The sequence below is a fragment of the Tasmannia lanceolata genome, unplaced genomic scaffold (assembly GCF_043159265.1).
Source record: "Tasmannia lanceolata isolate RefF3 unplaced genomic scaffold, GAP_Taslan_0.1 ptg000004l, whole genome shotgun sequence".
Lineage (NCBI taxonomy): Eukaryota > Viridiplantae > Streptophyta > Magnoliopsida > Canellales > Winteraceae > Tasmannia > Tasmannia lanceolata.
In genome coordinates, this window is record NW_027518681.1 from 1,194,760 (window position 1) to 1,260,069 (window position 65,310).

General features: G+C 39.1%; 2 protein-coding genes across 2 annotated transcripts; one reads left to right on the forward strand and one right to left on the reverse strand.

The window, feature by feature from the left end:
• Window positions 1-878: 878 nt before the first annotated feature.
• On the reverse strand, window positions 879-37,807 carry GAMMA CA1 (gamma carbonic anhydrase 1). Its single transcript, XM_077377602.1, has 5 exons — window positions 37,526-37,807; window positions 33,677-33,820; window positions 2,568-2,693; window positions 2,003-2,154; window positions 879-1,465 (listed from the first exon to the last, which is right to left on the reverse strand). The coding sequence occupies exons 1-5, from the start codon at window positions 37,638-37,640 to the stop codon at window positions 1,184-1,186; spliced, it is 819 nt and encodes a 272-aa protein (XP_077233717.1). The 5' UTR covers window positions 37,641-37,807; the 3' UTR covers window positions 879-1,183.
• Window positions 37,808-42,124: 4,317 nt separating this feature from the next.
• Window positions 42,125-55,004, forward strand: LOC143876004 (aspartic proteinase 36-like). Its single transcript, XM_077377603.1, has 8 exons — window positions 42,125-42,531; window positions 42,641-42,761; window positions 52,262-52,684; window positions 52,767-52,940; window positions 53,571-53,653; window positions 53,759-53,855; window positions 54,039-54,111; window positions 54,573-55,004. Exons 1-8 carry the CDS (start codon window positions 42,281-42,283, stop codon window positions 54,884-54,886), a joined length of 1,536 nt encoding a protein of 511 aa, XP_077233718.1. The 5' UTR covers window positions 42,125-42,280; the 3' UTR covers window positions 54,887-55,004.
• The last annotated feature ends 10,306 nt before the right edge of the window (window positions 55,005-65,310 follow it).

A 65,310-nucleotide genomic window follows, 5' to 3' on the forward strand; every position in this document is an offset into this window, starting at 1 on the left:
TTACACTGTTGGGACGCCTGGTCCCGTCTATTATAATAAGCTTTCAGTTATCAATGAAATTCCATGTTTTTATAATTGCACGGACCCAACTTGTCGTTTCTTTTTTTATTGGCTTGTGAAAGCTTTTTGGGAACTGTAATAACCTTTTGACAGCTCTTTAATTACTAAAAGAAAAGATGCATTAGTGAAAATATCAAAACATGGTTGTGATGAGATCATTTCCCTCTCTTAATTGAACCATAAATGAGACTTTTTCAACCAAGGGCCTAGAATCATCTGATCAAGGCGCGAACAGGGACCCAAAAAGGGCCTAAAATCATCCAATCATGGAGCAAGCAGAGGCCTAAAAAGGGCCTGCAGTCATCTGATCAAGGCACAAGTAGGGGCCTAAAAAGGCCTGCAATCATCTAATCAAAGCGCAAGCATGGGCCTAAAAAGGGCCTAAAATCATCTGAACAATGACATTTGGCCGTACTTATGATCAACATTCTCGGATCAAAATAGATCTGATAACGTTCACAAAGGCACAAGCACAGGCCAGAAAAGTCAGTTGGGGAGGATTTTAATAGCTCATGTTTTAGCATTTTCTTTAGATTAGACTGGAAGGGAAATGCACTATCCCAAAGACTTTTACCCGTTGAACGTGGATACTTTTCCCAATTACTTCTCTTTTGTAGTCGTCAATATATTTTGTATGGGCATGATGTTTGGTCAAAGAAAATGAGATATCCAAATCTTTACCTTTGGATTATTATAATTCCTTGTTCACACATCATATGGAAATGACGATTTGATAGATAACCTAGGGCAATGCACCTCAAATACCCGGCCCATCTGCCTATGTTACAAGGGTTTGGAGCCTGTGAGAAGAAAAAACAGAAAACAAGCTATTTGGCTGGTTTAATAAATCATTGTGTGCTTGAACAAAGATTTTTCAGGCAGATAGATGTTACAAAGGTACATCAAAATACCTGTTGCAATGTTGCATCATTTTTTTTCTAATATGAAAAAGACTCAAGTTTCCCCGAAATCCGAGACATTGATTCAAAAAAGCTACACACAACCGATCCTAAACATGGGTTGACCCTGGTAATTATTGGAAGGAACAATCACAATATCTGCTCAAAACAATGATATCCCAAGTTGTCAACCTTATAAAAAGAGGACTTTACCTTGAGGAAGTTCATTGCCCAGACTTGACTGATTTTTCTGGTAAGATGTTATCAGGAAGAATCAACTCCGGAGGGACTTCGCGAACAACGCCAATCATGGAATCGTATTCCTCATCTCGACGAGCAAACTTCTTGCGAAGTACCTTTTCGAACTCAATCTCGTCAAAGGTCTTTGCATTCTCAGCAGCATGTACCTGGGCTAAGTTGGAATAGTTCGTAGCTGATTGAGAGATAAAAGTTATCTCTTCATCTGTGAGCTTCCTCAGAAACTTTGCTGGATTTCCTCCCCATACCTGTATATATGGATGGATTTGGGATTCATCAATTTGCAAATCATGAGACCAGATTCAAGAACATCCAAAATCGAAGAGCAGTACTGTAACTTAACAGACATCTACAGAGTTGGGGATTTGCTAGGCAATTTCACGGAAGGTCATTTCACATGCTGATCAACCAGAACTCTGAGTCCGAACGGTGCTCTGAGTACTGAGTCCAAACTCGACTTTTTATAAATTTTAGAGAATTTTCATTTACCAGATTAACTTCAGGAAAAGAAATGATTTCCTAATGACTGGAATTTTCTAGCATAGGCATATACAATGGCAATCCCAAAGGAACAAAATTTTGGCCTCATTCATTTAAGATTATGTTAATCGATTGTGAGTGCCAAACCAATTATTGGAGTCAAAATTATATTTAAATTTGAGTCCGATAATCAGTTTAGCACTCACAATCGGTTTTCATAATCTTAAATGAACAGGGCATTAGAAAATTTTAAGTCCAGCTCAATACAATTGGAGATGATTTGTGAAAAGAGATGACAGACAAACCTCCCCACATGGAATCCTTGTATTCTGCCTAACAAGGGCCCCTGCAGCAACCATGGAATGCTTTTCCACAACCACTCCATCAAGCAGGGTCGCACCCATACCAACAAAAGCCTCATCCTCAACAGTGCATCCATGTATGACAGCACTATGACCTGCATAGTTCAAGCACTCTTATCCTATTACAAGATTTTCTAGAATAGCTCAATACATACAACAACTAGAGCTATTGCAATTTGCAGCCTGGATTCTTTCTGAAGAAATAAGTATAATAATAATAGAGAACCCAGTTCATTTAAAAAAATATAGAGAACTCAGTTCCCTATATTGAAGTTTCCAGTTTCAAGCATATGAATTTCTTCCAATTCATCACAAAAACTGAAAACATAAAAAAATATGCTTGAAAATGCCACTGGAGTATGATACTTAAGCTCTTGGAGGACACCCTGTCTGTCATCAGCAGAAAGAGCAATGGAATCCACGCCATTGAAGGATTCATTGATCACTGCAGTGCATGATGGATCAGTTTGGTAGGCATGCACAGTGAGAATGGAAATTAATAACTTACCAACAGTAACATTGTCTCCAATGATGGTAGGTAAGACCTTCCCACTTATATTAGACTTCGCGACATGCACAAGAGAGTTGTCTTGTATGTTAGTTCCAGATCCAACGCTGATGCTATTCACATCACCTGGACAGGAAAACACAATTGTCTGACGACAAATTAGTGCTGCATGATACAAATAGCAATATTTCACAAAATGATAGTTCAATAGAAGCAACCATCAATCTTATCACAAGTCCCTGTTTTCAGAACATGAACCATCTGGAGAACAATATACCAAAATGAAAAATATGGAAGAATGACAACTAAATTTCCTAGATGTTTGATGAGTGCATGTGTAAATTTTGGATCTCCTAAAAGGGATAGAAATTATATAAAGTGATGTTCAAACTTTCTAAATCAACTAAAATGGATCTCGATTTTGATTTTGAAAAAGACAAGGCAATGAACATTTTAGCTTATGAAAAAACAGCCGAGTTTATCATTGACTGCGTCAATTTTTTTGTGAAATCAGAACTTGAGATTAGACTAGTACTCGGAGCCTGGCCAACCGGCCAAATTCCAAGTAAATCTGCAAGTTCTTGAATGCTTACACAGATATGAAAACCAGAAAAGGAAAAGACAATTAATTTTTCCATGCAAGGGGAAGGAACAATAATTATGAGAAATTTGTTTTTGTCCGTGAGCCAGAAACCAGGAAGATGTGCTTGGGTCAAATTGCAAACAGAATCCTGCAAGTAGGTGGCAGTTATCAGTTACAACTACGCCTTAGAAAAGAAATCAAGAGTGATAACTATGTTTTCAATGACATGCACACTTGAGTTAATTTTTTGATAAGGCAGTCACTACAGTGAGACAAGTCATCTCCTGCAAGTTATTCAAAAAGACAAGACATCCTCCAAGAACATAACTGTGGTTGTTGCCGATCAAGTAATTGAAGAACTTACTGAATTGATTTAATTATGATTTTGGTCAAAAAAGTAACCCGGTTTTTATAGGAGAGAAGAAAAATCAATTTTCAAGTCATTGCAGTACTCAAAATTCTTGAAAAATAAAAATAAAAGACAAGGACATCATAAGTTTTTTCATTCAAATACCCAGTTCAGTTTCAAGACAAAGCAAACTCGGGTCTTCATTCAGTCTTAAGTTTCAAGTTGTTAAACCTTGCTCCTATAAGTGCACATTGCAATGTGTGGTTAACTTGCGCAGCTCCCCGGTTCCCACGACTCACCTTCCTGGAGCACTCTCCAAGCCAACGAGCTTTCCTTTCCTATCCTATCTTCAATTGGTAAAGTAGCCAACTTCAAAGGTCAACTTATTTGAGAGGGCATGAGAAGGACTAATAGGGGCTAGTACCATGGACGCCCTTATTAGTATAATAGCGTTGACCATCTTCATATACTGACAATTGGAGCCAGATCTGTTCAAGATTATCAGATCTCATGAATCATTTAAGCTATGGCCAAATCGTTGGATATTTCACCAACAAACGTATACACATAAGTGGATGCTTTGATAGGTGCCTAAGTAACCCAAGTGGAATTAAAAGCGTGTTGAGGAGTATTTTATTCAAGTGGTGGTTCTGGCATAGTTACCAGAAGCTTCCTAATTGGATGGAAAACCACCCGCTTTTTTAGAAGCTTGCGTCGGAAGCTAAGTTCTTCTTGCTCCCCAAATTAAGGTTTGATAATGCGAAGGAATTTTGTTTTCAAAAGAATGCATTTGAAACTTAAAAATGAAGCATCTTAAGTTTCAAATGAAACATATGATGATCAGATTTCTTCTCGAAGGTGCTTGATCGTGAAATCGTATTATGAATCGAACAATGGGCTATCAAAAGATAGGAATTATGAATCGAACAAGCTTCCTAATTGGATGGAAAACCACCCGCTTTTTTAGAAGCTTGCTTCGGAAGCTAAGTTCTTCTTGCTCCCCAAATTAAGGTTTGATAATGCGAAGGAATTTTGTTTTCAAAAGAATGCATTTGAAACTTAAAAATGAAGCATCTTAAGTTTCAAATGAAACATATGATGATCAGATTTCTTCTCGAAGGTGCTTGATCGTGAAATCGTATTATGAATCGAACAATGGGCTATCAAAAGATAGGAATTCTGGAGGATGCCACCCCTAGAAGGTCAATGCTTGGAGTGATTCAAGTAAAGACAAGGTGATGTTTTTTATGGGAGCACCAAAGCTATCCAGGCCTGGCGGGATTGGATGTGTGCTTTTTTTTATTTTAAAGATGACTGTATAAATGATGAAAATTACAAGCCAGGGACAAGCTGTCACCATCAAGTATTACATAAGAAGCATATGGCTATGGCATGGTTTTTAAAGCATTCTTCGGCTAAATCAGCATCAAAGACTCCAATGAAGAGGAATGGTATACTCTCATCTCCGGTCTCCATATAATCAAAGAGGAGCTCTCCAATTTCCTTATGGTTTGGGAGGCGACTCTTCCCAATGTCGGGGCCTTTGGGCATCGAATATGAATCGGGGCCATTGGGATCGGAGAATATTACGCTAGCTACAAATACTTAATTGGAGAGCTCATTCCATCCTTTAAGCACATTCCTAGGTGTGAACATCCGAAATTTTGATGCTCAAAATACCCCTACTTAAAATTTCGTGCCCCTTTGAAAGGGGAGGGTGTTTTTGTCTTTTGGAAATCCATTAGGGTTAGGACTTTTAATAGAAAACTATAAATAAATCCTTTAGGGTTCTGCAGAACATAACTCCAACCCTAATCGTTTCTGCAGCCATAGAAGAGAGAGAGAAGCAAATCGAAGGAGATGAAGATCGAGGCCAAGAAATCGGAGACGTGAATTGAGGTAAGAATTTAAAGCCACCTTTATAATTCGTAGGTGTAATTAAAGAAAACTAAAACAAGAAATCGAAGGATTGAAAAATAAGATTAAGATGTCGGGATGATATACGATAATCTAAGGGATGAATCAATAGGTCCCTAAGAGATTAAGAAGGTGTATAGAACCTAAGAATTGAGTTTTGGACTTGTACCCTAAAAGCTTTGATTAATTTTTAGCAATTAGATCTGAGGATTTTTTATCGTGAAATTAGATTAGATGGATTCCTCTCGTCGATACGAATCCAACAGATCCGACCACCTTCAAATCGGAGCTAAAACGAAAAAGTTATGGTCCGTTGAAGTTTTAGAAAAATCGGGGACGAATCTAGAATTATCGAGAAAAACCCAGTATGTGTAAGCGGGCATCCTAACACAGGAATCCGAGAGGGGTTTTTTTGAAAAATCTCAGAGGCGTCCAAAGGTCTGTTCGGGCATCCGAACGTAAGAATTTGTGAAAACTTTGGAAATTCATAACTTATCCGTTTCTTGTCCATTTTCGACGCTCTTGTACTATACGAGGACATGCCGGAAACGAGTTCTTTCTGTTAAAAATAATTTCAAGAAGTTTTGGAAACTTTAAAATAATAATAATTCTAAAAATAGTAAAAAGTACCATATGACTTGTATTAATAATGGAACTCATGGGAAATGCTCATAATATTGATTGTAGGTAACCAAGGTGTTCTGTGAAAAGGATTTCGAACTTCAATCAAGGTGAGTAATAAGGGATTATACTGATGGGTTACCCCAAACCCTTTTCGACAATATTCTCTTTGTTCACATACTTTATTGTTTGAAAACCAATTCAGATTATTGATTATTGCACCCTATTCAATATTGGAAACCATGAAATCTTATAGATTGAGATTGTACACCCATTATGACCCTTTTTGAACCACATGCTATTGAATACCTAACATTCTGAATATCGAATCGGTTTTTCTTGAGATGCTAGTTTATTTCTGGACCCTTAGCCAATGGGGGAATGCATAATACCTTTGGCACTTAGATACCACTGGCCAGTGTAATTACTATCATATAGTAGACAGATATCGAATCAATAAACATAGCACTATCGATGTCTCAAGAAACTCTGACCTATTGAATTTTGACACCCATATCGAATATTGAAATTGAATGATGCCTTATTTCTGAAATTGATGCCTATTGAACTACCAATCACTGTTATCATTTAATGCCTTACTGTCTTTTGATTGCTTTTGCTTTTGATGCCATATTTGTTAGTGTAGTTTCTTATTACATCACATCAGCGAGTTTAGCTCACCCTTATTTAACAATTTCATATCCCGATGCGTGATTCCAGCTTGACGTTGGAGCAGCAAGGAAGGACTATCTCAAGATTTCATTAATTGGTTTCTTAGGTTACTAGTGAGTATTAGAGAGCTTTAGACTCATTTACTTTATTTTCTTTAGCATGAGGATGAGAGAAATTGAATATAGATTGTAATAAATTTATTTATTTTGAGGTTGAATGGTTATTTGGATTTAATTTGTTGAGCATGGTTCTGTTTATTGCTAGCCTTGCATGCTTGTGAAGGCAACTTTATAGGTATGTGGCGTTGTCGCACCCCGAAGCCTTGTGATTGTAAATTAATATGTTTGTGAGTGGCTTGGGGCGTGACAAAAAAGTGGTATCAGAGCCTAGGCTTTAGGTCCTAGGTTAAATTGAATAAGATCATAAGAGTGAGATTGGGTAGTCAAGGAGCAACTTAGGAAGCGCTCGACGAATTTATGTGTATCGAGGACGCTTAAATTACGCATGAGTTTGTCGCGCGAGGAGGACCCTGTCACAGGCTTTGGTGCACTTGGGGACGCCTAAGAGGTAACGGATTTTGTGGCAGGATGAAGAAATAAGAAAACAGAGTAAAGCTCCATGGGAGGATTAGATTTGATTGAAATATAGTAAATATTTAATGTGTATACTATTACTGATCAGAGTTATTTATTGGATGATAGGATGGCAATTCAAAGTGCTAGAGGATTTCGAATTGGACTTGGGAACCGCAGATGGCGTGGAACCCGCGCTAGAGCCCTCTAGTGGATGGCGACACAGAATGGCAATGTGAATGAACCAATCCAGGAAGGACCTCAGATTAATCAGGCATCACTACCTCAACAGAATGAACAACAGAATGATCAACAACCACCAATAGTAAATCAGGATCAAGGAGTTCAGAATCCTCAACAAGGACAAAGAAATGAGCAGCTGGATCAGGGAGCTCAAAATTAGGCACCAGTAGTGAATAAAGCTGCAAACCATCAGGGAGCAAATTTGAATATTCAACAAGGAGAGATTCAGAATCTTATGCGCGTTGTGGTAGGATTGATATATCGTCAGGGGTAACAACAGCCCCCTCTTGTTCAACATCAGCACCTTGCAAACGATCGCCCTCATCAGACACAGGGGATCACTGAGTTCATGAGATTGGCACCCAGGATCTTTATGGGTACCACCAATGTGCAAGATGCTGAACTATGGCTTTCTGGAGTGGAGAAAGTTTTCAGAGCCATCAACTGTGTTAGGGATGTGGAGAAAATTCGATAGGCAGAGTATATGTTGGAGGGAAATGCCCTTCACTGGTGAGAAGGGATAGTACAGTTGAATGAAGATATAGAAGAGCCCTTTACTTGGGCAGACTTTCTGGATAGATATTTCCCTCACAGTACACTTTATCAGATGCAGAGGGTCTTCATTCAACTATCTCAGGGTGAGAGGATTGTGGAAGAATATGACATTGAGTATGACAGACTGTCAAGGTATGTTCCCGAGCTTGTCCCTACTGAAACCATTAAAATAAACAAGTTCGAACAAGGACTTGCCTTGTATATCTGGAAGGGCATCAGAGGACCCTGTTTTGAAGATTATAATGACTTGGTGGATCGGGCAAGACGGTTTGAGATGATAAGTAAGGAATCTAGAGAGAATTTCCTACAGAATAAGAAAAAGAGGGGAAGAGAAAATGGAAACCAAAACACCCAGAGCAGCGGGTTTGCACCCCAGAACCGAAATATGGGCGACTAAGTTGCACAGTCAGAGGCATGTGCAAGGATTAAGAATCAGGGAAATTTTGGTTTGGAGCACGTCGTGCTAATACAGAGATAAATCATAATGACAAACCGAAGTGTACCCCTGTGGTGAACCTTGGGGCTTGTTTTAGATGTGGTGAGAAAGGCCACAAAATTGCACAGTGTCCAATTCCGGCTGATGAGGCTCAGACAGTTCAGCGGCCTCGGACTACGAGAGCGCCGACGCAGCCAGTTCAGACCATCTAGAGCCGATATGTACCCGCACCTTCTACTGGGCAGCAAAAGACAGGTGGACAGCGAGCCCCAGCTCGTATGTTTACCCTTACAGAGCAGGATGCGCACGAGGCTGGCACTGTGATTGCAAGTATTTTACCTGTTTCTTCCTCTTTTGCTCATGTTTTATTTGATTCCGGTGCCACCCATTCCTTCATTTCAGCTAGATATGTTGACATTCATGATATTATTACTATGACTATGTAGTCCGAGTTGAGTGTTAGTACTCATGTGGGAGGAAGTATGATGTCAAATAAGATGTGTAGAATGTGCCCAATCATAATAGGATAAAGAGAGCTACTGGCTGAGTTGATAGTCTTGCCAATGCATGACTTTGATGTGATCTTAGGGATGGATTGGTTGTCCTCCCATTATGCTACTATAAAATGTCGTGAAAAGACTGTGGTCTTTCATATTCCTGTTGAGGAAATGTTTAGTTTTGAAGGGAGAGGTGCCAAACCTACTCCCAAATTTGTGTCTGCTATCCATTGGGTCACTTGTTAAGGCAAGGGTGCAAAGTTTATTTGGCGGCTGCGATTGAGACCTCAAGCGAGGATCCAAACATCGAAGATATACCCATAGTAAGAGAATTTTATGATGTCTTCCCTGAAGACCTTTCTGATCTACCTCCTGATAGAGAGCTAGAGTTTTCTATTGATTTGACACCTGGAACAGCCCCAATATCTAAAGCCCCTTACCGTATGGCCCCAACCAAAATGAAAGAATTAAAAGAACAATTAGAAGAGTTGCATGAAAAGAGTTTTATTCGACCTAGTGTATCTCCGTGGGGAGCTCCTGTCTTATTCGTGAAGAAGAAGGATGGGAGTATGAGACTCTGTATCGATTACAGCGAACTGAACCGAGTAACTGTTAAAAATAAGTACCCCTTACCCCGAATAGATGACCTGTTTGACCAGCTTCAGGGAGCTTGTGTGTTTTCCAAGATAGATTTGAGATCAGGGTATCACCAATTGAAAATAAAGTCAGATGAGGTACCTAAGACAACATTTCGTACTCGGTATGGGCACTACGAATTCCTCGTAATGCCATTTGGTTTGACAAACGCTCCAGCAGCATTCATGGATTTTATGAACCGAGTATTTAGACCCTTCTTGGATAAGTTCGTTGTAGTATTTATAGACAACATTTTGGTGTATTACAAAAGTCGGGAAGAACACGAGCAGCATTTAAGGCTAGTGTTGCAAGTGTTAAGGCAAGAGAAGTTGTTTGGCAGATTGAAGAAATGTGAATTTTGGTTAGACACTATATCATTTCTGGGCCACAATGTCGAAGGATGGCATTACAGTTGATCCAAAGAAGATAGAGGCAGTTGTAAAGTGGGAAAGGCCGAAAATGTAGCTGACATTAGAAATTTTCTGGGACTAGCATGATATTATAGAAGATTTGTAGAAGACTTTTCCTGCCTTGCTGCCCCTCAACCCGATTGACTCGAAAAGAAGTTCGCTTTTCGTGGACAAATGAATGTGAGAAGAGTTTCCAAGAGTTGAAACACCGACTAGTGACCGCACCTATTCTTACCCTACCAATCAGTGGCAAGGGATTTACTGTGTATAGTGATGCCTCTAAGAAGGGGTTGGGATGTGAATTAATGCAAGATGGTAAAGTTATTGCTTATGCCTCACGACAGCTTAGACCTTATGAAGAAAATTATCCCAACCATGATTTAGAATTGGCAGCGGTTGTTTTTGCGTTGAAAATTTGGAGGCATTACCTCTATGGTGAAACTTGTGAGATCTTTACAGACCATAAGAGTTCGAAGTATTTGTTCACTCAGAGGGAGTTGAATATGAAGCAGCGTAGATGGTTGGAACTTCTTAAAGACTGATTTGACCATTAGCTATCATCCTGGGAAAGCCAATGTTGTCGCAGATGCCTTAAGTAGAAAATCCTCTAGGAATGTGGCAACCCTTATGACTTCACAACCACACATACTGGAAGAATTGAGGCGATCGGAGATTGAAGTCTTTTGCTATGATAGGTTCGCACTCATTTCCACCTTCAAGTGCAACCTACATTACTGGAAAGAATTATAACTGCTCAAAGGGATGATCCTCAATTGCAGAAAATTAGAAATGGCTTGGGAATTGAAGCGGACTCAAAATTCCATATTCATGATGATGGCTCCCTTCGATTTGGTAGTCGAATTTGTGTACCCGACAATTCTGAATTGAAGATGGAAATCTTGAAAGAAGCTCAAAGTTCAGGTTATTCGATCCATCCAGGTGGTACCAAAATGTATCGAGACCTAAAAAGGAACTTTTGGTGGAACAACATGAAACGAGAAATAGCCACATGTGTCCCAGTGTGTGACTTGTCATCAAGTAAAAGGAGAACATCAGAAACTAGGAGGAACTTTGAAACCTTTGCTCATTCCGGAGTGGAAATGGGAATGGATTACCATGGACTTTGTGTCCGGACTTCCAAAGACACAAAGGGGCAATGATATTGTATGGGTAATTGTTGATAGACTGACCAAGTCAGCCCATTTTCTACCTATTAAGACCGGCACGACTCTTGATGAGTTAGCCAAATTGTATGTTGAAGAGATTGTGAAATTGCACAGGACACCAGTATCTATTGTGTCAGATCTAAACCTGGCAAAATGGGACCCGTACCTGCGGGTACACCCGGCCCGCAGGTACGGGTACCAATTTCATTACCCGCGAAAAAAATTACCCGTACCCAACCCGTATCCGTGACACGCGGGTGGGTCTGGGTTGGGCGTTGGTGCCCGCGGGTTACCCGCCATTCGGTTTTCAACTTTTTATTCTTAAGGCCTAAACACTAAACAGTAAAAAATAGACTATGTGGGTGGGCCAACAAAACAAGTCAAAGCAATCAGACTATGTGACTGGAATCTTTGGTTGTACCAAAGCAAACACTTGTTAAAGAAAAAGAAAAATTGAATGATGAATGGGCATATAAACATGTACTCATCATCCCATCCTTGATATTTGATCCAACAGCAGCTGACTTGTTAAGAAGCTGCTGTTGGATTAAATATCAAGGCTTGTACATCCATCGTACAACCTTTACGTGTTCATACACCCATTCATCATAAAATTTCTTTTGGTAAATATATATATATATATATATATATATATATATATATATATAATTTCTTCTTTAAATTTGTCGGGTTACCCACGGGTATACCCGTACCCACCCGGGTGGGTTCCGGGTTCATGAAAGGCTACCCGTACCCGCGCAGGTTACCTGTTTGCCAGGTCTAGTCAGATCGAGATAGCAGTTTCATATCTCAAGTTTGGGGAAGCCTACATAAGGTGATGGGGACATCATTAGACTTTAGCACGACATTCCACCCTCAGACAGATGGACAATCAGAAGGGACAATCCAAATATTAGAAGACATGCTACGAGCATGTGCTATTGACATGAAAGGTTCTTGGGATCTCCATTTACCCTTGGTGGAATTTTCGTATAACAACAGTCACCAATTCAGCATCCAAATGGCACCGTTTGAAACCTTGTATGGTAGAAAATGCAAAACACCTTGGGACGATGTGGGTGAAAGGAAAATTTTAGGTCATGAATTAGTTTCTGCAATCAGAAGAGAAGATTCGAACAATCCGAGAACACCTTGAAACCGCTCAGAGACGACAGAAGAGCTATGTCGATAACAGAAGAAGAGAGTTGGAATTTCAAGTTGGGGATAAAGTGTTTTTGAAAGTGTCACCTACAAAAGGGGTGATGCGATTCGGAATTCGAGGAAAGTTGAGTCCAAGATTTATTGGTTCTTATGAAACTTTTGATAAAGTGGGAACGGTGGCTTACAGACTGGCCTTGCCACCAACATTGTCGAATGTCACAATGTGTTTCATGTATCCATGCTGCGGAAATACGTGCCAGATCCAAATCACATTGTTGAGCTACCGACAATACATCTGCGAGAAGATGTGTCTTTTGAAGAACAACTTGTCTGAATAGTAGATCGCAAGGATCAGGTTCTCAGGCGACGTACAATTCCTTACGTCAAAGTACAATGGCAAAATCACTCGTAACGTGAGGCCACTTGGGAATTGGAGGAGAAAATGAAAGACAAATATCCATTTTTGTTTGACAACTCAAGTATGTTACAAATTAAATTTCGAGGATGAAATTTTGTAAGGGGGGTAGAATGTGAACATCCGAAATTTTGATGCCCAAAATACCCCTACTTAAAATTCCGTGCCCCTTTGAAAGGGGAGAGTGTTTTTGTCTTTTGGAAACCCTAATCGTTTAGGGTTAGAACTTTTAACAAAAACTATAAATACATCCTTTAGGGTTCTGCAGAACATAACTCCAACCCTAATCGTTTCTGCAGCGATAGAAGGGAGAGAAGCGAATCGAAGGAGACGAAGATCGAGGCCAAGAAATTGGAGACGCGAATCAAGGTAAGAATTTAAACCCACCTTTATAATTCGTAGGTGTAATTAAACAAAACTAAAACAAGAAATCGAAGGATTGAGGAATAAGATTAAGATGTTAGGATGATATACGATAATCTAAGGGATGAATCAATAGGTCCCTTGCTCCGTTTGGTTGCCGGGTTTTTTTTTTCCTGGGATTTATGTGGGTAAAGGTAGGAGACAAAAGAGGGGACAAGCATTAATTAGAGAAAGATATTATGATGAGTGGAGAGAGAAGGTAGAGAGAGAAAGAGAGACCACCATTTTCAAGACAAGATTTTGCTGATGTCACCAAGAAAAAGCTGATGTGACCACTAAATATTCTCCCACATAAATCCTAGGAAAAAAAAAACCTAGCAACCAAACGGAGATTAAGGTGTATAGAACCCTAAGAATTGAGTTTTGGACTTATACCCTAAAAGCTTTGATTAATTTTTTGTAATTAGATCTAAGGATTTTTAGCGTGAAATTGGATTAGATGGATTCCTCTCGTTGATACGAATCCAACGGATCCGACCACGCGCGAATCAGAGCTAAAACGAAAAAGTTATGGTCCGTTGAAGTTTTAGAAAAATCAGGGACGAATCTGGAATTATCGAGAAAAACCCCGTCTATGTAAGCAGGCGTCCGAAGATTTTGAAAGAGCGTCCGAACACAGGAACCCGAGAGGGGTTTTTTCTGAAAAATCTAAGAGGCGTCCGAAGGTCTGTTCGGGCGTCCAAACGCAGGAATTTGTGAAAACTTTGGAAATTCATAACGTATTCGTTTCTTGTCCGTTTTCGACGCTCTTGTACTCTACGGACATGCCGGAAACGAGTTCTTTCTGTTAAAAATAGTTTCAAGAAGTTTTGGAAACTTTAAAATAATAATAATTCTAAAAATAGTAAAAAGTACCATATGACTGGTATTAATAATGGAACTCATGGGAAATGCTCATAATATTGATTGTAGGTAACCAAGGTGTTCTGTGAAAAGGATTTCGAACTTCAATCAAGGTGAGTAATAAGGGATTATACTGATGGGTTACCCCAAACCCTTTTCAACAATATTCTCTTTGTTCACATACTTTATTGTTTGAAAACCAATTCAGATTATTGATTATTGCACCCTATTCAATATTGGAAACCATGAAATCTTATAGATTGAGATTGTACACCCATTATGACCCTTTTTGAACCACTTGCTATTGAATACCTAACATTCTGAATATCGAATCGGTTTTTCTTGAGATGCTAGTTTATTTCTGGACCCTTAGCCAATGGGGGAATGCATAATACCTTTGGCACTTAGATACCACTGGCCAGTGTAATTACTATCATATAGTAGACAGATATCGAATCAATAAACATAGCACTATCGATGTGTCAAGAAACTCTGACCTATTGAATTTTGACACCCATATCGAATATTGAAATTGAATGATGCCTTATTTCTGAAATTGATGCCTATTGAACTACCAATCATTGTTATCATTGAATGCCTTACTGTCTTTTGATTGCTTTTGTTTTTTATGCCACATCTGTTAGTGTAGTTTCTTATTACATCACATGAGTGTACTCGGGCCCGGAAGATCAGCTAAGGTCTATGTTCAGAGTTGCGGAGATAAGAGAAATGGATCATCGGAGCTTTTCAGATCCTTCAAGTGTTGAAGGCGTCAGGAAGTTGTTACGGGAACTAGCAAAACTAAAATCGGATGTGAATTATGGAGACTCTACCGCCAGAAAGCAGGATGTTCGTAACGTGAGGGGTCTTAGAAGAAATTGCTCAGGGGGAAGTGTTACGCGGTCGTCTGGTTTTTCATGCAGATAATATCATGGAATGTAAATGGTTTGGGGTCTTTAGAAAAAAAGGCCCAGGTTAAAGAAATAGTAAAAATTAATAAGCCGGTTTTAGTTTGCATCCAAGAAACAAAGATGGGGGCGGTTAACAGATCTATAGTCAAGAGTTTAGGCGGCAATGCGAATTGGGATTGCTTATCTCTGGATGTTGTTGGAGCTGCAGGAGGCATTTTAGTTATGCGGGATCAATCAAAATGAGAGATTCAAGAGTCTTGGGTAGGCCAGTTTTCCGTTTCAGTAGTTCTCAGAAAGGTGGGAGAAGCGGTTATGGTTACTTTCTCAAGAATTTATGGTCCTACAGATAGGATGGAGAAGCGTCAGCTGTGGGAGGAACTTACTATGATTAGAAGTAAATGGGTTAATCCTTGGTGTTTGGGGGGAGATTTTAATGAAATCAGAAGTGTAGAAGAAAGGCTGGGGTGTAGAAGAACTACTCAGAATATGATTGATTTCTCAGATTTCATTGCTGAGAATGAATTGATTGATATTCCGTTGAAGGGGGCTAAATTCTCTTAGTCCAGAAATTACAGTAAAAATCGATTAGATCGTTTTTTGTTTTGCCATGGTTGGATTTCCCTTTTCCCGGAAGTGTGTCAGAAGGCGCTCGTTCATTCAGTTTCTGATCTTTGCCCGCTTTTGTTGGATCCAAGATTGGATTCGTGGGGGCCCTCCCCTTTCAGATTCAATTTAGCGTGCTTAGAAATCTTGAAAGTGGACGAGATGATGGGGGGATGGTGGGCATCATACAAGGTTGAAGGGGCGGCGGATTTTATTATAGCGGAGAAACTCAGATTTGTAAAAAAGAGGCTCAAAGAGTGGAATTCCCACAGGTTAGGGGCAATCTATGAGAGAAAATTATGGTTACAAAATCGAATTAGGGACATTTCTATGGCTGACGAGGAAAGGTTAGCTTCAGAAGATGATTTGCATGATCTGGGAAAAGTCAAGGAGGAACACAAAGTTCTTCTCCTACAGGAAGAAATATCTTGGAGGCAGAAGTCCAGAGTAAATTGGCTAAAAGAAGGTGATAAAAACACTGTTTACTTTCATAGCATGGCAAGTGCCAGAAGGCGGAACAATAGAATCGAGGCATTGAAGGTTAAGGGATCTTTATCTTGTAGCAAAGATGTGATTACCAAGGAAATTGTGGACTACTACAGATCGTTATATTCTTCGGAAAATATAGTCAGGCTTAGGCTAGACGAGGTGGTTTTTAAATCTCTTGATGAGAATTATAATTCGGTGTTGGAAAGGCCATTCTCGGAGGAGGAGGTGGAGAAAGGGGTTTTCTCGATGAATCGTGACAAAGCTCCAGGGCCGGATGGTTTCTGCCTTGCATTCTTCCAGATTTGTTGGGAGAGTGTGAAGGATGACATACTGTCATTTTTTACAGAATTTTATGATGGCATGGAGTTGGACAGAGGAACTGGCGCCATCTTTATTGCTCTTGTGCCAAAAGTTAAAGGTGAGGTGAAAGTCTCTGATTTCAGGCCTATTAGTCTGGTGGGTTGTATTTATAAGGTTTTGTCAAAAGTATTGGCGGATCAAATAAAGATGGTCCTTCCTTTTATCATCTCCGAGAATCAGTGTGCATTTGTGAGCCAGAGACAAATCTTGGATTGCTCGATGGTGGCAAATGAAATGGTGGATTGGATGGGAAAATCAGGTGAGGAAGGTGTTATTTGTAAGCTGGACATGGAAAAAGCGTATGACAGAGTGGATTGGCACTGTTTAGATTATTTTCTTGAAAGGATGGGTTTCGGTGTGAAGTGGCGGGGTTGGATCAGAAGTTGTTTATCTTCGGCCTGGTTCTCCATTCTTATTAATGGCTCTCCAAAAGGTTTTTTCAAATCCTCGCGAGGCTTGCGCCAAGGGGATCCTTTATCTCCCTTTCTATTTGTGATAGTAGCTGAAGCTTTGAGCGTGCTGATGTTGAAAGGAAGATCGGAGGGTCTGATCTCAGGGGTTAAATGCAGCCAGAATGGGATCAAGGTGTCGCATTTACAATTTGCGGACGATACTTTACTTTTTAGTTCCCCCCAGGCCTCAAAGATTCTCAACCTCAAGGCGATTCTCCGATGTTATGAAATAGTTACAGGACTCAGATCAAACTTCTCAAAATCCAGATTGTATGCTATGAATATCGATGAGGCAGAAGCCTCTAGACTAGCCAATATTATGGGTTGTCCATTGGAAAGTCTGCCTTCTTCCTATTTGGGATTGCCTTTGGGGATGGGTCGTCCTCTCAAAAGTGCATGGGATCCCATTGTGGAAAGAATCGAAAGAAGACTTGATACATGGAAGAGGAATTTGGTCTCCAAAGGAGGAAGATTAACCTTGATTAAGGCAGTTTTGTCCAATATTCCCATTTACCAGTTATCTTTATTTAAATGTCCTGTGTATGTAGCTAAACGCATTGAACAGATTCAGAGAAGATTTTTGTGGGGGGGATCGGAGAAGAAGAGGTATTTGGCTTTAGTTAGTTGGGAAAATATTTGCAAGCCAGTCCAAGGAGGAGGCCTCGGCATTAGAAGGATAAAACAGGTTAATCAAGCCTTAATGGGAAAATGGCTGTGGAGGTTCGGGGAGGAGAAATCGAGACTCTGGGCTTAAGTGATATCAGGGAAATATGGTGTTGCTCCAGGTAACTGAATTTCTTTAAATAGCTTGTGCAAACCTGGAGTGACAATTTGGAGGGATATTCTCTGTCTAAATTCCAGTTTTGATCGAGGTGTTAGATACAGAATGTATTCTGGAGACATGATTTCCTTTTGGTCCATGCGATGGTGCTCTAGCTCCCCCTTGAAAGATTTATTCCCTGATCTATTTTTAGTTGCTGAGGATAAGTCAGCGTTAGTGAATGATTGTTATGAGAGAATAACTGGTAAAGTTATATGGAAACCTCTTTTTAGGAGGAATTTCTTTGATAGAGAAATGCCTTCGGTGCTCAATTTCTTTCAGGTCCTTGAACAGAATTACATCAGCTTATCAGGGGTGGATAAACGGCTTTGGGTTTTAGATTCTTCCGGCTGCTTTTCAGTCAAGTCTTTTTATAAAAGCCTAATTCCTTATGACGAAAATCCATTGGCAGCAAGGGTGTGGAAAATAAAGGCACCTCTAAGAGTTTGTTTCTTTGGCTCGTCAGCGATAGGCAATAGGATCCAAACGGTGGACTTTCTGAGAAAGAGGAATATGCTGATTATCGATCATTGTGCTTTGTGTATTGAATCAGGGGAGTCGGTAGATCACATCTTCATCCACTGCAAAGTAGCTCGTGAGGTATGGGGAAGGATGCTAGAAACGTTTAGAATGAACTAGGTTTTTCCTTCCTCTCTTAAAGAATTATTCGAAGGTTGGCCATGTAATCCATGGAGGAAAAAAGGAAAAACTCTATTGTGGCTCTCATTGATGGCCATAATGTGGGTTCTGTGGATTGAAAGGAATAATAGAGTATTCGAAGGTAAAGCTAAATCTTCTTATTTTTTATTCATCAAGGCCATCTCGTTAACTATCTCTTGGGCTCGGGTTCTTCCGCTTTTCCAATTTATTTCGGCCTTCGATCTGTGGGAGGGATGGAGAGTAGTATGCAATAGTAAGGAGAATATTATTGTTACGACTCAGGTCTGGCGCCCTCCCCCTAAGGGGCTAGTCAAGTTAAACTTCGATGGCTCCAGTTTAGGTAATCCTGGCCCTGCTGGGATCGGTGGTGTCCAGAGAGACTGCGCCGGAGAGGTCGTTAAGGCTTTCTCTGGTCCAATCGGCACAGCAGATTCGAGTGAAACAGAGGTAAGAGCAGTTCACCAAGGCATTCTGAGCATGGAAAGGGATCGGTTAGGCAGTTGTATTGTAGAGGGAGATTCGCTTAACGTTATAAGATGGCTCAGGGGCTCTTTGATTCCTCCGTGGAGATTTCTTCATTTCTTTGATGAGACAAAAGATCTTTCAGAAGGGCCTTCGATTTTATAATAGCATGTGAGAAGATCTGCTAACACAATGGCAGATAAGTTGGCAAAAGATGGAGTTTCTAAGCAAGTTTTAGAGCTTTTTGACTTTCTTCCGCCCTAATTGCATATGGCGGGGTTGTAATTCTCTTTCTTGGATTGTATGTGTGTCTTAGTACTGAAAGGGGGACCTTCTCAGTCTTCTTTTAATGAATTCTGTTACCATTCAAAAAAAAAAAAAAAAATGAGCGCGTTTAGCCCACCCTTATTTAACAATTTCAGATCCCGAGGCGTGATCCAACTTGACGTTGGAGCAGCAAGGGAGGATTATCTGAAGATTTCATTAATTGCTTTCTTAGGTTACTAGTGAGTATTAGAGAGCTTTAGACTCATTTACTTTATTTTCTTTAGCATGGGGATGAGAGAAATTGAATATGGATTGTAATGGATTTATTTATTTTGAAGTTGAATGGTTATTTGGATTTAATTTGTTGAGCAAGGTTCTGTTTATTGCTAGTCTTGCATGCTTGTGAAGGCAACTTTACAAGTATGTGGCGTTGTCGCACCCCGAAGCCTTGTGATTGTAAATTAATATGTTTGTGAGTGGCTTGGGGCGTGACACTAGGTGTGATAATGAGATAGCGAAAAGGCTTGTTGTAGAGGTAATTGAGAGAGAATCCTTATGGATTCGAGGTACACTGCCTCTTGATCATCTAGTACTTTCGTTTCTTTCTGTGGATGGTTTTGTTGTAAAGGCTGCCTCATCTCTCTCTTTTTGTATCTTTCCTTTTTTTAATATGTTCTCTTAACTCTAAAAGAAAAAGGTAACCATAGGGGTTACATTGACTGGTTGTAGACTGCCTGATGTTTAATGTTTGAAATTTCTTCAAGAATTGAGCAATATGCTTCAGCACATATCTCTCACTCAGTTCAGCAATCAAACATCTCTCAAACTAACAAACATCATCTAAGCAAGGTTTTAAATGTTGGTTTCAGTATATGCATGTCAATCACCATGAAAATGGAAACATGTCAGTTTCGGCCATAGATTTCGGTGGAAATCCTATAAAATCAAGAAAGTCCATGGAAATGTACGTAAATGGTGAAAATTTAATATGAAACTCCATAAATTCTAGAATAAGCACAAATACACACTTAGAAACCATCACGTAAGCAAGACAACAATCCATAATAGTTTAACAAAATCAAACACCTAATGATGCGGATGTATGAAGCAGTAAGATCCATTTTAAACTTAAAATGCACATAACCACATACATATGATTCAAATAAATGCAAAATGTAGGGAAAAATAACTCTATTCATTAATTAATTTCAAAATTAAAGTAAAATATAATGAATGAGTACAGTACAATGAGGGATTTGCTACGGAATTTTGCGGAATGGCATTTCACGGATGACTTTTGCATGAGAGAACAGCCTAAAGGGAAGTCATTCGAAGCAAGTATGAAGAACTAAGGGACGAGTGGGAGATAAGCAAATTTGATAAAGGTCGAGGCTCGGGAGCATGGAAATCCATTGTTCCACTCTACGGTGAATTGCCTATGAAAACCTCCAATACTCTCCGGAATCTTGCCAGAGTGGTGATTTCTCAACATATCGAGGTTCTTGAGAGCAACGAGCTTTCTGATAGATGCAAGAATCTCTCCGACAAGGTTCGTGGCTGAAAGCCAAAGATGCTCGAGCTTCGCTAGGTTACTGATATCAGACGGCAGACGACCAGCGGCAAACAGATTATAAGCAAGATTAAAGCGTCTCAGCTTCTTCAGGTTCGTCAAGAACGCTGGAATCGTGCCATTCAGGAGGTTCGCAAGTTTTTTTTTTTTTTTGAAAATTAACAAAGAATTTATTAAATAAGAATGGGGACAAGAGGTCCCAGTACAACCTCTCCATTTTATCCCAAGGTTCGCAAGTATATGTATATTTAAAAATATACTATAATTTAAATATATGTTCATTCAGTATTATAAAAAGGAGAAAACACTCTCTTTTAAGAAAAAAATAATCACTCAAATAGGAAGAGTACTCTTAAATAAAATAAATAAGTGTAGGAAGTGTATGAGAAACATGTGGGAAGCGAAAAGAACTTAGCATCCAAAGCAAGCTTCCCATCTAACAATGAAGTTTCTAGTAACTATGGATCAGTTTCAGTTGCAGTTTCGATCGGCACATAAACAGAAACATTTCGGCTTCGGTGGGAATCTTGTAAAATCATGGAAATGTATGGAAGCATATGCAAATGATGAAATTTTAGGATGAAACTTTGGGAAATGCTAGAATAAGCACAAATAGATACATAGAAACCATCATATACACAAGAAAGTCATTCATAATGGCTTAATCACATCAAACACCTAGTGACATGCAGTGTCACACATGTCCGGAACAGTAAAGTCAATAAAGGCGTGCAATGTCATAAAGTCTAAAAAAGTACAATGACAAGTCTCCCCTCCAAGGGCCCCAAATCTATGTCAATACCATAATAGAGTTACGAGGAAAAATGTGTTTCTTTGATTTGCAGTGTTTTTTCAATTTACAGCAGATTATGGCAGGATTTATTTTGGTTTTGAGAAGAAAAAACTTTATAAGATGCAAATCATAACATCTTTCCATTTTTTGTCGTTCTGACCATTTCTTTCAAATTTCGGAAATTTCGGTCGAAATTTCAAAATTTCCAAGGAAATAATGACATGGAAGAAATTCATTAAGATTTTGTTTCAGTGGGGATGGAAACGGAAACATTTCGGTCGTTTCAGAAAAATTTCACCTACACTTGTAAACCTACCTCTACCAATTATCCTTAAGCCACCACTTACCTATTCAGCCATAGTAAAGAGTCCTATTTCACAGTCTGAACAGTCCCATGAATAGTCTCACTCGACTATTCCATCATACAACCCTCACAGTCTACCAAAACAGTCCCAACTATCCACCATATTACATGTTCCTTATCTCCCACAACCCTATTCCCTATTCTCTTGCCATATATTTATCCATATTGATCAAACCCACAACGTAGAACCTTTATTTCCCTCAACTATGATAAAATCAGCATACTTAAGTTGCCTTCCCTAACATGTCCTACATCACAGCCTTCTCTGTCAGCTGAAATGCTTGTGTTGACCCGTGCCCAACTAGATGAAAAAAAAAAAAAGATAATGTTTGGGTATGATAGAATATATGAATTTTTCAAATTGGCAAAATATCTCATTGTTTGGAAGTTATGATTTTGACCCAACCAAAAAAGACCGAAAATGACGTATTTTTTACTAAAACTAGGAAGTTGATATTTTTATTCTTTTATAATTGGGTCTTGAGACTATTTTCATTGAGTCCAAATGGAGGTATTCCCTTATTTACATGTAAATACCTAATCCCCTGTATTTCTGTAAATAACATAGTTTCCCAAGGTATTTCAGTAAAATAAATGACCGACTTGTAGTTTCCCAAGGTATTTCGGTAAAATAAATGACCAAATTGTGCCCGACTTAAAAACCCCCGTCTCACGAAAGAAAACACATCTTCATCAGAGAGCGTAAACAGGGAATAAGAGAAGGAAAATCTTAAATTTTGATGGTAACTGTCTTTATGATTGATTTGTTCTCTTCATGGTTTTAAATTTTCCCAAAATTTCCCCAAACGACCGAAATGTTTCCATTTCCATCCCCATCAAAACGAAATCTACATGAACTCCTTCCACGTCATTCTGTCCCTGAAATTTTGACTGAAATTCTCGAAATTCCCAAAACTTGACAGAAATGGCCGGAATGACAAAAAATGGAAAGATGTTGTGATTTGCATTTCCTTTCATTTCATTAATGTAGAGAATGATATTTGGTAGGCAACATCATTGAACTGCACAGTAAAATAACTGTATCTTATGCATGGAATGTCATATAGGCATGGGATGGGACAAATAATAGCTTTTAACGCTATGTGGTATTGACATAGAGTTGGGTCCTTAGAGGAGAGACTGGTCATTATACTTTCTTATACTTCATGATAATGAACTTCTTTATTGACTTTATTGTTCCAGACATGAGTGACAACACATGTTACTAGGTGTTCGATGTGATTAAGCCATTGTGGATGGCTTTCTTGCTTATGTGATGATTTCTAAGTATGTATTTGTGCTTATTCTAGCATTTTCCAAAGTTTCATCCTAAACTATCATCATTTGCATGTTTCCATGCATTTCCATAATTTTACAAGATTTCACTGAAATTTCCACAAAAGCCAAAATGTTTCCGTTTCCGTGCCGACCGATCCACAACGACCGAAACTAAAACCGAAATTTAAAACTTTGATTCTCTTTCCATCAATTTGAAAAGAAAATTTTAGGATGTTGACTGCAAGCAACTATTTCTGTGATCTTCCTGTCCTAATTCCTTGCAATTTCAGTTCTTTTGTTCATTTTTTATCTATCATTGTTTCGGGAAATTAGAAAGAGAAATCTTACGAATTTGACTGCATGCAACTGTTTCTATGGTTTATGTGTTCTAATTCATCCACCTATTATTGTTTCTTGGGGAAATTTGAAAGAGAAATCTAAGGATTTTGATTGTATGTAACTGTTTTTATAGTTGTTATGTTCTAATTCCTTACAATCCTAGGGTTATCTATATGTAGTTATGTCAAGTTATGTGCATTGATCAAGGCTTTTGATTTTTATAGGAGTATGTACATAATTGAACCTCTAGCTAGGCAATTTGGCCTCATAATCAATAAGGAAATGTCAACCTATGATATATCTAGTCCCATCTGATCAATGAGGATATCTGAATCTATAGTCCTATTTGGCCTCATCTGCAGTGAAGATTATGTAAAGCCATCTATATATTGATGTGGTGTTATTTGAACCTTAGCCAGTTGGTATATTGGGCCCCATCTGATCAATAAGGATGTGAATTTCTGAAAGATAAGTGCATTTTCAAAAAGCTTTGTGAGTACTTTTTGAATTATACGTGTTTCATTTTAGAAATAACCTAACTTCGGTAATTCATTGTAAGAACGGTCACATCGAATAATCGTTTGAACTACGATAGATTGATTTCTGTATTATGGATTTGTATACCTGTTAAAGTGATGTTTTCAAGGGAAATTTTGAACCTTCGGTCATGGTTCAGTTACTTATTGAGTGATTTATGTCACTCATATCATTATGAAACTTTGCTGGAGCTTAGTTCCTGTTGGTATATTTTTGTGAAGCGGCTTAAGAGTTGTTTCAAATTTAGAGATGCAGCGTGATTAAGTGTACATTTGAACTTTTATCTCATTTTGAAAGTGTAGTGTCTTTTGAAGTTTTGAGGCGTGACAGTAGCATAGTATCTTCGTTCACATATTCTAACATGGCGACATGTTGCAACAATGGTCATGAAAACACGTTAATAATGCGAGAAGCATTTTGAAAAGTCTCTATCTATAGGTGCTTCGAATCACTTTGGGTGGAAGCTTCTATCTTTATTTTTAAAGAGTGGGCGGAAGCCTCTATCTTACAGAAAGGAAAACAATTGATTCCAAGCAATGTAAGGATTTGGTTACGATGAAAGACGAGTGGATTAGTAACAATAGATGAATCAAAGGGAAAGGTAATGTTGCCTTTTGGACTGGTAAATGGTTTGATAATTACCCATTGATTAATCAAGTTACCAACTGGGAGTGGTTACATCTGAAGTAATGGGTCAAGGATGTTATAAATGAAGATGGGAGTGTAGAATCTTTCTCAGTTAGAGCATAATATTTTGCAAGGAATTGTTGATGCCATTAAATCATATGTGATCAGGATAATTGCTACTGAAGATGTGCTGGTTTGGACTACTAATAAATCGGGTGACTTCGCTACTAAATCAGCATGGAATATGGTGCGAAACTAAATTTCCTAAGAGAAGGTGGAGTGGTGGACTACATTCATTTGGATGGATATTCTAGTGAAAAATTGGATGCTTCATTTGGAAAGTTTTTATAAATGCAGTCCCTACGGATAGCCGATTGAAGGATATATTCATTCCTCTACCTTCAAATGTATGTGTTGTGTTATACCTAAAGAAGAGGAGATGAATTATGTATTCATTGATACTAATGTAGCGACGGCTATACAGTATCACTTCTCTATCCATCTTGGGGTGCCTCTTCTTGAGAACTAATCCATTATCGCTAGGCTGCTTCAGTGGTCTGAGCTTCCAAGAGACAAAGTAAGTCAACTTTCGGTTTTGCTCTGAAGGTCATTTCTTCACTTATAACCTGGGAGATATGGCGAGAAAGATGCAATAAGTGCATGAAGGGTTCCTAAAAGCCAATCAGTTTGTTAAATAAAGCTATGACTACCCAGAAAAAATGCTTGCCAATCCATTCTCTCAAGCTTCGATTGCTCTTCTTGGGAAGAGACGGCTCTTGACGTCATTGAGATATTTCTTAAACCCTCAAAAAGCCTAATGAGTTACTTGAGTGTGCTGGGAAGGACCCAAACTAGGTGAGCTAAAATTGAATACTGATGAGGCATCAAAGGACAATCCCAACGTATCTGGAGGCCGTGGGATCGTTAGAAATCATGCCTGCAGGCCATGTTAAAATCATACGATTTACAATTTAAACCTACGATTCAGATCGAATTGATGGTTGAACGATTCAAATAAGAAGGAAGAATCATTTTCATAAAAATCGCATAATTCAAATGATTTTTATGATTCTTAGTGAGATTTTTACAAAAAATTTCACTTATTTTTATGTGGTGGGCCCTTTACGAGTAGAAATAAATCATATAAACCCCCCGCTCCGACTTATAACCTATAAACAAGTAAAGAAAACCCTAAATCCCATAAACCGTGTTTTACACTACACTTGCTTGCAATTTTCTGCTACACCTGCTTGCGGTTTGTACACCCTTTTCTGCTGGTGGTTTGTTCTTCCAGGCGGACGAGGAGGAGAAGAAGGAAAGGAAGAAGGGAAACCATTGTTCATATGAAATTAGTTCATTAAGACATGACACTTTTAAAGAAGGAAAATCGTTGTTTTTTTCAATGATTCAGGTTACATTGAAAACAACAACGGTTTTCCTTTTTCTTTTGGATTTTGAGAGCTTTTTTTTATTCAATATGGAAATCAGTTCAATATACTTTGTTTACTACTGGCACTTCTTTTTATGATGATTAATTGTATGGTGATGATTATAGATTTGAGTAAGTGCTTTACCGTTGTGATAAATTATATGATGATTTATTATATAATGAATATAGTTTGTGCTTTGTTTAGTGATTTATTGTATGATGAATATAGTTTGCGCTTTGGATTATTAATAATAAATTTTTATATTTAATTTATTGGTTTTGAATGAAGAATAGGTAATTACTCATTTTATTCTTATTTTTTATCCTTTTATATTTTTAATATTTTTTCTCATTTATATATAAATATAAAAAATCTTACGATTTACGATTCGAGATGCGATTCGAACCCTCTTACGATTTACGATTCGATTCAGATTTTCAGAACCTTGAAAGATTATCTTTGTGTTCTCATTAATATAGTATGGGAAGCAATATCCAGGCGAAGGCGAAGGCGGAAGCTAGAACCATTCTGGATGGCCTTAGATATTGTAAAGCCTTTGGATTCTTGAATGTTTGGGTGGAATCAGATAGCAAGGTCTTAATTGACAGGATTGTTTCTAAGGATCCTCCAAGCCTAAAATGACAATTGTTCAGAGAGGATAACCAGGTTGCAGGATCACCTTGCTGACTATGCTGGTAAGTGTAAGAAAAATAATGTTTTTGGCCATGGAGAGATCTTTCTACATTGGCTAAAGGCGTTGTGAAATGTGATTCCTTGGAATCCCTAGCATTCATATCAGGTAGGATTTTTGTGTATTTGTTGGTTCTTTGTTTCCCGAAGTAAGGTAGTATGTCCCCTCGTGTACTTTTGTGACTCTTGCATTCCAATCGTTTGTAGTAGGTAGATTTTTTGTACTGGTTTTGTGGACCTTGAGTTAAGGTGGTATGTCCCTCTCTTTGTACTCTTCTTTCGTATCAAAAAAATTTAAGTTGTCAGCCCGGGTCCCTGGATAAATTTTGGGTTAAAAAAAAGGAGGTGCTTCGAAGTGGCAGTGGAACATCAAAGGCCAATCTTAGTGATGTGGCAGTGGTTTTCTATTTTTACTTTTTTTCAACAAAAACCTAAGAGAGTATGATGGAAGGAGAATTGTTGTTGAATCCCAATAGGATGATAGAACTCTTGAAACATTGTGGAGGTGTATTATCCGCATCAATCGCTTCGTAGTATGTTTGATATGTGTTATAGACATATAGAGCTCACTAATAAAGGTAAAGAACCAATTGAAAATATAAAATACATGAAACTTATGTTTGAGAAAGAAAATCCATGTGAACCGAGTGAATTCATACACAAAGACAAAATAAAAGCGTGATATCAGATAGAGAAGCGATAAGGGGTAGAACCCAAAAATCAGAATGAATCAACTCAAAACGAAAAGTATTCTTCATTTAATTAAATGATAAAAAGGACAATCCATAATGCTTCCCAAGTGGACAATCGTGATGAAATGTGTTCTTGGGAGCTTTATTACATAGAGAAATAAAGGGTTGGGGCACTAAAGAATGAAGGACCCCAGACATTAGTATGTGCAAAACTATGATGGTTATGGATGGATATAGAGATGATGACACTGAGAAAACTTCTACGATGGACTGTGAAGGACACGCCACGAGAAGGGACCCCTTGAGGATGGCAACCTTGGGTGTGTCCAAATAGTAGCCCAATGTTGTAGGAGACTTTGTCAGGTTCCTGATTTTGGTAGTACAACTACTATGACTGATTGGGGAGCATCATCCTTGATGATTGGAGTAGTTGCCTCGAACATGACCCTGTCCACAGCCATGACCGGAAGAACATACAGTATTGAGAATCTCAAGAGTTATGGGGAGGTAACGTGTGAGGTAGGAGCCTTTGCAAATCCCTTTGTAGCACATATAAGACCCTCATGTCGAAGCTAAGTACACGCAAATCAGCAAAAATAGGTGGAGTTTGGCTCGTGAGGATCGAAGTGTTTAACATCACATAATCATCTCCCAAAGTGGAGTGTAGCATGTCTTCTCATGCTCGTCGAGGGGCCTCTGAATGGCAGCAAATTGGTCAAGGAGACCCTTGATTTTGCTGCGAAACACAACAATAAAGAGGTTGCCTATGCAATAGTCAATAAGATCCATGCGAATTTGTACGAAAAGAGATTCAGATTTGATGTAAATGGGACTCGTAGTGCTATCGAGCAAGTACTTCCGAGTTCCGACACGACAGTGGATCTCTACATAACATTCTTCATATGTTAGATTCTTCTCCCAGAAGTTGGTTTTTTCTTCTTCAATGGTGGAATCACCTCTTCTCTTCACATAGCACGAGCTACCTTGAGTAACAAGTTGGGCTAGATATGCGTAAGATAGGAGGTTATTGGAAAAGGAAGATGTGTGAATTGAGGGATAGGGTTTCAAATAGACTTTAAAGAGATATTAGGATTTCTAGTAAGAGTAGAGGATGGGCTAAGTGATGAAGGTGCATCTATGGCGTTCGAAGGCCGAGAACTATATGGCCATGATCGGACCATTTCGAACCATCGGATCGACCAACGGATCACCTGAATCGACAACCAACACGAGAAGATGCCAGATCATGTATTTTCCAAGGCCGATCAATTCAAGATCATCAAGTTATCAAACGGCGCAATAATCAACGGTCCTTGACTCATAAGGAGCCAGGTCGATGATATTTTCACACACCCCCCTGCAGTACGCATTCGCCCCCCTGTTAATGTGATTTGACGTCAAAAATTGTTCACCTTATAAGGGGGACGAATGCATACTGCAGAGGGGGTGAAAATATCATCTCCCAATTTATTTGCTTTAGGTTTTTATTTTATTTAGAATTTGCCATTAGATTAAAATTACTCATTGTTTTAGTTTTATTAAAATTTTAATTGCTTCATGTTGGACGAATTTTATTTACGGAGAGTTTGCTTTAGACTCGAATTAGAGATGTTTTAGGGGGTTTTAGTCACGAAGGATTTGTGCAGCCTTTGGAAGACTTGAAGAGTAACACGTTAGTGGCGTGTGACTTTTTAGAGGAATTCTGAAACTACCCCTTAGTCTCAAGTTCTCCGAATCCGCGTGTTTTCAGCACGACAAGACCTTAAAGTTCCCCGTATAAATATAAACAATCAAGAAATTGTCTCACTTAAACTGGTGATACTTTAAAAAGTCGTCGTGACTCGCTTTAGAATTTGTCATTAGATTAAAATTACTCATTGTTTTAGTTTTATTAAAATTTTAATTGCTTCATGTTGGACGAATTTTATTTACGGAGAGTTTGCTTTAGACTTGAATTAGAGATGTTTTATGGGGTTTTAGTCACGAAGGATTTGCGCGGCCTTTGGAAGACTTGAAGAGTAACGCGTTAGTGGCGTGTGCCTTTTTAGAGGAATTCTGAAACTACCCCTCAATCGCAAGTTCTCCGAATCCGCGTGTTTTCAGCCCGACAAGGCCTTAAAGTTCCCCGTATAAATATAAACAATCAAGAAATTGTCTCGCATAAACTGGTGATACTTTAAAAAGTCGTCGTGACTCACTTTTTCCCCTCCAGCTTTAGCCCTAATGTCACCTCCCTCCCTCTCGAAATGGGACTGATAGTGGAGTGTAGCATGCCTTCTCATGCTACACTCCACTATGAGTGTAGCATGAGAAGGAGAGTTTGTTCCCTCCCTTTAGAAAATTTCCCTCCGTCCTCTGTATTTTCCACTCTTTTAACCCTCTCTATCAAGATTTCATGGATTTTATTAGGATGAGGGCTATTGTTCTTTTTTTTTCGAAAACCATTTCCGGCCATCCAAATATCCCTAATGGAGGAAGCTGATAACGGGATGGAAGCTACGAAAATAGCAGCGAGGGAGGAAGAGCTGATGATCGCTCGCTCTCGCCTGAAGCGTCCTATGCAGTTTGAAAAAGCATTTCTCGATGTGCTTCCATCTACACACATGTGAGTTCTTCGCCCTCTTTTCAGGCGATGGAGATTTTAGGGTTTTGAATTTGTTGTTCTGGAAATGGATATAATTGGTTTCTGATTTTCTTCTTCCTCATATCTCGTTCCCTTCTTAGGATCAAGACTCGTGCTTCATATTTTTAAGATCTGTTCTATCTGGATTGCATAAATTTTATTTGGATGGGAGCTATTGTTTTTTTTTTCCCAAACTCATTTCAACTCTTTTATTTGTGGAAGAATAGTGGTAGAGGCAAAATGTTGCTTTCTTTTTTGCAGTTTGTTACCATGTGTAATGCATGTTTTTATGTACCATCATTTTATGTCATCCTGCAAGGCTTGGATTTGTAGATACATTGTATAGTAAAGTTGTAGAAACAATAATGCAAATGCATTACATGAACTGCAGCTTTCATTCTCTTTCCCCCTGATGTTACAGCAGAAAAGAGAAACTACAGAGCTAATTGCTTCTACAATTTGGTTCCAGAAGAAAAGAACACAAGGTTGTAACAACGGGCTCCTAATTAAACCTAGTAATCCAACGTTGTAACATCTGCATCTACAATTGAAGTATTGTCCTATTTCAGGTATGATGATAGATGGATTCTGGATCTACATTTGTTTCTTTGTTTACTTTGTTGGAGGTCTCAGAATCTTGTTGGAAATTGATTGGCTGGCTATATATAAGTTCCCTCAAAATCCTAATATTGTTCACATCTTGTAATTTCCTTCTAAAAGCAACTTAATTTTTGGTTTTCACTACAATCTCTTAGTGGAGATGTTTAGAACTGATTGTGACATGTGAATTGATTTGCTTTCTACCCTTCTTTGCTTTTTCTTAATTATTTATTTATTTTTAGATAATTGACTGAGTTGATCATAAACTTGGCTAATTTTTTGACAAAATAAGAACTGAACTCTTTACTCAGAGCAGCAACTGCGTGGGCTTTCTGGATGGTTTTGATTTGATGTGCATTAATTTTTTGACATTTTTAATATATATATATAGGGATTTGCTAAGGTCCATCGCAAAAGGCTTTTCGCGGCTGGTCTGTCGCACGTCAGACCAGCCACCTCGTGAATGGAGACAACAGCTGTTGTCTCCATTTACGAGGTGGCTTGCAGACCTTTTGACATGCATGAAAATGATTGACGATTTCATGCATGACGAGCCTTCTCTTTTATCCTGGATCTCATAAAAAAATGAGAAAATCTCCATGGCGGGACAAGAGAGCCTCTTAGCCACCTTACAGTATTAAGAGGGTCTCCTCCTACCAAAACCTTGTTCAGATCCTCCCTTGCTAAACTTTTTATTCCCAGATGGACAGCTCGGACATCCGCTTCACTTGAATCTGCGATTCCAATTGGCCCTGAAAAAACCCACAAGACTTCACCTCCTGAATTTCAAAGAACTTCTATACCCGCCGGTCCTGGGTTATCCAAGCTGGATCCGCCAAAATTTAATTTTAGCAGGCCCTAAGTTGGGGGTTGCCACTCCTAAATGATCGTATCCCTCCTCTCCACACTAAAACAAATCTCCTTCCATCCCTCCCATAGATCGAAAGATACAAAACAAAAGGAGAGGAAGGCACCTTGCCCACGCAATAGTCAGGGCTATTACTTTAAAGAAAAGGAAAGAGGGTGATTTTGAGACTCCGTCAAATACCCGGGCATCTCTCTCTCTCCAAAGAACCCACAGAGTAGCTACAAGACACGCGTCCCAAAGAACCTTTCCTTTTCACCTCCAAGGCACCTATGACCACCCTTGAAGCAATTCTTGAAGAGTGGAAGGGAAAACCCAAGAATACCGAACCTTTGAAGAATACGGCTACATAACTCCCTTACTACTCTACAGTGAATGAAAATGGGATCCACTGATTCTCCTGCTGCTATACACAATGCATAGTGGTCGACCAGTAGCATACCTCTGAGGAAATCTATCATTTGAATTCGTCCCTTGATGGCCCGCCTAGCTGAAGGTACAAACCGAGGGCGGAGAATGGATTTTCCACACTTTTGCTTCAATTGGAGACACAGGACTAGGCAACAAAGAGCTGTAGAAAGATTTGAAAGAGAATACCCTAGAAGAATCTTGATATCTTTAACCAATGGTTCTTGAACTCATAGTTTTCTTGAAACCCAAAACTACCAATCAAGATTCCTTCTTTAACCTTCACCTTTTCACCTCTAGCCAATTAGTCCTCATAGATTTCCCTACATAACCAGCAACCCTTCAAGAAAGATTTCTATTCGTTCCATACCCTTTTAGGCACTTTTAGACCCTTTTCCAAGCCCTTTTAACCCTTTCAACTACCCTTTGAATTCCCTTTGCCTTAGTTTTCATTCCCCTTTTCCCTAGCCCTTAACCTTGAGCTTCCGCCACCGTATCCGCGCATTTCGTATCAGACTTCCGCTATCTGCCCGATTTCGAAAATAGGATGTGGAATGTTTAGGGCTATGAATTAGAGATAGGGCCATATTAGGGTCCTGAGTGAGAAAAGAGAATGAATTAAGATTTTGAAAATTGAAAAGGGGATGGATTAGGGTTTAAAGTTCAGAAAGTGGCGGATTGGCCTCTCAAAATTGAGAGGGTGGATTAGGGTTTAGAAATAGGGAATGATAGCAAATAGAAAATTTAGTTTTGAATTGGTGATGGGGTTGAGCTGAATTAACGAAGAATTGCCTTAGAGATTTGAAAACAATTGGGGTTTCGAATTGGGTTTTGAATTGGTGATGAGGTTGAGCTGAATTATCGAAGAATTCCTTAGAGATTTGAAAAGAATCAGGGTTTTGAAAAGACAGAAGAAGGCTTACTCTTTTGATTGAGAAAAGATGGAAGAAGGGATACGGTTTCAAAAGGAGGAAGAATGAAATACCACTTTTGATCGAGATGCTTGATCTCCTCTTGAATCTCCTATCATCTTAGCTCTAATACAATGTTAAAACTACTATAAACTTGATGTGCGAAGAAATAGCAAAAGGTGAAGAGAAGAGGAGAGAACCCAGCTGTTCATAGAGTTTGCATTGCCTCCCATAATAATTTCCAATCCCTAATCAGTCACTCATATACATAACGGCAGTTAAGGCATTACAGAAATGCCACTACTAATAGAGACACAATCATAAGACATGTATGCACCATAATAAAACATAAGCTTATGAGTTATTTCCAACCACTACATAATGACCTTCCATAAGCAACTTTCTTTATGTGTAAGTCTTACATAAGCAACTTTCTTTAATTCTGAATCAGTCCAGGTTTCAATATCAAAGACCTTAATGCATGCAAACAGATGCTCACAAAACCAGCTGAGCCTTCTATTTATTACGATCATTAGTGTTATTGGTAAAACCTGGATAGACAAAGTACCAAATACCCATTCACTGCAAAACATTAAGGATCTCTAAACAGCACGGTGAGTTTTACACAATTAACCATGTAATACTGACAATGATTTACAAGTGGATCTATGATTCAGAAGATAATTTCTACTAGAATTTGGCTTCCAAAGTCAATGACTTGATATTGTAAAATTTTACAATAAAAGGTACAAATTTTGCTACTTTATTGAGCAACAGCAGAAAACCAAGTACTTCAGGAGAAAAACAAATATCCCTTCAAAGAAAGCAATGTCAATAGGTAAGATGCACAGCAACATACCTCTCAACACGCACCCATACCAAATTGAGGATCCGCGTCCCACATGAACATCCCCGATGACAGATGCACTTGGAGCAACAAACGCGTCCTTATCAACAACAGGGGCTTTGTCAAATATGTTCATGAGCGTCCGATGCCTCGACACTGAAACAATATGAAAAGGAGCATTAATTAGATAGTGACACACATCAATTCCAAAAATGTGAGCTATGAATACGATAAATCATTACAAAGAAGAACATGTTTAAATTTAGTAAACATAAGTAATAAGAAGAAATTATCTTCTAAAAAAAAAGTAATAAGAAGAAACTAGGTGAGTTACACGATGGATTTTAAGCACACGTTTAAAACCTAAAGCCTAGAAAATATGTAAAACACAAGGTTGCATATAACATACGATAACGTCCAGCGACACAACAGCAGAGAAAAGCAATTTCTGGTCATAGAAATGGTCCAGATCAAGATATCAACATTTACTGCTGGGGAAGAAAATTTGCAACATCTTAACTCTAGTCCAAAGCTCACATGACCAACTGAAGTGCCTTTGACACAAAATAAAAATAAAACGAAGAAGAAAGGCACGGCAATGCACACGGTGAATATGATTATTGTTAGAATATACTCAAAACCATGGAGATTTTTTTAGGATAGCTAGGGTATGACATATCACCAATCATATTTATTAATGGAGAGAAGGTGATCAATTACATCCAAGAACAAACTTCCCCATTACAATCATCAACAATAATCACAATAATATTAGAAGGGGCTTGACTTGGGTCTATCTCTTCGGCATCAAAAGATAAATCGGACTCAGAATGCTTATCAGCAACCACATTTGATTCCCTTCATGCGTGAAATAGTCTTCATTGATAATGCTTCCTCAAGGTGACTTACATTTCATTCAGCTCTATGAAAAATTTACATAGGCATTTGAATTTTCCAGACATATTTAGAAGCAATGAGCAAGTCTGATCCAATTCATAAATCTTGATTGTTTCTTTCACCTACCGTTTGAAGAGCTACAATAAGAGCTCTGAGTCAAAGATAGATGGCGGTCTGTTCAACCACATAAGCATAGTAAAGAGATAGAGAAAGAGTGGTAGAGAACTAGGAAAGCTAACCTCATCTCTCAGTTGTGATAGGCACTTCAAATTGGGTGGGTATTCCAACCGAGAGCTCAGAGGGCCACTGGCTCTTCTTCCCAACAAAGATCATCTCTTAGTATAATAAGAGGTTGATGTAAATTCAGCCAGAGAAGAGAAGAATGATGAGAAAGAATGGAGAGACTAAGAGAAAAGGGGAAAGAAAGGTTGTTGACCATAGTTTCCAGAATAGGAAGTGAGTGCAAGAAGCGATGTGGGAAGTGAGGGGTCTAGATAAAGATAAAATGAGAGAAGAAAAAATCTCCAAGGAAAGTAAAGAGGGAATGCATATGGAGTCATTTAAAGTCAACATGAAGCATGTAATAAGCTTCAATGGAAGCACTAGAAGCATATAGAAAGAGATAGAATCATGGTGGCCTAGGGAGGAGGGATTAATGTAGTTTAAGTGTTGAAACTAGTAAAGATTACTTTGCAGCTGATTAGAAATACAAGTTTTAGGAATTTATAATTTTACATGTTTCATTCATGTCGATTGAATGTTAACTTTTTGAAAAAAGATCCACACGAGTTTTTTTTTAACTTAAGAAAAAATTTAAAGTTATGAATACACTCCTTTAGGCTCTGTTTGGATGCGGGAAGGGAAGTCAGAATCGGAAACGGTGACGTGGCCAACAAGGAATGGAAATTGTTGCAATCAGTGAGTTTTCCAAGTCCAGGCTATGTTTGGCTGACAGGGATAGGGAAAGAGAGAGTTATGGGCAGAGGTTACCAAGAGTGTGCGAGAAATTAAAGCAGCGAGAATCTACGTCCGTGCAGAAAAATCTGGGCAGCGAGGTTTGGAAATTGATATCCTCGCTTTAACAAAAAATCATGCCTTCTGAAATTCTAGTGCTCTGTTACAGGAACCTACTTTTCTTAAAAATGGGAAAAAAAAGAAATGGCTCTGATCGTCTTCTCTACAGAACTATTTCTTCTTCTTCTTTTTTGCTGAAGTTTCCAAGCAGCTGGGCGCTTCCCTTCGATTTCTGAAGATGATGAGTACGAATCAGAGGGAAATGGTGTCCACCGTTGCTGCGATTTCTTAGGTCCGCCTGAGAAGCTTACGATCAAAGTGGTGAAGATGAATAGAGGGAGGAGAATCTCAGCGGAGATGAGAAAACCGAGCCTGCGAGCCACAAGCAGTGAGAAATATCGATGTGTGTGTGAGAAGAAGAGAGAAGAGGGGGGGGAGGGGAGAGAGAGAGGATTTCGCCGTATTCCTCTCGAAACGGTCGAAAAATAAAAAATGGAAAATGGGCTTCCAGATCAACCAACAAGAACACGGCAAGGTATTTTTCTTTTTTCGAAAAATAACTTTACCGGTAAACCAAATGCTCCATCAACTTCCTTTCACGGAAAAAATCTGACTGTTAAAGATTACTTTCCATGCTTTTCCAGGTTTTTTGTGGCATCCAAACAGATCCATGGCATTATCAAAAGGATAAAACACTCTTTTAAGAAAAAATAATCACCCAATATGATGTGCACTCTTTATTAAGAGGAAGCATGTGGGAAGCAAGCTTCTACTAGATTTGGAAAATGAGCAGAATTCAGCCTCTGAAGCGGGCTTCTGCAAAAGAGAGTGTCCCACCCAACTAGTAAGCTTCCAGTAATGATACATCCTTGAGGAGGATGCATTCAGCACTTTTATGTCTCACTGAAGTATCTTTCATCATTGACAAAAAAAAAAAAAACTAATTTCCAACCATCACCTCATCAATTAGAATAAGCTAGATCAGGTTCGATGCAAGTGAGGAACATTTCATATCTATAATTCATCAAACAATACAACAATATTCTATAGAAGGTTAGTGTGGGTGTGCAATCTTATTAAATTTTGGGCACAATTTGTGTGAAAATTAATAGCAAGTATACACAAAAATTGGAACCAAAATCCAGTTAGATCGCAAGCCCGAACTAGACCAGAATCCATGGAGAAGACATTCCACCACACATATTTGTGCAAGAAGTGTGTGTATCATGTGGTTCCTCAATCGACCAAAGCAATACAAAATGGATTTAACAAATAAAAATGCTCATAAACCCTAGGGCCCCCTGTTTGGATTTCAAGGAAATTTCTAGAGAAGTTTTAAAAGGAAAAATATTTCTAAAATTTCCTAATTTTTTAATCACAAAAAAAAAAAAAAAAAAAAAAATTAACTTGAACCAACTCTATTTATACGAGGATTTTATAATCGAAGATTGTAAAATCCTGGATTTTACACGCTAAAACCTGGATTTAATAAGCTAAAATCTGGATTGTACATTTTTAGGACTGTAAAATCCAGATTTTGGCATATAAAATTCAGGTTTTAACTTATAAAATCCAGGTTTTAGCTTGTAAAATCCAAGCTTTTAAAATCATCGATTATATAATCCATGTATCCAAACGCCCGCTAATCACATTTTATTTAGAGAGACCTTCAATTTAAGATAATATATCCCTCTAAATTAACCATAATCATATCATTTTCTTCTAAATCATAGAAATAACAAATTTTCTCAAGAAAATTTTCTGTCAGGAATGTTTATCTTGCAATCCAAACTGGACCAAAGAAAAACCCTAAACCGAACTCGATGCCACAAAGAAAACAAAAGGACAGTAAAAAAGATGCGAAAAATGAAAGAAAATATAAGAAACTTGAATTGAATTACTGTAAATGAAAATATAATCTAGTGTTAGGAAGAAAAGGAATAATCATACATTGTTCTTGGAAGTAGTAATTGCCTTGAAGGCGAGAGCCAAGGCGATCGATGGCTTGGCCAGTTTCACGAATCCAAAATCCAACGGTGTAGATCGCTTTGCCCAATGTACCCATCTTCTTTAGAAAGGGGGATTTAAAGCTCTAGGGGTGAGAGAAAAATAGGTTTTGGATCGAGGGTTTTTTTTTTTTGTTTCCTCTTCGTGTTGAAGTGTGGGAGGAGAGCAACCCAGAAATGAAAGAGAGAGCAGAAAAATCCCAAGGTCAGGGTCAGGGGTAGAAACGAGGTTCTGTGTTTTGGAAGTGAAATGTCCAAAAGTAGCCTAGCATTTAACCAAATCCCTTACAAATAGCACTAGCATTTATTGGCCCATGATATTCATGGGTGTCAAATATTGGGACCCATGTGCTTGGGTGGAGATCATGAGACCCACCCATCAAGGCATGAGGTAAAATAGTGAGCAACATCCTACATGATTTGAGTGGAGTAGGTGGGACCCCTATTGCCAAAATAACATTGTGTACGATGGTGGACCCATCATCCTCGGCATGGATTTGAGTGGAAATAGAGGGCCCACTCACTCATAGGTCTCCCCTTATCAAAGGGAGATGATATTTTCGCCCCTTGTAGGATAATACACCCCACTTTTAAAGTGAATTGTGGGCAGACTTTAACGTTTTTTGACGTCAAATCACGTTAAAAGGGGGGTGTATTATCCTACTGGGGGCGAAAAATTGTCTCCCTTAATCGAAATATATTTGAAAAATTATGGGGCCCACCCAGGCTATGCATGAGGTGTGGGAAAAATTCCAGCATAAGAAAAAGGGAAATGATAAATGCGCCCCGTTTCTTTACATGGGACAGCCTGTTGCGGTCTATGCGGCAATCAGGTCCCTTGAATCCTTCCCATGTAAAGTACATCAACCCCTCTGCAATCATAAATACACTGCAGCTAGCTGTCCCTAGTAAAAAAAAATGGGGGCGCCCTAAGAAAAATTTTGCTAAAACATTGATCTTTATCACTTCAGAAAACATGTTCAAAATCATCTCTCTCTCTCTCCATTACAGCTAGCACGCCGTTTGCAAAATAATGAATAAAATCCTACAAATTAAGAGGCGAGATTCTCTAATATATATTTTGAGAGATTTTCGGCCCATATTAGCCGGTCGAGATTTTCTCTTCGTAAATACTATTTTTCTTTCCATTTCAACTCAACCTTGCCGAAAGAGAAATCTAAAAGACAGTTAGACTGGGGGGGGGGAGTTTTTTTCTCACATGATAACTACTCATTTCAACTCGAATACAAAAACTGACTGATTAGCACCTAATTTCATGGGAAGAAATTTCTTTAAAAAAAAAAATTTCTTGAAAAAAAGACAAATGACAACGGAAAGAAACATGCTTAGTGTATATAATGGATAGATAAATAGATTATAGATAGATAAATGTTATGCCACATATTGTAGATACACCGCATTGTACTAACAGGACTGGAGCTTATTGGTCTTCCAGACGAGACCCTTTACATGTCCTTAGACCTGAGGGATCTTATTGGTCTGTCAGCCCGTTCTATGGTCTTAGTTTATCTTATAGTGATTCTATTTTAGAGTCACATTCGAAAATAGCTATATCCTAGAGCAAATCCTTGAGACCAATAGTGATACTCAACAAGGGATTTTCGCCCTAAAATTTATAGATTAACATCTACAATTTTGTCAGAGCGGCGGCCTATTATATGGTCAGGTTAGGCGGATTTGATAAAATGTTTATCGGAAAGTTTTATAAAACATTGAATTGTTTTCAAATGATTTTACAAATGCATTTGGAGGCCGAACACCGCTTGACCAAAATGGTATACCAAGAGTGGGCCAATGGGGTAAATGGTGTCCACCTCCCGTATGACTCAACTCAGTCAATGTAATTACGAATAAAGGACTTGTACATGCATAATGTGATTAGGGGTAAGATGATCTGACGATCATCTTCAAGATTACGTCTCGATGAAGGTCAAGGTCGCTGACCTAATGCGAGTGTAGTTTAACTATAGAGCAAGATCACAGTGGGGCCCACCATAGGTTTCTGCAGGCTCCACCGTCGGATCCCTGTGACGATCCCACTCATGACTCGAATGACCCGTTAACATCCAAACAGATCAGAGTTCCTCATTTTATGTAATTGCACGGACGGATATGATCCTATAGACTAATGTGGATATTAATTAAGTATATATATATATATACACACACACATGTCTTTGTTAAGTAAATAACAAGAAATGGTAAGAGATTTTTTGAAGATAAATTGGAGCCGAAATAACTTAATTAATTATTCAATTATTATACATTATTATTTATTATTGATTTTATTAATAATAAGCATAAGAATGTGTAATCTGAATGAGGATAGTTGTTCCCAAACCGGTTTTGTAAAAGTTGAGGAATTATAACGAAATTGGGAATTGGGATAAAACTACATATTTTGATAAGGTTTGAGGGGCCCACCACACTCCCAAATCAGTTGGAGAGCTGGGGAAAAGAGTCTCAGTTGCTCAAGGACTTTGAGTTGCACTCAAACTCCTTGTTGGGTAAGAATTGCTAAATTGTAGAAACTACAAAGCAAGTAATTTGTTTCCAACACCAATTCTTATGGGATAAGGCCATAAGGGCTGGCGAGAGACTTCATACACGTTCTCCCATGTATCTAGGGTGTCCGCACATAGCCTTGGATGTTTGGGAGAGTTCCAACGGGCTCGAGAAGTATCAATTTAAGTTGGTTTCTCAATTTGATAGGAATTGGGAGAAAGAAACAACGATTTATGAAACCAAAACTCTATTTTCTATAAATGAGAGAAGGCTGAACGAATTTTGATGTGAGGAATACTCTAAAATTCGTTCTCCCTTGCTTCCCCCCTTGAAAAATCGTTTTCCATATCTCTCTCTATCTATCTCTATTCCAATTGAAAAGGTCCAAAGAGAAAGCCTTCCAATCAATTTCTCTATTATCCACAACAAAGGTACTGATTAGATCAAACCTTAAAGAGGTTAGTAAGAGTTATTCACATCCACAATTGTCCTAGCAAAGAAAAAGAATCCATCGGTTCAGCTTGCGGGGTTCGCGGCATTTAGAACGATCGCAACCGTTCGAGGAGTAGATCAAGTAGCATGGTTCCTGATTTTTTCTCCAGAGAGGTATTTTCTTTATGTTTGATTAACATAATTAACTAATCTATACTCTAGGATATTGGGCAATTGCAATATCGAAAAGCAAAATTTAAAATTATATGCGATTTTTATTCCAGTCCGCATAACAATCTTACCGGAAGGGGGATAACCTTCCTTCAGTTCCACCCATAAGGCAAGGACTTTGAACAATGAACCCCTAGCAATTGGAACAGTTTGCACCTGGGAAATATGTTATAAACACAATGGCCAGACAAAAGGGAGAAATCATGAAGGACAGTCGTGGGGGCAACCCAGCCAAGTATAAAAGACAAGAAACATGAGCATCTTGTATCAAAACTTGTTTGTGTTGATCCAACAGAAAAATTATATGGTTGACCGCTGTGCATGCACCTGCAGCCCCAAAGCACAATGGGGACCATATATTTTTGGGTGATCTAAACCATTCATTTAATGGCTAGGTAAGTGCCCCGAAAATCTTCTCCATAGGATGATCTTATTGTTACGGTCCTAAGTGGGGGCCAGCCTAGGTGTGGGACTGGGTGGGACCTAGCCTGGTATGGGACATGTTTAAAGGGCCTTGCCTAACACGTTCCATCACCTATGGAGCTTTTTGGCGTATTGGTAAGGTATCTAACATTTGGTTTTAGAGCAACCACCACGTCCTGTGTTCGAGTCATGGAAGGAGAGACCTATGGAAAAGGCCAATTGGAGGGCTAGGACAATCCTATGGAGAAGATTTTTTGGGCACACCATATCTATGTCAGGCCCATCAAATGAATGGTTCAGATCACAAAAAAGGTGAGCCGCATTGTATTTTGGGGTTGCACGTGTATGCACGGCCGCCCATGGTATAAATTCTCAATCCAACCAATGACAAATCCTGTGCAAGTCTCAATCCTGTGCAAGTCTCAATCCTGTGAAAGCATAGAAGAGAGTGGAAAATAGAAATATTGGCCTTTTTTTAAAAAAAATTTAGTTATTTATAATTGGCAGTGATAACTTCACTCCCTTCTAGGATAAATTCATCCTTTACTTTCCAAAATGGACCGTACAGCCCACACATAAGATGATCCAAACCGCCAATTTGATGGGCCAAAACATCAATAGGTTGTGCTCCAAAACTCATTTCCATAGGATGATTCCAACCGTCCGATCTAAAGAGGGAAACCGTCCGATCTAAAGAGGGACTCACATTATGTAAACTTCTATAGATCGGACGGTTGGGAACATCGTATATAAATGATTTTTGGGCACAACCTATTTACATTGTAGCCTATCAAATGGGTGGTTTCGATCATCCTATGGTATGGGCAGCACAGTCAATTTTGAAAAACACGGGGTGAATTCATCCTAGACGAGGCTGAATTTATCACTGTCCATAAAAAAGAGAGGGTATATATGGTGATTACATCGGTTGGTTATAGATTAGAAGAAAAACAGACCTCTCTGCATTCTCTTCATCTCTCCATCTCAACAGAAGAAAAACAGACCTTTCTGCATTCTCTTCATCTCTCCATCTAAACAAAAGAAAAACAGACCAGACCAAAAAAAAAACCCTAGGCACAGGATCCAGATGCCTGAGCCAGGGTATGCCCCATGTATAAGATCCTTCTCTACCATTTTTCTTCTCATCCTCTTATCCGAAATCATGGCCGTAGATCCATACAATCTCGTCCGTCCATCTGGTCCTTCCATGATTCTCCCTCTCCTCCTTTCTTATGCCAATTCCTCTCGGAATTTCATTCCGGGGAATTACCGTCGTCATCTTGAGCCTCGAATGCCCAATGCACGTATGAGACTCTATGATGATCTCGTCACAAATGGGTATAATTTTTCTGTATTTTTTTGGATTTTATGTTTAGGGTTTTATTTTTCATTGTGATATGATTTGGATCTGATGAATTTAGTGTTTGATTTGTGAAACTGTTTGCAGTTATTATACGACTAGGCTTTGGATTGGAACGCCGCCACAGGAATTCGCGTTGATTGTTGATTCGGGGAGTACTGTTACATACGTTCCTTGTTCTACATGTGAACAGTGTGGCACTCATCAGGTAAATTTTTTTTTTCTTCCCTTTTTTCAGTTCATGTTTTTTGGTAATGGGATTTTTTTTTTTTTCAAATCTGGGTTTTGGTTTGTAAGTATAAACGAAGAAATTGTTTTAACCATAGGAACCTTAGAATTGAAAGACTACAAGTTTAGAATGTTGATCCTTCTAGTATTGGCATGGGGGTAGAAGCAAGGTTTGGAATTTCGGTTTGGGTTTTTAAAATTTCGATGGAAATTTCAGTGTAAATCTTCAAATTTCGGTATAAATTTCGGTTTTGGTTTTGGCCGAAATCCGAAATTTTGGTATTTTGGACGAAATTTAAAACTATGGGTAGAAGAGAGATGGATCCAATAGTATGTGAGCTGTCCTTGCATCCGAATGATTTTGGTGCGATAAGCAAGTAGATGACAAATCTATGTACTCGGCTTTTGGACTAAGTTTTGCATGTCGTGCTCTTTTCCTTTCCACAAGACCAACGAAGATCCAAGAAACGCCCAAAACCTGTTGTGGTACCTTTTGTATCTTGCCCTATCTGAATTTGAGTAGGCGATAAGATCTAATGATTAGGTGGAAAAGTAAAAGAAATCTTTGTTAGATGCCCCTCAGATATAATGAACTATGTGATGGGAAAACGTCAAGTGACTTCGTTGAGGTGCAATAACTTACTGATTGATAACATGTTGCTTTGAGCTTTGTCTGTGTGAGTAACCATAGTTTCTGTTGGTTCACTAAACAATCTTTGATATACTATCGCATCTCATAATGTTTCAAAATTATGTGAGTTGTATTTCATATTATGATCAAGAGGTATACTAGCTTAAGTTATCTAGGTGATCCTGTAAGACCAATTATGAGTATTCTAGTCTTGACTTAGAGCATACCCTCGACCTCGAGTAGCCTTGCATGCTTCAATCTCCAAAAAATGTTTCAACTTCTTGACTCTCCAAAATCTTTAACGGGAAACTATTTTTGGATTTATATTCAAAAGAATTCATGCCCATAATGTCATCATTAGTAATAATTCCCTCACTAATCAAAACATATGAAATGTAGATGGGCCATTTCACTATGTCACTAACGTAGTTGGATCCGGAAGCGTTCTTCGGCAATCTCAGAGATCGGATAGATTTGAAATTCGTTGCTTTTTTTTTTTTTTGACAAAAGATAAATCTTGATCTATGCCACGAGCGAGGGGACACACTAGCTCGATCAAGAGTGGAATCATCAGATGCTTTGATCTACGCCAGAGCGAGAAGACACACGAGCTCGTTCAAATGCATAATTGCCGGACAATTCTTGCATTCAACAAGAAATGATAAGAGTTGAAAGACATGGAAGAAATATTAGCACTCTAATCTTTAGATTCTATAATCCTAAGATAAAAGATGAAGGGTAAAGAGCAGAGCCAAACTCTATGTCAAATTTATCTCCAAAGATAATCTTTCCAAAAATTTCAATTCCAAAACTTATTACAAATGAGAGGGAAGGGCCTTATATAGGCAGCTTCTAATACAATATGGAACTCCCAAACTACACCTAATGACACAAAAAGGCAATTAAGGACAATTACAACAAGTAAAATGACTAGACAAGATATCACATAGACAAACAAAGACACACACACACGCACTAAGAACCACGGAGGAACTGATGTGCTTAAGGGGATGCTCCTGCATCAAACTCCCCTTCTTGAAAAGAACTTGTCCTCAAGCTCGAACCTTCCTCAACATGGAGGAGGGAGCTTACATTGTTGTCCCATATTTTAATCTACCCGTGTACTCAATTTCAACCACTGGTGCTCATGCTCTATGCTAAATTCAGTCACGTCTAAGAAAAATTTCTAGTAGTTCTTGGGCTGCCCATCAACAACTCTGAAAAACAGTTCTTGGGTTGCCCATCCACAAGTCCGAATTTTTTTAGAAAACGGCTGAATTTTTGTGATCTTCTCGGCCTGGAATTTTGAAAAGGATACCAAATTTGCACCTTGTCATATAGATTCTGCACCCAAGGTTTTAAATGTCAGTTTCGGCCACCACCGTGGAAATTTCGGCCGAAATCATGTAAAATTTTGACAAAAAAATTCGCTTTTTAAAATTTTTTCACCGAAATGTATAAAATTTCGGTAATTTCGGTGGAAATTTCGGTAGCTTCGGTGGTAATCTTTAAATTTCAGTGGAAATTTTGTAAAAAGGTGAAAGACGAAATGGGGAAATCACGTAAAATTCCGATTCAATGTAATTTCGGTTTCGGAAATATTTCGTCCGAAAAATATTTCGTCCGAAATTTGTTCATGTTTCTGCATCTGTGTCTGTTGCTGAAAACTTTTTGGACTTCCATGCGTTTGAGATAGCAAACCACCAAAGTTGAGAACAATGTTGCAAGTGGCCCAATTGTAAGCAAGGTTTCAAATTTCGGTTTCGGAATGACGAAATGGGGAAATCATGTAAAATTCCGATTCAATGTACTTTCGGTTTCGGAAATGTCGTCCGAAATTTGTTCATGTTTCTGCACCTGTGTCTGCTGCTGAAAACTTTTTGGACTTCCATGCGTTTGAGATAGCAAACCACCAAAGTTGAGAACAATGTTGCAAGTGGCCTAATTTTAAGTAAGGTTTCAAATTTCGGTTTCGGAATGATGAAATGGGGAAATCATGTAAAATTCCGATTCAATGTACTTTCAGTTTTGGAAATATGTCATCTGAAATTTGTTCATGTTTCTGCACCTGTGTCTGTTGCTGAAAGCTTTTTGGACTTCCATGCGTTTTAGATAGCAAACCACCAATGTTGCAAGTGGCCCAATTGTAAGCCAGGTTTCAAATTTCGGTTTCGGAATGACGAAATGGGGAAATCATGTAAAATTCCGATTCAATGTACTTTCGGTTTCGGAAATATTTCGTCTGAAATTTGTTCATGTTTCAGCACCTGTGTCTGTTGTTGAAAACTTTTTGGACTTCCATGCGTTTGAGATAGCAAACCACCAAAGTTGAGAACAATGCTGCAAGTGGCCTAATTGTAAGCAAGGTTTCAAATTTTGGTCGAAATGGGGAAATCATGTAAAATTCCTATTCAATGTACTTTCGGTTTCAGAAATATTTCGTCCGAAATTTGTTCATGTTTCTGCACCTGTGTCTGTTGCTGAAAACTTTTTGGACTTCCATGCGTTTGAGATAGCAAACCACCAAAGTTGAGAACAATGTTGCAAGTGGCCCAATTGTAAGCAAGGTTTCAAATTTCGGTTTCAGAATGTGTTTCGGTCCTCACCGAAACCGAAATTTCGGCCAAATTTTGGTCGAAATGGGGCGAAATAAAAAAAGTAATATTTTAGGGAAATGATAAATGCTCCCCTTTTCATCATATTGGACACCCAACTGCAGTGTACGTGGCAATCAAATCCGTTGAATCCTTCTGACGTGAAGTACACCAGCCCCTCTGGAGTCATTGGCACACTGCTGCTGGGTGTCCCAAGTGATGAAAAGGGGCGCATTTATCATTTCCCATATTTTATCCTGTACAGATTTCGGGAAAATATGTGGCCGTAGTTGCAGTTGTTTGATCATGGTGACTAGCTCTTCGTGTTTCTGAGTTTGGGTTAAGCGTAATTCGTTTAGCTGTTGTTGCTGATGCTTGAGTTGGTCAACAATCTTCGATTGTGCTCTGGTATTCTCCTCCATGGCTACGAATGTGACTCAATGAAAGCGCCAATGATACAGTTCTTGAAGTTTCAGATCTGCTCAAATGGAAATTTAGAAAGAAATAGAGAACGAAACAGAGGGAAAAGAAGATGAGGGAGAGAAGAAGAAGAAGAAACAGAGGTAGAAGAAGAAGAGAGTGACGAAGGAATATTTCTTTTCTTATCCCCCTTTTCTGATTTCGTGATCTCTTTATAAGAGAACATCGCTATCAGTTGGTTACATCTGACTCTGACATATCAGTTTGTAACTAATTATATTCCTTTTCTAATTACAAGTAGAAACTTCTTAATGAAAGAAATTAACCACTAATCTAAGTACCCCTTTATACCCGGTCTAATACTCCACATAATCTTCCATCCAATGAGGTTTGTTCTTGGTTCTTACTGCCCTGTTATTCATTCCATCAGAATTGTACGGCTCCCTTGTCAATGGTTGATCTGTATTTGTATCAAGTACAGTTTGGCTGGCCCATTCAACAGCTCGATGTTCAAGGCATTCTTACATGGCCTTCTTTGCGAAGAAGTCTACATGGTACAGCCACAGGGCTTTGTGGATCCCCAGTACCCTAATCATGTGTGTCGTTTACACAAGTCCCTTTATGGACTTAAACACGCTCCTAAGGCATGGTTCGAAAGGTTCTCAACCTTCCTCCTTGGACTGGGTTTGTCCCCATCCCATGTGATACTACACTTTTTGTCCGACATGTTGATGTTTCTCTCAATATCATACTTGTCTATGTTGACAATATTATCGTTACCGGTAGCATCACCACTTACAGTATTGCCATTATATATTTGACCACTTGATTATGCATCTGTCCTTTGTCAAATTCTCCAAGCTTCAAGACCCTATTTGGTTCAGTTATCCTTAACCCTAACTACTATAGGGATTGGGAATTGCATTTGTGTGACCAAAATCTGCTTGAGCAAATAGTTACTGTGCACTTGGGCTATTGAATATTGAAGGCACAGCTAGCTTGTTCATCAATTATTTGAAGGGCATTGAAATTTACTTTCTGATATTAGCTTTCGTGTTTTATTAGAATCAAAGGTTGGAGATCACTTCCGTGAAGTTAACAGTATCTGGATAGGAAAGTTCAGTTTCTGACACATTGGTTCCCATGTGAATCAGCTATGACCTGTTTCTGAGCTTGTAACAGTGGCTGTCGTTGTTGCTCTTCAACTACTTGATCAGTTCTGGGTATCACCTGAGCTACAAGGTGTTTTACTAAAGTCTGGAACACATGCTGCTTTGACCCAAGTCATTCAGCCTAGTTTCCTCAGTTTCTATACACATGGCACAATTGTCACACGAAAACTGATGCATTTTATTGATGTCTACCATTCAAGTGGTATTTGCAACTCTTGAATGTGAAAACAAAATTGACCGTATGTAATAATGCAAATCATGTGCTTACTCTAATGCCTTCAAGATGGCATTGGAATTCATTCCCTAAGTGTCTGTTCTAATATTCTTATAATTTGCAAGATTCAACTTCTTAAGGATGTGGTTCTGTTGAGATCAATTAGCTTCTGGCACGTGGCCCTCACAAGGACCGTTGGAAGGCCAACACCTGTCTCCCCTAGGTGTGGCACCTGGACCAATCAGGGACCTCCACCTGCCCTCCTTAGGCATGAGACCTGGTCCATACAGAGGCCACCACCTGGCTCAAAACTACCACCTGTCCTAGACAGGTGGCTCAGAATCACTATAAATAGCCTTCACTTGTGCTAAGGTGAGGGTCCTAAAAAATCTGAGAACCAAAACTCTAAGCTTTTTGCTCTGACATTGCTCTACACTCCTGCTCATACTGACTTGAGTGTCGAAGCGCCCGTCCGGAGTATCACTCCGGGTTGGTCCTCTGACCCTTTTCTTTCTTGTCTGTACTCTGTGCAGCACAGGACTCAACCAGCCATTCAGCCGTGGCTCGTTAGCCCGGACCACCCAGCCCTACCATAACCTGTTACCGATTTTAGGCCTAACAGATTTAATTTTTAAGTGGAAGTTGGAACCTAGGCTTCTTCTTGCCACCGAGGTTATAGTTTTCATCAGTCAAGAGAGTGGTAAACATCAGACTTATTTTAGATAGGTGTTCTTACTATTTGAGCACTTGATTGGGCTTTACATTAGCTTCTCTTTGAGAAGTTTTGGACCACAAAAGAAGGGAACCATGAGAATTAGCCCAGAAATAGCCAAACCATGCTACTTGCTGTGCACTTGCCTCATTGATAACGGTGGTGGAAACCAATCCATTAGCCTTAAAACATAGTCCATGGAATCTGTGTACCTGCACTTATTTGGTCAGGAATTGGACTATGTTCATGTAAAGTTGAGCATCTTGGATGATTGTCAAGTTTTGAACAAGAATTAAGCCCAATTGAAGCTTGTTTCATGGGTGAGCTTCTGGAGGGACTTTTGGAAAAGAATGGTGCATTGCAGGAGACTTATAACATGAATAGTAACACAAAGGAATGCAGGCTTCAACATGCTGCAGAAAGAACTTTGTCTGCCTTGGGTGATAGAGCCCTTGACAACGAAGATCCCCTTGAACCTTTGGATTCTGGAATGACAAGTGAGTATGAGGGAAATGATCAAAATCAACTAAGCTTTGCAACTCCTAAAACCAATGGAAAGACCATGGCTTATTGGTTCCAGGATGTATGATGAGTGGCCTCTCTTTCCACTCAGTAAACACATAGGAATTTATTATGGGAGGTAGCAGCAAATCATATAAAATGAGAAGGATAGGCATATGGGGTTCTTGAAGCAGTTACAGACAGTAATGCGAAGAATTTCAGCTGCCAAATTGCTTCGGGTCATTTCATCTTTCCTTTCCTACATGTTCCTGCAAACACAACTGTATCCAAAGTGGTAACAGACCCCAATTTCGAATGCTTTCAGGCCCTTATCATGTTCTTGGTGGTGTTACTACTTACTAGCAAAGGTTTTAAATTTCGACCGAAATTTCGGGTTTCGGTCAACCCCGAAATCAAAATCTGTGATACCCGAAACGTTACATTATTCGATTTCCAGAAATTTCGGTCCAAAATTTAAGGAATTTCGCCAAAATATCCAGATTTTATTCATTCTTTAATACGATGAGAAGTATACTCCTGGGCATGACTGTCACAAACACCTCTATCATTTGGCTGCCATTGATGATGACATCGACATCTTGGATGCAATTAATATTGAAGATCCTATCGAGGACAAGATGGAGGACATTTCAGGTGAGAAATCGGCAAAACTTAGCTTTAATGCTCTCGTTGGACAACAACACCCAAGCACAATACATATTACAGGGGTAAGCACTAACCATTCACTTCAATCGATGGCGGAATTAGGCCCACTTGTCACGAACTATAAGATCACTATAATGGAATTCCAATGGCTCGGTAAACAAGTCAAATTGGTGGGTGAACCAGAACTTAACCCCCAACCTCCTAAGACTACCCATTCGAAAGGTTTAACAAAAACCAACTCAATAGCTCCCTGTTTCCAACTGCTTTACTTCGAGGACACCAATGTTACTCCTCCCACTCAAGACCTTCAAGCCCTTGAATTACCACCCAACATAACCTCTGCAATTGTTGACCTGTCACATCAATTTATGGGGATTTTCCAAACACATAATCTTCGTAGTTCGGCAAGTTTCTTTTGGTTGACATTACGAGCAGCTGTCAAGCAATTCATAAAACAATGTCTTATCTGCCAACAAACCAAGTATTCCACCTCTCCACCGATGGGATTGCTTCAACCATTACCAATTACACAGCAAATTTGGGAAGATGTTGCCATGGATTTCATTACAGGTTTGCCTATATCCAATGGTTTCACTGCTATCTTGGTAGTCATTGATCGCCTCCCCAAATATGCCCACTTTGGTGCATTACTGCCACACTTTACAGCCATCAAGGTTGCTCGATTGTTTACTGATATCATCGTCAAACTCCACGGTATACCAAACTCGATTGTGTCCAACAGGGACCCAATTTTCACTAGCAAGTTTTGGTCAGAAGTATGGAAACTGAGTGGCACTACTCTGCTAATGTCTTCAGCTTACCATCCCCAAACGAATGGTCAATCCAAGGGGTTGAACCGATGTCTTGAGCAGTATCTACGAGCTTTCTCTCAAGAATATCCTAAACATTGCCAGGTAGATTTGCTTTGGGGAGAATACTTGTACAACACCTTCTTTCACACTGCCATCAAGATGACACCAAACGAAGCGGTATATGGCCGATGTCCACCAAACATACCATCGTATATCATAGGGTCATCACCAATTGAAGCTGCTGATGAGGAACTGACACGACGAGATGCTATATTACGCAAACTCAAAACTAATCTGTTTCAGGCACAAGCACGGATGAAGTCTTTCGCAGATCAAAAACGCCTTGATAAACAGTTGGAAGTAGGCAGTTGGGTCCTTTTACAACTTCAACCTTACAGACAACAATCTCTCGCCCACAGGACATCACCGAAGATTAATAAAAGGTTCTATGGACCTTATGAAATCGAGTCCAAGGCTATTGTGGACACTAGAGTGGTCTTGAGCGACAACAAACCAATTCAACAAGTGTCGGGTCAATGGAGTGGATTCCTCTCAGAAGACACTTCATGGGAAGATATTCATGTCTTGCAAAAGGACTACCCCAATTTAAACCTTGAGGACAAGGTTATTTCTCAAGGGGTCGGCAATGATACAAATACAGATCAACCATTGACAAGAGAGCCGTACAATTCTGATGGAATGAATAACAGGGCAGTAAGAACCAAGAACAAACCTCATTGGATGGAAGATTATGTGGAGTATTAGACCGGGTATAAAGGGGTACTTAGATTAGTGGTTAATTTCTTTCATTAAGAAGTTTCTACTTGTAATTAGAAAAGGAATATAATTAGTTACAAACTGATATGTCAGAGTCAGATGTAACCAACTGATAGCGATGTTCTCTTATAAAGAGATCACGAAATCAGAAAAGGGGGATAAGAAAAGAAATATTCCTTCGTCACTCTCTTCTTCTTCTTCTACCTCTGTTTCTTCTTCTTCTTCTCTCCCTCATCTTCTTTTCCCTCTGTTTCGTTCTCTATTTCTTTCTAAATTTCCATTTGAGCAGATCTGAAACTTCCAGAACTGTATCAGTACTTCTAGTGCCAAGATAACATGAATCATATTAGGTTTTGTTTGCAACAGGGCTACCACTGTTTTTTTACCCCAAAATATATCTAGGAACCCGGGGAACCTTGGATTTTATTGATGAAAGAAAAATACAAGAGAGGGACATTCGGCCTTACCACAAAGCCTAAGATAAGCACACCTTACTCACAACGGATGTTGGAATACCCAAAGCATCACATCTAATAGAACCCCAAGCATTAATAGGAAGATCCTTCCACAGGCTAAAAGCTGTGTTACCTTTTCTCTTGCAATCATAATTAGCCAAGAAGTCAGCAACTTGATTTACTTGTTCTCCAAGTACTGATTGCTCTTTTGTTTCTTCCGTACTTATTAAAATGCTCATTTTTGTTGAGAGAGAGAGAGAGAGAGAGAGAGAGAGAGAGAGAGAGAGAGAGAGAGAGAGAGAGAGAGAGAGAGAGAGAGAGAGATGGGGATGGGGGGTTTGTTGCTATTGTTCTTTATTTGACTAGATGAGGATTGATTGAAAGGAGACCCGATGATATTGTTGTTGATTTGACTAAATATGTTGTACTCTACTACCTTAGCTATTTATTATCCAGGCCGTACTGTGCTTGTAGATAAGTCTTGCTTATTTCTTCTCACTCTTGAATGCTCATTTTGGTTATCCAGGATCCGAGGTTCCAGCCTGATTTGTCAAGCACTTACCAACCGGTAAAATGCACTACGAATTGTACTTGTGACAAGGGCAATGTGCAGTGTGTTTACGAGACGCAGTATGCGGAATTGAGCTCTAGCAGCGGGGTGCTTGGTAATGATATCGTATCTTTCGGCAAGGAAAGCGCACTTGAACCCCAGCGTGCTGTTTTTGGTTGTGAAAATACTGAAACCGGCGATCTTTTTAGTCAACATGCAGATGGCATTATGGGTCTCGGCCGTGGCCAGCTCAGTATAATGGATCAACTCGTTGAAAAGGGTGTCATATCTGACTCATTTTCTTTATGCTATGGTGGGATGGATGTTGGCGGGGGAGCAATGGTTCTTGGTGGTATTTCTCCTCCCCATGAAATGGTCTTTTCCCCTTCCGACTCGCAGGTATGATTCGTTGATTTTTTTGGTAAGAGGTCATAATTATGACTTCCGTAAACATTTGATACATCTGACACATTTACTCTAGTCTCGGGATGGCAACAGTCCATATTACAATATTGAGCTGAAGGAAATACTTGTGGACAAGAAGCCATTGCAGTTGAACCCTAGGATCTTTAATAGCAAGCATGGAACTGTCCTGGATAGTGGCACTACCTACGCCTACCTGCCAGAAGCTGCATTTGTAGCATTTAAGGATGCTGTAAGTTTCCTTTGCTTTGAAGTTAGTTGAAGGCAAGTTCACATTTCACAATGGCTACTGTAATTCTGTTGTTTGCTCCCCACATTATTAGATAAGAAATGCGTGCGTGCGTGTGTGTGTTGTTGGATAAGAAATGGATAGAATCACCCTAATCAAATCTGTGCTAGTCAATCTTCCAACTTACCACATATTGGTTTTCAAATGTCCATTGAGCGTCATCAAGAGAATTCAGGAGATTTGGAGGAGATTTACCTTGGGTAGATCGGATGAGAAGTGTTTGTAAGCCCATAAAAGCAAGAGGGCTAGGCATCAGGAAATTGAAAGGAGTTAATAATGCACTCTTAGGGAAGTGGCTATGGAGAAATGGAGAGGAGTGATCCCAGTTATGGGCGAGAGTTATAGAAAGCAAATATGGTGCTACCGCAGGCCAGTGGATATCTGATGATATTGTTTCAAATGATGCGTGCTGCTCAATTCTGTGGTGTTATTTGCCATTAAAAAAAATATGTGGTGTTATTTATCGTCTGAAGAGTCAAACTAATCTTATATTTTTCTGTCAAATATGTATTCAACTAGCTTATGTCTGTTACGGCTGACCATCCTAAAATGGTCTATTTGTTGAATGCTCAGGTTGTGAAGAAACTACATCCACTTAAACAGATCCGTGGTCCGGACCCAAATTATAATGATATCTGTTTTTCTGGTGCTGGAAGGTTATGCCTTTATTTCAAAATAAAAGCTCAAACCTCGGCAATACCTTTGCCTGAGTCTTCATTTCTTTCTATTTTAATTATTAATTCTATTTGAAATGCATCCAGTGATGTCTCCCAACTCTCAAAGGCTTTTCCGGAGGTTGATATGGTTTTTGGCAATGGACAAAAGTTGTCACTGGCTCCAGAGAACTACTTATTCCGAGTAAGGGTCCTAATAATTATTCGCACCACTTTCTGTAGTAAAAACGAGAGATCCTTTGGTTGCCGATGAAATCGGTTTTAGAAGCCTTCAAGTTGTTTTATTACATGTGTTGGTTTTCTTGGCAATGTTCACTCTATATGCTTCCCTCTGATGTTTTTAATCTTATTTTGTCTGTCTATGAAGCATTCAAAGGTTCATGGTGCTTACTGCCTGGGAATTTTTCAGAATGGAAATGATCCAAATACTCTCTTAGGAGGTATGTTTAATGCTGACCTGTTGGTGGAAGACATGGATACAAGTTGTCAGACACTGCCTCTGAGAAATCTGTTAACTGATACATATATACAAGGATATACTATATGTAACTTACCTAAATAAGAGTACATTACACAAAATTATTGTACGTATATAATTAAAACAACTAGAAAAAAGGTTTGAATCTGAAATTTTATATCTAACATGGTAAATTTTTATGGGGAGGCCGTGTTACATAGCTTTAAAAAATGCGGTTTATTTAACAATAACATTGGGAAATACATGCCAATATGTGTTGCATTATTTCCTCTAGCCTTCACTATACGAGTATACCGGCTTTGTTGCAAGTTCTCAATATACGATAATTGTCTTTCTATTTCCGTACATGTTTAACTGCCAATCTTGCTATGTTAGTTACTGAAACAATGTTTATATTATCGATCATTTCTAACTGTTGTACAGGAATCATTGTCCGAAATACTCTTGTAACTTATGATCGTGAGAATCAAAAGATTGGATTCTGGAAAACTAACTGTTCTGAACTATGGGAGAGGCTGCATTTCCCTGGAGTTCCTTCGTCGGCACCTTCACCTTGGCCGACACCATCAGCTTCACATAGCAGTAATTCAAGTATAGAAGTGGCGCCTACCCCTTCTCCTAGTGGACTGCCAGACAACACAATTCCAGGTCTAGCTAGCTGCATGCTTGCAAATCATCCTTGTTATATATTGACAAATATTGTTCTTGGGATCTTCTGGCTTGGGTATATATCATGATAATTTTAAAGTTAGGTTTTTTCTTGCTATGAAGATATTTCAGAAAATGAAAATAATTGTAGAAATTTAAAATTAAATGGTATATATAGTTATATCTAAGAAATGGTAACTATTGCTATATTGCCGCGCAAATAAGAAATATAGGGATTCTTGTGATAAATTGGGTTTATCGGGGGTAATGTTGTGTCAAATAATTATCGCTTTAAAATGAAATTATTGCTTATAATTGTCACATAGCATTATGCTACCAAAATATTTTTGTCCACTTTTGACAATTTCTCTATCCCTACAAATTTCCTTGTTCCAGGAGTCGGGAAAAGTTTTCCTTGTTTATACTAATCAAATTGTATTTCTATTCTTTGCTCGTCACATTGTTTATCTGGGTAATGTTGTGTCAAATAATTATCACTTTAAAATGACCTTATTGCTTATAGTCTTTGATTTGGCCGACACTTTGAATTTACTTATGACACACGTGTCCTACCGTGTCCGACACGACACCGTGCCCCCCGTGTCGACACTCCTTTGGACACTTTTAAATGTATTGCTATAAGTGTTATACTTAATGTGGGTGTGTGGACACGTTCTTTGTGTCGTGTCAAGTGTGACATTCTGTTTTATTGCTGCATATTGCGTTTACCTCTTTTATTATTAACTATTCTTTGATTATAAACTCTTTTTTAGCTCTTCTTGAACTAATATTTGTTGTTGTATCATATATATCCTTTCTAGTTTAGCCGTGTCCCCGTTTCTAAATTTTGGAGGTTTGCCGTGTCCGTGTCCGTGTCGACACCCTTCGTGTCGTCAAATCATAGCTTATAATTGTCACATAGCATAGCATTGCGGTGCCAAAATATTTTTGTCCACTTCTTTTGGCAATTTCTCGATCCTTACAGTTTTCCTTGCTCCAAGAGTCGAGAAGAGTCTTCTAACTTTCAGTCAGTTCACATTTGATTTTCAATGCAAGTTTGATTTTTCTCATACTGTTGTTGTGAAGGATCTCATAATGAGGATGGAGATTTCCATAGGGAGAAGGCACTGGAAACCTTACCAGAGAATCTGGAATCCAATCAAGCCAAAAAAAATGAATGTCATCTTTTTAGTGGAGTCGCTTGAGTAAATAATTGCAGAATTCTTAATAAAGTTGACACATGTCTTGGTAAAGTTAAACACGACCTGGTCGATGGAAATTGGTTGCATAGTTGTTGCAAGGCCTCTGGCTTGTTTCATAACTTTGGAAGCTAATCACTCCAGTCCTAGACAGTAAGGGAAATGGAACATCAGAAACAACCATCTCCCACCCCTTCCTCTCCCCCGGTAGGCCTGAGTTGGAAAAGAAAGCGTCCTTCGGATCAGTTGGAACTGGAGGAATTTCTACAAAGGATTAGGGGCATGAACTACAATGAAGAACAAACATCAAAATCCTCTCCAACTCCTAGGGAGAAAATTGGTGAAGTCATAAAAAGACAATGGACTCTATTTAAGAGAGAAGCCAATAGGAAGAGGGAAGCCTTTTTCAGCTTATCTGGGACTTATAACGTGTCCCATAAGCCAATGCATAAACACCCTTTCTTCGTTAGGTTCATGATGGACGAAAGAAGAGAAAGGCAGCATGACTTGACAGCGAACAAAGAGGCAGGGATTCGGAAGTTGGAAGAAAAAATCTTAAGAGGGAAGGCTTCGGAGAGTAGGACTTTAAATGAAGCAGACCAAGCTTCGGAAGAAGAATTTTTTTTTGAAGAAATCAAATCTCTTCTTGTGGAGTTGGAAAAATGCTCAGGTTAGGGGTGTTTTCTGACGGTTTTTTTTTTTGGTATCTTGCTCGGATAGATGGATAAGGAGCTTTTTGGGCGTATTTGTCTTTGGTCTTCAAGCATTTGATGTTCTATTAATATGGATGCTAACAAGATTAATGGACTTTGGCTTGTAAAAAGAACTGCTGATATAGAGAGATGCTTCTGGGACCCCAAAGCAAAGTCTGCCAATGGCATGGTTAAGGAAAAAAGGAAAATGTTACTGTAGTTGAACTTGTTTTGTTGGGTTTCCCTTCCCTGGTTCCGGGTATGACCAGTCCAGTTTTATTGATATCTTGTATTGCAGGCCGGGACTCCTAGTCCCCAATGCTTTTCTAATATCAATGAAATATGTCATCTTTCAAAAAAAAAAAAAAAAAACTAAAGACATTATTTGATTGGTGTCGTAATGGAGAATCATTTTTAATTCAGTTTATGATGAACTTAGACTCTCTTGGTTCTGGATACATCTTGAACCAAATCTCATTGGAAAGAAAAGGAATGATGGATCCAATATTTCGTTTTATGGTCCTGTTTTAACGGAAGGAAATGGATGAGATCTGGAGTTGATTAACCACGGAGGTTAGCGAGCAAGGTTGAAGAGATATTGATACATTGGTTTACATACATTGAGAATCCCTTTGGCAATGATCCCTTTTTGAACATCCCTTTGGTGATTCAGTCGTGTCCATTCCAAGTGTCTTTCGAATTTCGAGGCGGTACGTGGTCTCCCTTGATGAAATGATCTCTTGGAGTCAAACGCCCTGATTAATGGGGCTTCCTACTTCATATTCTCCTAGTGTTGGAGACCTTGTTGAGGCAGTCAAAGATGGCGGAGATGCATGCTCGTCATCACCATTCACCCACGGTGAGCTTGGTTAGGATGGAAGTGAACATCTTGTTGACCTTGCAGACTCATGAAAAGGGATAAAGGATCTATGATGACAATCATAAGGACAAGCGCATAGTAATGCAATGGATGGTGACTTTTGGTCTCCACCTTCAGTGTTGGACTAATATTGTCTTCTCTACTCGAGATAGGAAGGTGGGTAGGATGATTAGGGTTCTCTTGGTAGGAGTTTCTTATAAGGGGAAGCATTTTCCAGTCATAGTATTTGATAGTATTTTGCTTTGAGTTGAGATGACTTCTCCTAGCATGAGGTCGCTCGAGGTAGGAGTTTCTTATAGGGGGAAGCATTTTCCAGTGCTTGGAGGACGTCTCACCAAGACCCACGGACAATGTTAAATCCCTTACCTTGCATTCCTCTACCTTTGTCAAGGATCATCGGTGCTCATGTAGACTTTGTTGTGGCCTCATACGCATTACGACTAACGTAGTTCCCTTTGGAATTTTTTTTTTGAAAGATGACAAATTTTATTAATTCTCAAACTACATTCGGGACCAGAAGTCCCAGCCTGCAATACAAGAGACAAACATGATTTGGCATTGACATACCCAATGCCAAATCAAGTAAACCATACAAATATAACAGACAAAACGTAAAGTCCCTATTCTTTCTTTTCTACCCTGCTTGCTATAAACCTCTTAGTGCACTGCAAAAATTTCTGCCCTTCTGAAAATGCCCAAAAAACTCTGGATAGCCGGAACAGTAGTTCCTCCCCGAAAACCCTAAGCCGCACACTTCTCAAGATTATCCAGAGTATGTTGGATCATAACATCCGGCATTTCTACAAGAAGCTCCTCTGGAACTTGCTCTAGACGGCTGGGGATTTTCCTGTCTGCAATCCTTTCTTTCACTTGCCGAACACCAATGATTTTGTTGGCTTCCCAATTAAGCCTCCTCATATCTTTTTCTTCTGCCAGAAGGAATTTAAAGAATGGATGTGCAAAATGAGGCGACTGGGTTTCCCTAATCTCCGATGACCCAGTAAGACGAGTTAGGGTGAAGGGGCATTCCTGGGCCTCCTGCCTGAAGATGTCCCATTGCTTTCTGAGTAAGTCATCAACCACCTCTTTGGGCCAAGGGTCCATTATAACGGCCTTTCCTTCATCGTAAATCATCTCTTCTATCCTCCTTAATATGTTTTCCAAAGTCCTTATCTCTGAGGCCAAACACAATCTTCTGTCTTCATAGGAGACAGAGAAACTAGGAGATGCGCCTTGATTTTCCATTCTAAAAAGATAAAATGTGAGACTAGATCGAGATCCAACACCAAACCAAGAAGCGCCCCGAGAAGCAAGCTGCAAAATGTTGAGAAAGACGTGAGAAAGCACCAAAGAAAAAACCTAGAAGCAACTACAGCGCTAACCAAAAAACCTTTAAAATAGAGAAGGCGAAAGGACAAATGGACCCCACCTCTGAACCCCACAAAGAACAATTCAAACAAAGGAAGAGATGAAACCACCCTAAAAAATTAAAGATCGGAACCAGACCCTAAAACACTAGAACCCAACTCGCAAGGCCCAGTCGGCCCGCACTGATAGCAGAGTTTGAAATTTGAAATAAGAGGGGCGGGAAAGACTACGATGCTCCGACCCCGCCCCACGATCAGGGGCGAGTCCCAAAGGCCGGTAGGGACCCGCCAGGCCAAGGGGGCAAAGATCCTGAATTCTCAGGGATTTCAATATCAATCCTATAGGTTTGATTTAAACTTTTAATTACAGCAAAGGAACCTGAGACAATCCGTCGGGAAGCAAGAATTTTGACCGAGACAAAGCTCATACAGTGCTGATGATTTCCTTCCAATTTTGTGTCTAGGACTCTACCCAGCAAACCTCCTGTGGCCTCCGCCGTAGATATTGCCCAAGCATGTAGAGGGATGCCCTAAAGGTTGACCCACATAGGTTCCTCCCCTTGAACGAAATCCTTTTTCCATTTAGTAAGTGAACTCAGATAGGGTGCCAAGGATTCGGGCATAGTAGATAGAACCTTGAGAGCGTGCACTTCAGAGTCTAACATAAAGAGAAGCTCGTCTTTTGACAAAATACAAGGGCATTGTAGCGATGGAATGTTCGAGGAGCTCTTTGCCCAAAACCAGAGGTTTTCTAAGGTTCCATTATAGATCTTCTTTTTCCCAATCAAGCTGTACTTTAAGGATTCTATCCGAACATCCACTTCCTTACCCACGATGCCTAGTATTGGAGATCCTTCAATCTTATTAGAGATAGTGCCCGTGTCAGGCCATGGATCGTCCTCCCTCTAGATCAGAACCGGGCTGGCTAGAGGACGGGTTAAGGAGCGAGGAACCCATTTGGAAGGAATTCTACTTCGGCGACACCAACGACAATTTTCTCGCCATTCAAAGTTGAGGTATTGGCAGGGAAGACATTGCCAGTTCCCCCTAGCTTTCTTTCGATTTCTTTTAAACGCACCCCCCACTCCCACCACTGCGTGATGTGTCACAGATCGATTGCATATTCTACAGATTTTCCGCCAGCTGAAATTGTGATATTGGCAATAACGGCATTGCCAATCCTCCGGTATCTTTTGAGGTATTGGCAGGGAAGACATCCCTGGCCTTGCTGAATGCCCAATTTTGACCTACGTAATTTTATCTCTCTTCAATCTCTGATTTTGCAAAGATTCCATAGATTAGGTTTTAAGAATGGCAGTTCTCTTTGGAACTTAGATAATGACAAGTACATAACTTTACTCCAATGAAAGAAAAAGAAGGTACTCGAGAAGGAGAACATGCTTGATAGCTCTCGACTCCTGTAGAGATGAGAGCATGATAGGAGTGGAGGCGACAGGGATACTTGCTGCAATCTGCAAATCGCACTTCATATTTGGAGTTGGATGGATCCTTATTGTTTAGAATTGCTGAGATTCCTCACAGTTAGCTGATGATGCCCAATTGTTGGAGTTTTCGAGGTTGTTCTGTCAGTCGATGATCAGCAGTCAAATGGCTAGTGGTCAAATTTTGTCAAGAGGACAATGATCATAGAAAAATGGTGGTCAGAGAGAAGTGGGATCGTTAATGATCCTCTCTTTTTGTCCTCTTAATTACTCTCAGATAAGATGTTGAACTCTCAACTTTGAGATTTCAATATTCTGAGTTTTCGAAGACAATTTTGTTCTTATAATATGGGAGAGAGGTCAACTGCCAACATGTGAAAGGAAGTTTATACAAGCATAGGATAAACATTTGTTTACTAGTAGTTGTGGGGCTTGTATCAGACGATAACCACATTCGCTTCTTCCTAAGATAACTCTTCTTTACAGGGAGATTTAATATGGTGTCTGGGGGAGGGTAAAGTGTTTTTTTAAAAAGTACAGCAGGTCCACTTCATAGGACGGTCTAAACCTCCCATTTGTTGGATCACAAGCTGTACCCTGTAAATCATCTCCATAGGATAATCCCAACTTTCTGCTTTGTAGGGGACTGCATGTTATGGAAACCTATATAGATCGGAGGGTTAGGATTTGCTTATGGGGATGATTTACAGGTTACAACCTATTTACACTGTTGCCCATCAAACGAGCGGTTTGGATCATCCTATGAAGTGGCCCCCTATGGACTTTTTTAAAAGTACTGGACTTTGCCTACACACCAGTATCTTCTTAAGACAACTCTCTCCGGTTGTTCCTAACCTTTTGCCTTTATGCAGGAATTATGAGGCCCAACAATAATATAAGGAATATTTGGATCTAAAGGAAGTAGGGAAATGTTATCAGCACTACCATATTTTGATGATTGTACTCCTCACTTTATTAAAATGTATAGTATGGCCTGCACGATAGGATGATCTAAACCATCCATTAGATAGGCCACAGCCTAAATAGGTTGTGCCCCAAAAATCATTTCCATAGGTTGATCCTAACACTCCGATCTATAGAGGGTTAGGATCAACCCTCTAAGATTCAATCCCTCTATAGATCGGGGGAAGGTTTTAAATTTTAGTTTTGGGGTGCCGAAATTTGCCGAAATTGTGAAATTTCGGTCCTCACCAAACTGAAATTTCGGCTGAAATTTTGTATTGGGCGCTTGAAATTTCGTTTTTTCGGTCAAAATTTGGTAAATGATTAAAAAATTAATACTTTTCCTAAAATTTCGGTCAAAATTTGGTACGTTTCAAAGATTTTGGGTTTCGTTCGTTTCGATTTCGGTGTTGACCGAAATCCAAATTTCTTAAAACCTTGTCGGGGGGTTAGGATCAACCTATGGAAATGATTTTTGGGGCACAACCTATTTAGGCTGTGGCCCATCTAATGGATGGTTTGGATCATCCTATGGTGCGGGCAATACCTTACTTTTTAATAAAGTGAGGAGTGCGATCATCAAAATATGGTAGTGCTGATAAAATTTCCCAAATAATATTCCTTTGGAAAAAAAAAATCCAGGGCCTAGCAGGTGTGCAATTTTTGAAAAAGAATCCATGAAAAATTCATTTTCCAGGGAAAAATATTTTTCCAATTAAAAATTTCTATACAACCATACAGTGAGTAACACATTCAATTGGTACTTCTATCACCCAACATTGTTATAAAAAAATGCGGCCACAAGCAAGTTCCTTCGTTTGAATCGACCCGTTAATGAGTTTTGTGGAATTCGGTGTAGCAGAAAAATCAATAAGGCCACGTTTGGATACCAGCAAGATTTAGATTTGGATTTAGTTGATATTTTGAACTAGATCAGATCCTTAGAATTTCCAAATCAGTTACAACATTGAAGAAAATTCCGATTTTCAAATATTTTCTGCGAGACATTATTTGGAAATCAACGTTTGTGGCAACTTCCGTCACCATCGCTGCTCCTCGATGTTGCTCCAGCAGCAATGAGACATCCCGCCCTCCCTCACTCTCTCTCTCTCTCTCTCTCAAAACTTGATCATGAAGATGATTGATGTGTTTTGTATCCAAAACTCAAATCCAAATCAAAATACAAATGCATGAGGTATCCAAACAGGCCCTAAAAGAAATAAAACAACTTTTATAAAAGTAAAAGGCATTAATCCAACCGAAAAATTATACGGTGGACACAATGGGGCCCATATTTTTTGGGTAATCTAAACCATTCATTTAATGGGCCAGGAAGTGCCCCAAAAATCTTCTCCATAGGATGATCCTATTGTTACGGTCCTAAGTGGGGGCCCGCCTAGGTATGGGACTGGGTGGAACCCAGCCTGGTATGGGACAAGTTTAAAGGGCCTTGCCTAAAGCGTTCCATCACCTTTGGAGCTTTTGGCGTATCGGTAAGAGACCTAACATTTGGTTTTAGAGCAGCCACCATGTTATGTGTTCGAGTCACGGAAGGAGTAACCTATCGGTAAGGGACATAACATTTAGTTTTTCGTTGGCTGTATATTCGGAGTTCTTCCCTGTGTTGCTTGTTATACAGTTAATTTGTGTCTCTCTGTTCATTTATTCAATACTGTTGAAAACATTATTTCTCAGATTATTTCCATTGTACATTCAATTTCAATCTCTGCTCATTTAATTAGTACTGTTGAAAACATTATTTCTCAGATTATTTCAATCTGCTGCACTTTTTTCCAGATTATTCTGAAGTTAATTGGGTATGTATTATATAATGAACCACAGGCTTGTCCCTGGCAACCTGAGATATTTGGGTATAACAGTACAAAATGAAAAATAGAAGGGGATCAACCAAGGGATATATAATATTATTAAGAGAAAACATTTCCTACACACTTGTGTAGGTAAGTTACCTACACACTAGCTTAAAATACAGTGGGGGCCCACATTGTTTGGGTGATCCAAACCATTCATTTGAATGGTCCTCACAGAGATAGGGTGTCCACAAAAAGCATGGTAATTTGATAAAGAACACCCCTCTTATGCTTGGGTGTTAATCAATCTTCAGCTGCATTATGGATGCACACACAGAATCAATAGACTGAAGGCAAATCATGAATAACAATTTTTTTTATCAACCATGGTTGATTGATCTTGTGTATGGAGGTTGGCTAGAGTTGTATTTCTAGAAAAGTTAGATAAAGAGATTTCCTGATTCTATAATCTTTAAAGAGGAAATCTATTTGACTTCTTAAAGTCTATGTTCGGCAATCACGAATTTTATTTTCGTGGGATATGAGCTTACCAAATGTTGGGAGAGGTTGGGAGAGAGGGTGAGAGTTAAGAGGGCATGAATGAGCAGAAAAATAAGGAAAAATAAAACTCTATTTTGAATAGAGTTTTTGTTTTTCCCTTCTCTTTGTGTCCCGTCCTCCTTGCTCCTCTCCACCACTTTATAAACTAAACTGATATTCGATGGGAAAAACTTTCATGGCTGCCAAACATGGCCTAAGAGCTTTATTATATGACCAGAAAACAACTAATATTCCATGGAAAAAACTTTCATGGCTTCCAAACATGGCCTCAGAGCTTTATTATATAACCAAAAAACCGAGGTTGTCAGTGGCTACCCAGCATCAAGAATTAAAATAGCCTTTTTTTTATTCATTTAAGCTTTGAAATATCTATACAACCCAAAATCTTTAAAAACATGGGCGATGTTTGGATCTAGAAAAAAGAAAAATACGGAAATGGATACCTTCTAGGAAACTTATTTATGGGTGTGGGTGCCGATTTTTTCCCACTCGGCCCCTTTCGGTAGCTGGGATCACTCGCGACAACCTATCATTAGTACCACCTTGACAAAAAATGAGTGTCTACAATGGGGCTTTTACGTAAAAAAATAAAAAAACCCCATAAAAAAGTTACTAGGGAGGATGGAGGTTTTACATAAGCGAGATACCATAGGTGCTTTTCAAGCAGAAAAGAAGACAAAGTCTACAAAAGATCTGTTTTAGGAACCCCTGTGATCGCGATCTAATGGTCACACGGGAGGACAAGGGTTTTACATAAGCTATCAAGTGCCATAAAAGGGTACTTTTCAAACAGAAAAGACATTAAAAAGTCGATAAAATGAACTGAGACCCACCATTTGCAGAAACATACGAATTTCTAGTGTGTTTGCTCTAGTTTGAGAATTTCAAACACTTCTCACTTGATTTCAAAAGCCCCCCAAAGGTCCTAGGCCTGTTATTCTTTTATTAATCGTTTTTCTTCTCTAATTACTGTTATTCTAGAGAAACAGTAACTAGTGGGTTCTCAAAGGCTTGGGTTTTTTCCGCTTGTGCAAAGCGTGAACAAACATTAGTAGAACATCTCTACTAGGCTGCATTGTATCTTGGAGGCAAGTTCGCAGATCCCATTTACCCATCAAATATCTAACTGGTGAGGGTGAATATTGTCTTAAAGAAAGCGGCGTCAGGTAGCGTGCCTTGAAGCAATTTCAATTTCCATTTTTCATCATCACCAAGATTTTCACCTACAGAAAAAATGGTGGTCAGAGAGAAGTAGCCATCGTTAATGACGTAGATGGTGTTTTGTCATCTCTTTTTGTCTTCTTAAAGGCTCTTAGATAGGATGTTGAAATCTCAACTTTGAGATTTCAATATTCTATTCTGAGTTTTCCAAGACAATTTTGTTCTTATAATATTGGAGAGAGGTCAACCTCGAACACATGATAGCAAGCTTATGCAGGCATAGAATAAACATTTGTTTACTAGTAGTTCTGTAGTTGTGACTTGTGAGGCTTGCATCAAACTATAATCACATTTGTGTCTTCCTAAGATACAGGTAGATTTTATATGGTGTTTGGGGGGTGAAGTATTTTTTAAAAAAGTGCAGCAGGCCCACTTCA

Excerpts from the sequence above, each read along its gene's own strand:
- LOC143876004 (XM_077377603.1), top strand. The coding sequence starts at position 42,281 with ATGCCTGAGCCAGGGTATGCCCCATGTATAAGATCCTTCTCTACCATT. Across the intron at positions 42,532-42,640 it reads GATGATCTCGTCACAAATGG|TTATTATACGACTAGGCTTT; the intron begins GTATAATTTTTC and ends AACTGTTTGCAG. Across the intron at positions 42,762-52,261 it reads AACAGTGTGGCACTCATCAG|GATCCGAGGTTCCAGCCTGA; the intron begins GTAAATTTTTTT and ends TTGGTTATCCAG.